The sequence below is a fragment of the Garra rufa genome, chromosome 7 (assembly GCF_049309525.1).
Source record: "Garra rufa chromosome 7, GarRuf1.0, whole genome shotgun sequence".
NCBI classification, from domain to species: Eukaryota; Metazoa; Chordata; class Actinopteri; order Cypriniformes; family Cyprinidae; genus Garra; species Garra rufa.
The window spans coordinates 43,168,643-43,240,731 of record NC_133367.1 but is presented as its reverse complement, the minus strand read 5'-3'; the positions used below and the strand labels follow the sequence as shown (position 1 = coordinate 43,240,731).

At 39.4% G+C, this 72,089-nt stretch overlaps 2 protein-coding genes and 1 long non-coding RNA gene across 3 annotated transcripts in view; 1 reads left to right on the top strand and 2 right to left on the bottom strand.

Annotated features, from left to right (window-relative positions):
- cp (ceruloplasmin) overlaps positions 1 to 4,965 on the bottom strand; it is a 15,893-nt gene extending 10,928 nt beyond the window's left edge. The window contains exons 1-6 of the mRNA XM_073843424.1: positions 4,797 to 4,965; positions 4,266 to 4,510; positions 3,966 to 4,178; positions 613 to 786; positions 179 to 433; positions 1 to 92 (exon numbers count right to left, since the gene is read on the bottom strand). The exon at positions 1 to 92 is cut by the window's left edge and continues 74 nt beyond it. Coding sequence (XP_073699525.1) covers positions 1 to 92; positions 179 to 433; positions 613 to 786; positions 3,966 to 4,178; positions 4,266 to 4,510; positions 4,797 to 4,954 — 1,137 coding nt within the window. The 5' untranslated portion in view covers positions 4,955 to 4,965. The remainder of the gene's footprint in view (positions 93 to 178; positions 434 to 612; positions 787 to 3,965; positions 4,179 to 4,265; positions 4,511 to 4,796) is intronic.
- A 4,322-nt stretch (positions 4,966 to 9,287) lies between these two features.
- tm4sf18 (transmembrane 4 L six family member 18) lies at positions 9,288 to 13,068 on the bottom strand. The gene is made up of 4 exons (XM_073844391.1): positions 12,837 to 13,068; positions 10,428 to 10,499; positions 10,196 to 10,338; positions 9,288 to 10,107 (listed from the first exon to the last, which is right to left on the bottom strand). Exons 1-4 carry the CDS (start codon positions 13,011 to 13,013, stop codon positions 9,909 to 9,911), a joined length of 591 nt encoding a protein of 196 aa, XP_073700492.1. The 5' UTR covers positions 13,014 to 13,068; the 3' UTR covers positions 9,288 to 9,908.
- A 15,966-nt stretch (positions 13,069 to 29,034) lies between these two features.
- LOC141338318 (uncharacterized) lies at positions 29,035 to 57,163 on the top strand. The gene is made up of 3 exons (XR_012355823.1): positions 29,035 to 29,152; positions 34,612 to 34,694; positions 56,764 to 57,163. It is a non-coding gene; the product is annotated as an uncharacterized lncRNA (long non-coding RNA).
- The last annotated feature ends 14,926 nt before the right edge of the window (positions 57,164 to 72,089 follow it).

Genomic DNA, 72,089 nt, shown 5'->3' with positions numbered 1-72,089 from the left:
GGCAATGTAATACTGTTTTACGTCTCCAAATGGTCTGGGTTTATGCACATTTGGGAAACACTTCTTAATCTCAAAAATGGCTTGCATGCCAGCTAAAAGTGCGGAAAAATGTAAACAAATGCAATTACAACAATGCAGAATTTTTGCATTCATACTGTCAGATCTGGCCTTTCTGTACCTTCCAGATGATCATTGACCTGACAGCTGAGGAGCCATTGGCCAGGATTATCTGCCACCATCTCTACATTAACAAAAGTAGCCGGGAACAGACTGACGGTGTCAACATGGTGCCGCTTTTCCGTTAGGATCTGTCCATGGAAGAAGGCTGAGTGGATGTCCACCTCGTTCCCCATCCCAAACAAGTGCCAGTGAATCTTATTGCCCATGCACATACTGAGGTCTGGCAGGTTGCCAAAGACATACCCATTGATAGCTACAATAAAGTTTAGAAAGGAAGTTGAGATTTCTGGAAAGTTTAACAGACTTTTTTTAAATTATGTATAGTATTTTAGCTAATTCATAGATGTGCCTAGAAGAGAGTTTGACCTGATGGTCTGTTCATAGTTCATGCTTTCATTAGACATTATTCTAAGTCATTATTACTAAACTCACAGTGCATTTTGTTGCTTTCCTGGAAGCCTTCATCATCCTTGTTTACTTTGGCAGGAGCTGTGCAATATGTCTTGATATTATCATCTAGGTACCAGCTGAGGTTCTCATCAGACACCGTAAACATAAGGGCGTAAAGATAGTCAGCTGTTTTGTCCCCATGCACATCTAGAGAGCCTGAGAGTTGTACAAACAAAAAAGAATCATTCATTGTTAGTGGAATATATCAGAACTTTTGTTGTCACTGTGTAGCAGATAGTAAGATGTTTAAAGATGTCTAAATAATCATATTTGAGGTGGAACGACATTTCTAAGCGAATTAATTTCCATTTATTTGTCACTACTGTAAATTATATATGTGTCACTGTGTTTACATTGTCATGACGTGAGATGGAACAGGAACATATCTCATGTCACATATAATATACAGTGTGGAAAAAATAATTTGATCCCCTGCTGATTTTGTACGTTTGCCCACTGACAAAGAAATGATCCCTCTATAATTTTAATGGTAGGTTTATTTGACCAGTAAGAGACAGAAAAACAACCAAAAATCCAGAAAAATGCATTTTAAAAATTTGTAAATTGATTTGCATTTTAATGAGTGAAATAAGTATTTGATCCCTTAGCAATCAGCAAGATTTCTGGCTCCCAGGTGTCTAATGCCGAGTTCAGACTGCACGAGCAAAGCAATCGCTTCACAGATGTTTTCACACTGCATGACTATCTGGGGTAGCATTCCATCGCTGCTGTGTTCACACTGCACGATGGATCGGCGACAGGGGGTTTTACACTGCATGACTTTACAATAGGAAGAATCGCCGACAACTTTGTCCCGGTCCGCAAACTACATCTCACCACCAAACACACGCGAGAAGTGACATGGAAACAACGCATGGTCATGCGTGCAAGTTCTCATGTGAGACTGGTATTATTATAAAAAAAATTGGTAGCCCGCAAGACGCTTGTCATACAAATTGCATGTGCACTCGTTTGCAGCGAAAAGAAAAGAAGCCAAAGCTATTCTTGTTGATACTGTGGTCTATACCTTGTAACTCCTCCCCCAACTTCCCGCTGGCCTGGATGTTGCTGTCTCATTGGCTGTAGGTAATCGCCAATGTGATTTTCAGTCAGATCACCTTTCACACGGCATGATTTTGAATCGCCGACAGGTCCAGATATTTAGCAATGCCAAATATCTCACGGGTGTCGGCGACACGTCGGCGATTCTCTCAGATCGCGTCTTTGATAGTTCACACTGTGTGATTGTCACTCACGTGAACGAGCACCGATTTGCCTGTTATTTCGGGCATTTGTCCGCGATTTCTCAAAACCTGTCGGTGAGTCAAAATCGGGGCTAAAATCATGCAGTCTGAAATCGGCATTAGGAGCACTCAATTTAATAGAGTGCTCCTAATCTCAGCTCAGAAGCAATCCATCAGATTCCAAACTCTTCACCATGGCCAAGACCAAAGAGCCGTCCAAAGATGTCAGTTACAAGATTGTAGACCTACACAAGGCTGGAATGGGCTACAAGACCATTGCCTAGCAGCTTGGTCAGAATGGTTGGTGTAATTATTCCCAAATGGAAGAAACACAAAATAACTGTCAGTCTCCCTCGGTCTGGGGCTCCATGCAAGATCTCAACTTGTGGAGTTTCAATGATCATGAGAACAGTAAGGAATAAGCCCAGAACTACACAGGAGGATCTTGTCAGTAATCTCAAGGCAGCTGGGACCATAGTCACCAAGAAAATTGGTAACACACTACACCATGAAGGACTGAAATCCTGCAGCAATGTCCCACTACTTATGAAAGCACTTGACAGGCCTGTTTGAAGTTTGCCAATGAACATCTGAATGATTCAGAGGATAACTGGGTAAAAGTGTTATAGTCAGATTAGACCAAAATCAAGCTCTTTGGCAGCAACTCAAAAGTGGAGGAGGAATGCTGTCAATGACCTCAAGATCACCATCCCCACCGTCAAACATGGAGGTGGAAACATTATGCTTTGGGGTGTTTTTCTGCTAAGGGGACAGGACAACTGCACCACAACAAAAGGGACGATGGACGGGGCCATGTACTGTCAAATCTTGGGTGAGATGCTCGTTCCCTCAGCCAGGGCATTGGAAATGGGTCATGGGTAGGTATTCCAGCATGACAATGAACCAAAAACATGGCCAAGACAACAAAGGAGTAGCTCAAGAAGAAGCACATTAAGGTCCTGGAGTAGCCTAGCCAGTCTCCAGACCTTAAAGGAGAAGTCTGGTGTGATATTGACCTAAAGTGTATTGAATCATGATACCGAGTGTGAACGTACCTTGCATATCTCATCTCGTCTTGTCCACTGCAGTCCGAAATCTGGGGTTAGTTAGCCGATGCTCACAACAGGTTGTCAATGATGGTGAATAGGGCATCGGAATAGCCATGTAAATAAATCACTGTTTTACGCCATTTACGAGGCACAAAGTAGCTCCACACTTCATTGGTAGACTTCCAAGGGCCCTGACAATTAAAACGAGACATTGAGAACTCAGAAAAAGCACCGGTAGTTTATTTACAAGAAGATTTATACAGACAGTACCTGCAAGAAAAAATCCGGTTGCCGCCATCTTGAATTTAGTCACGATAAGTCGAGTGTCGAGCACGAAGGAAACTACAACCTGATAAGTTGATAACCTGTTAAGTTCCTTCGTGCTCATCACTCGACTTATCATGACTAAATTCAAGATGGCGGCGACCAGAATTTTTCTTGTAGGTACTGTCTGTATAAATCTTCTTGTAAATAAACTACCGGTGCTTTTTCTGAGTTCTCAATGTCTCGTTTTAAATGTCAGGGCCCTTGGAAGTCTGCCAATGAAGTGTGGAGCTACTTTGTGCCTCGTAAATGGCGTAAAACAGTGATTTATTTACATGGCTATTCCGATGCTCTATTGACTCTCATTGACAACCTGTTGTGAGCATCGGCTAACTAACCCCAGATTTCGGACTGCAGGACACAAACCGAGATGAGATATGCAAGGTACGTTCACACTCGGTATCATGATTCAATACACTTTAGGTCAATATCACACCGGAGTTCTCCTTTAATCCCATAGAAAATCTTTGGAGGGAGCTGAAGGTTAGAGTTGCCAAATGTCAGCCTCAAAACCTTAATGACTTGGAGAGGATCTGCAAAGAGGAGTGGGACAAAATCCATCCTGAGATGTGTGCAAACCTGGTGGCCAACTACAAGAAACGTCTGACCTACCAAGTACTAAGTCATGTTTTGCGAAAGGGTCAAATACTTATTTCACTCATTAAAATGCAAATCAATTTACAACTTCTTGAAATGAAGTGAAAAGAAAGTGTTATACCTTTTTTACATATAATGAGAGGTCCAATGAGACCTGACGCGATGTCTTTGGGGGCGTTAACATGCGAGTGATATATTCTGGTCAGACAATTCGTGTCATCTTTTCCAGGACTATGGGATGGCGGTAGGGTCCAAACGTAGGAGAACATCTTCCCTGGGGCCACTGAATCATCTGCTTTCTCCGCCTTTTCCGATGAGTCGGGATATAACGCTCCTGGAGAGAAATCCCATATGCAGAGTTTGGAATTTGTGAACAAGAGTTAAAGTAATCAAATGCAATCAGATGCTTATTTGACATCACCTTCAAAGGACTTGTTGTAACTAAGTCCATGAGCATGGATGGAGTACGCTCGTTTGGCCAAGTTCTTCAGGTGCACAACAACCACGTCATCTTCTTCTGCACTAATGAGGGGTCCGAGGTAGCCCAACCACTTCGGTTTTTCTATCTCTCGCATGTAGGTTGCATCAGTATATTGCTGGTACACTGCTTTCCTATACACCCGCCCGATTCGCTGCTCTCCTTTCTCCAGAAACACCCGTGCTTCTCTGTCAAACACCAAAACAATATTTTCGGTAAAGTTTACATGTACTGACCCAGAAATACAATAATTTAACTTTTAGAGCATACTTTTGAATGCATTAAATTTGAAGCACACATGTCCTCAACAACTACTTTATTACTTTGGGTTATGGGTTTGTTGAAGACCCAGACTCAAAAGCTGCATTCATAGTAACAACTAACTGCAGAAAGAATGCAACCGAAGCTCATTCATCTTTAATGTACAGTATAAAGCAGCAATTCAATTTCTTGCATACAAGTGTTTGTACTCACTCATCTTCTTTTATGGTTTTGTTCTGAATCAGATTTTTACCACTAGGAGCATAATCCCACTGAATCTCCTTAATGGCAAAAAAATATTCCCTTGTGATAGAAGACACAATTCCAGCACAACACAAAACCCCAAACAGCGTCCACTGCAGCCCCTTCATTTTGGATCACTGGGATTGTCAAAATGGAGCAATGTTCACCTCTTTAAATGATGAAGGGTGACGGTAGTCAGCCAATCACAACAGATGTGAAGAGGGCATGTTTACTTGTACACACACCACTGGATGGTCTGGCAGTATATGACCCCATGAATTTACTGGCAGTGTGCGACCCGATGAACTCTAGGAAACTCCTATCTGTCACAAAACCCTGAGTCAGTTTTCTTCAGACCTTGCACCTGAATCTGTGTTAATATCGCCAATTTGGATGCTTTGAATTCCTTTTAAGACATTGTGTTTTCTTGGTTGGACTTATAGATAACTTACTTACTGTTTAGATACAATACCAAGCAAGCAATATATATGAACTGCATAAGATTTGTAAAGAAAAATACTTATCCCAGTAATTGAGTGTGTTTGTGCATGGTAGACATGGAAAACACCGCTGACCAAACAACCCAACTTGTTTGCATTACATAAAAAAATCAATAGGGTTTTAGGTATCTGGAGTTAAAGAGTTGAGAAATGTTTGTCTGATGGGACTTGATAACTCAGCAAGTTGAAATGTTTTAAGACCCAATTTAAAGTCAAGTCAAGATTATTTATACAGCACTTTTAACAATGCAAGTTGTGTCAAAGCAACTTTACAGTATTAAACAGGACAATAGTGTGTCAACAATGCAAAAGTTCCATGTTGCAGCAAAGTCCGATTGCAGAGGACTCACCTGGTGACCATGGTTAAATGCAATGGGACATATTATTTTAAAATAGAAAAAGTTTGTACAAAGTTTAAAAGTTTTTATTAAGTTTGACTTTTTTTCAGTCTGAAATAGGTTGAAGTTTAAAGTAGTTTTAAAAGCTTAAAGTTTGATAGATAGATAGATAGATAGATAGATAGATAGATAGATAGATAGATAGATAGATAGATAGATAGATAGATAGATAGATAGATAGATAGATAGATGGATGGATAGCAAGTTACTAGCATGTTTACAGCATGATTAACATGCTACTAGCATATTGTTAACAGGTTTCTAGCATGTTTAGCATGTTACTAGCATGTCGCTACCATGATTAGTAAGTTGCTAGCATTCTGTTAACATGATTAGCAAGTTACTAGTATGTTGCTAGAATAATTAACAAGTTACTAACATGCACATTTCTAGCATGATTAACATGTTACTAGCATGGTGCATGTTACTAGCATAGTGTTAACATAATTTGCAAGATACTAGCATGTTGTAGCATGATTCTATCCAGATTAGCATGTCACTAGCATGTTGATAACATTTTATAAGTAACTAGCATGTTGTTAGTAAGATAAGCAAGTTATGTATATGTTGTTAGCATGATTAGCAAGTTACTAACATGTTGTTAGCATGATTAGCAAGTTACTAGCATGTTGCTAGCATAATTAGCTAGCATTTCTAACATGTTATTAGCATGATGCATGTTACTAGCATATTGTTAACATCATTTGCAAGTTACTAGCATGTTACTAGCTTGTTGCTAGCATGATTAGCATGTTACTAGCATGTTGCTAGCATGTTTTGCATCATTTGCAATTTACTGGCATGTTGTTAGCATGATTACCATGTTGCTAGCATAATTTTATCATGATCAGCATGCTACAAGCCTGCTGTTACCATAATTAGCATGTTACTGGCATGTTACTTGCATAATTTTATCACGATTAGCATGTTACTAGCATTTTGTTACCATGATTAGTCAGTTACTAGCATGTTGCTAGCATGATTATAACATAATTAGCATGTTTCTACCACGATTAGCATGTTATGACCATTTTAGCATGATTCTACCTTGATTAGCAATTTATTAGCCTGTTTCTAGCATGAATAACATGTTACTAGCATGTTGTTAGCATGATAAGCAAGTTACTAGCATGTTGTTAACATGATTCTAGCATGATTAACATTTTACTAGCCAGTTTCTAGCATAATTAGCACGTTAGTTTGAACGAGTTATAAATATAGCTCATAGAAGGTCAGTTTGATTGAGTCTCAAGGGATTCTGACAGTTTAAATTTGAATTTTGTCAGTTGGAGTTTGAATAGTGTTGATCAGTTGAACATTCCCTCAATGTAAGTCTATGGGATTTTTCCCAGTTTTAATCGTCATTTTGTGGAAAACCGTAAGTCCGATCAGTTAGAAAAGATCCAGCAACTGGAGTCAGATCAGTCTGAAGATCTGGCCTGAGTTTGGAGTTTGGAGAGTTAAAGCTCTAGGAGGAGCAGTCAGAAATATTAGTCGCAGAAGAAGAAGAATATTAAGTTTAAATAGCATTTCAGTAAGTTGGCTTTCTTAAACCAACTTAATAATAAATCAAGCTATGGTATACTATGCTAATGTTTGTTAATATTTTACCTCGCCACTCATGAACTGGAGAGATAAGTTAAAAGTGATTTTAGTGAGTAATGAAGGCCCTACTGCAGTTTGCATAGAATTGCAAACAAATAAAACAAATCATTGGCTTTGCAACAATAAAGTCAACACACAAACCAAACAATTTCAGCAACATAAAGTCGGCTAAAAGGTCACTATGCCAAATAAATTCCAGACTGTAAACCCAAATGTTGTCTGTAATAATATAATTAAGTAACCTTGACTAACAATACGTTGGCCCACGTTTTGGGCCCATAAATCAAAAAATGTTAATGTAACTTGTTAACCAGAATGATTATGAGGTATAAAACAAGTGAAATGCAACAGTTTGGGAAGGGCTACAAAGCTTTTTCAAAGGTTCTGAGACGCAGAAGATCTCCAAATCAAGAAAGTTTGGACCATTATTGGCTGACCTTCCAAAATTCATCTAGAAGTACATCAACATCTCATCCAGACAGCCATAAAAGAGCCAAGGACAACATCCAAGGATCTCTTACACCAGCAGAGGTCGCTATCACAAAGACATTGGAGAGAAATGGAAGATTGACAAAGTGAAAACCACTGCTAATCCAAAAGAACAAGTCAAGTGAAATCAAGTCAAATTTATTTGTATAGCACTTTTCACAATTGGCATTATTTCAAAGCAGCTTTACAGAAAATTGTAATGTTAATGTTTAGAATGTATTTATATCTTCATTCCTTATTTTAAGGCTTATCTCAAATTTGCCAAAACACATTTTGATGATCCTCAAAACCTTTGAGATTATGTTCTTCTTGTTTTTTGTGTGGGGTTTGCATGTTCTCGCCATGTTGGTGCACAATCCACAATCCACTTCTGACACTATTATGCCTTCACTCTTAAAAATAAAGGTGCTTTGAAAGGTTCTTCACAGCGATGCCACAGAAGAACCATTTTTGGTTCCACAAAGAACCATTCAGTCAAAGGTTCTTTAAAGAGCCATCTCTTCCTTACCTTTTTATAATCTGAAGAATGTTATCTGCCACAAAGAACCTTTTGTGAAACAGAAAGGTTCTTCAGATGTTAAAGGTTCTTTATGGAACCATTTAGACAGGAAAGGTTCTTCTATGGCATCCTGAAGCACCTTTATTTTTAAGAGGGTATGGCCTGATACACTGGGATAGGCTCTAGACTCTTAAAAATAAAGGTGCTTTGAAAGATTCTTCACAGCGATGCCACAGAAGAACCATTTTTGGTTCCACAAAGAACCATTCAGTCAAAGGATCTTTAAAGAACCATCTCTTTCGTAACTTTTTATAATCTGAAGAACCTTCTTTCGCCACAAAGAATCATTTATGAAACAGAAAGGTTCTTCAGATGTTGAAGGTTCTTTATGGAATCATTTAGACAAAAAAGGTTCTTATATGGCATCGTGAAGCACCTTTATTTTTAAGAGTGTAGTATCCCCAAAAACCAACACAGGATAAGCTGACTGTAAAAGATGGATTAATTCTGTTCTGTACCAGAAAATTTTGAAAGAGAATACCACCAGTCTGTGAAGCACAATGATATACCATTCTAAACAGTATGCTGAAAAATCTCCAATGGGGCTGAACCAAAGCAGTTGAGTTGAGCAAAGGAGTGGGCCAAAATGACTGACCTATGGTTATATATATATGGATATATTGTAGAGATTGTTTATTTATCACAAGTACATTTCACAGCTTTGTAACTAAAGAGTTTATGCTCACATACTTGTGTAGCCTGCAGTGTGTTGGGCCATAAATCTGCATGCCCTCGAATTATGTACCAAGGGGATTTGGCAAACCTCTACAGTGTGACACAGCTTTATGTACTAGAGATTAGTGCGGAGACTCCATAGGCTTACAGCAACCATTTCCCAATGGATTTTTCCAGTCTTCTTAAACTGCAAATTGTGAAAACCAGCAAAATGCGAAATTATCCAGACAAGGAGTCTAAAACAAGACCTATTTATTCACTGAAGGGAATATTTTAAACACATTACAGCTTTATAGGTATATAAAAGAACATTTGTCATCTATTACTCTCAATATTTAAATAATTTACAAAACAACTTCCTGTACAAAACAAACAGAACTCATACAAAAATACATTTATATTTTAGCAAAATGCATATTGCAGGTAGTGTACAATACAAATGTTTGTTCTATACAGAAAACACGCACTGCTAATACAAACTGAGGAAACATCCAGATGAATTCAGCTCAAACGTAGTGATCTGCACTCTTAAAAATAAAGGTGCTTCATGATGCCATAGAAGAAACTTTTTTGTCTAAATGCTGAAGGTTCTTCAGAAGAACCACTGAAGATTATAAAAAGGTAAGAAAGAGATGGTTCTTCAAAGAACCTTTGACTGAATGGTTCTTCGTGGAACTAAGAATGGTTCCTTTATGGCATCGCTGTGAAGAACCCTTTAAAGCACCTTTATTTTTAAGAGCGTTTGAGTGGTGAGGTGTCTGATTGACAGATCTGTCAGTTCTCTGATGAACCAGTGGCTCTGCTGTAGATGAACAGTCCTGTTTCTGATTGATTGAGGTTGGGAAAGGCTCTGTCCTCAAGCGTTTAGACTGTACTCCTGTTTGTAGCAGCATGGCCGGCACACTGCGTTGACCAGTCCGCTAACAAACTGCAGGAAACAGACGAGGAACTCCAGGGTGCTCAGACCCAACAGGATGGACAGCAGCGTCACATTCCACTCCACAATGTGTGCCGGCTGAATGCATTCAGACCACTTCTCTCGAGCAAACAGATACCTGAACAAACGGAAGAAAAGAGTTCGTCTTTTTTCTTATGCAGTCACCATCAAAGCATTTTCGAAAGAAAGAAAAAAGGAGCTCATACCTTCCGCCATCATCCTCAAATGGAGACAACCAGCCCAAACTAGTGAAGCAATACGGCCCATTAAAGAGCGCCAGAGCAGAGACCAGGAAGCAGTATGCAGAGCCGGCTAATCCCACCAGAGCTGCGAACACTGAGCCACACATCTACACACACAATGTCAAACTGATGAATCTTGCTGATCTGTGCAACATGTCCTTGAATAAAGGTTCGAATAAAGGCCTCGGACACTTACCGCACAGCTGTCTGTTCCACAGGAATCTGCACACTTCCCCATTCCCAGAAACACGCAGGTCGGTATCAGCATCTGAGTGTGGACAAGGAGTTTTTAGTACAGTACAACCGCCTAAAATTAAGTAATTGCACCACATTACTATGTTCTACTCCTGACATAAACAGAATATTCGAGAAAAAATCCAGAATGGAACCATGGAATTCCATGTGAAATGTGGAATTCATTGTGAAAATTCTAAAAAAGGTGCTTCACGATGCCATAGAAGAACCATTTTTGTCTAAATGGTTCCATAAAGAATCTTTAACATCTGAAGAACCTTTCTGTTCCACAAAGTGTTCTTTGTAGTGAAAGAAGGTTCTTCAGATTATAAAATGGTAAGAAAGAGATGGTTCTTTTAAGAACCTTTGACTGAATCGTTCTTTGAGGAACCAAAAATGGTTCATTTTTTGGCATCGCTGTGAAGAACCTCTTAAAGCACCTTATTTTGGAGTCTGGAGATGTCAGCAACAAAGAAAAACTGGGATAGAGGTGGACCAGTATTGCATTTTGATGAAAAATTATGAAGATATCATCAAGGTACAGTATCCACTCTTAAAAATAAAGGTGCTTCACGATGCAACAGAAGAACCTTTTTTTTTTTTTTTTAATTGTTACGTAAAGAACTTTTAACATCTGAAGAACCTTTCTGTTCCACAAAGTGTTTTTTGTGGTGAAAGATGGTTCCTCAGATTATAAAAAGGTAAGAAAGAGATGGTTCTTTTAAGAACCTTTGACTGAATCATTCTTTGTGGAACCAAAAATGGTTATTTTTTTGGCATCGCTGTGAAGAACCTCTTAAAGCACCTTATTTTGGAGTCTGGAGATGTCAGCAACAAAGAAACACTGGGATAGAGGTGGACCAGTATTGCATTTTGATGAAAAATTATGAAGATATCATCAAGGTACAGTATCCACTCTTAAAAACAAAGGTGCTTCACGATGCAACAGAAAAACCTTTTTTTTTTTTTTAATTATTACGTAAAGAACTTTTAACATCTGAAGAATCTTGTTTCACAGAAGGTTCTTTGTGGTGAAAGAAGGTTCTTCAGATTATAAAAAGGTAAAAAGAGGTCAGAGAGTTCTTTAAAGAACCGTTGACTGAATGGTTCGTTGTGGAACCAAAAATGGTTCTTCTATGGCATCACTGTGAAGAACGTTTTAAAGCACCTTTATTTTTAAGAACGTAGTTTTTTTTAGTACAGTACAACCACCTAATTAAGTAATTGCACCACATTAATACATTTTTCTCCTGACAAAAAAACTGAATATTCAAGAAAAACTCCAGAATGGAATGATGGAATTAGTTGTGAAAAGTCTGGAGATGTCAGCAATGAAGAAAAACTAGGATAGAGGTGGACCAGTATTGCATTTCGATTAAAAATTATAAAGAGATCATCAAGATGCAGTATCCACTCTTAAAAATAAAGGTGCTTCACAATGCAATAGAAGAACCTTTTTTGTTTAAATGGGTCCGTAAACAACTTTTAACATCTGAAGAATCTTTTCGTTTCACAAAACATTCTTTGAGGCAAAAGAAAAGTTCTACAGATTATAAAAAGGTAAGAAAGAGATGGCTGAATGGTTATTTGTGGAACCAAAAATGGTCCTTCTATGGCATCCTATCAGATATCTCAAGATTTGACCCAGTACTCAGACTTAAGTTTGAGTTATCACAATTTACACATGTTTTCATTGCTTATTATGAAAGTAAACCCTTTGTTTCCTCAGTTCTATGTTTTTTGTAGAACAAGGCCTCGTCATCCATTTAGCGTTAGCTTTTCATTTACGTTGTTCATTGTCTCAACACTTTGAGGAAACGCCCCAGAAGTTTACTTTGTAACACCCATTCCAACCCAAACGTATAAGAATGAGGGAGTTTTGTATGAATTAGCAATTTCATTTCATAAATTCATGAAAAAATTAAGTAAAACCACCAGTTATGCCCTTGACCCACCCAAAATTTAACCCTCAAGAAGGCAAGGATAAATAGTACGAATTCCCCACCATATTACTAAATTATTTTGAAAGTGTTGGTCATTTCACAAACTTGGATGAGCTTCTGAACTGATCAAAAACACAACCAAGAATCTTTCACACTCACACATCCCATTGACTTTTGTTGTTTTTATACGCTTATCTTAATTTCTACGCATATCACAAGTTCTTATGGGTTTTTGAACCCTTAGTAACCTAACCCTTTATATATACCTTTAATACCTGACTCTTACTTAATATTAAGCATTTTCACAAATGAATTAAGACATTAGTGTGTTTATTCAGCTATTTTTCCCTTATGGGGATGATGGGATGTCCACTATGCATTAACAGGACACAAGAGGACATTTACACCAACACAAATCTGATACTCACCGCCAAACCACCTCCTCCGATTCCCATAAAGTACCAGACATATTTAGTCACATGGTCATCCTGAACAAAGTTCATCTTTCCATCAGGAAAGAAGAGCAGGACGTTTGCCACGATGCAGCAGGTGGCAAGAGGGATGAGGGCGAAACCCAGAGACCTGGCGAAGCCCAGAGAGCACATCTTCACACGGAGCGAGGGAACGAGCGCAGGCAGCTGTAATCCGGGATGGGAAAGTGGGGTGGTGGACGGAGGAGTGGAAGGGTTTTAAGAGTCTACCCCCCTCCTCGGCCCCCCATGAGCCGCTGTTGCACTGAGGAGGAGGAGACAGGAAACGGGCTGACATTATAGAGCATGACTGGAAACCCTCTGACAGATGATATGACCGGGGGTTTGTGTGAGGGTTTGAGGAAAGTTACAAGATGTTTTCCTGCCAACGATTCTTTGTCATTTAGTTTGTAGTCAGACAAAGATGCACCGCAAAAGGACAGTTTTACATGTTAACATGTGAACATGTGATCAAGGTTGTGAAGTTACAATGTTCTTTTTTTAAGAGAATCTAATGTTGATATGTCTGTAAATATCAATTTTTCAAAGTTGACAATGTAACAGACAAAATATGGAAGATAGAAGGAAACTTGATTCAATAGTTTTTTAGGAGCTCTTTAATTATGACATACAAAAGATAAGCAACCAGACTTTGTCAGTGTTGTCAAATTTGGTGTCAGCTATTCATTGTCATTTTCAAACATATAAACTAGGATTTTTTAAAGTTCCAAGGGTCCGAAGGTTCCAAATGTGAGTTTCCATTGAAGAGCCATTATGGAGCCAGTTAAGTATTCTTAAAAGAACCATTTTTTCTTAGTGTGAAGAACATTTGTAATAATCTTTTAATAATATATATTTTTGTAACACTATAAAGAACCATTTTGGTAAGACTTCACTAGTGTTAAAGGTTCGTTTTGGAACCATAGACCCCAATAAAAACTTAAGTAAGACTTTTTTTCATGTTTCTGAAACAAGTCTCTAATGCTTAGAAAGACTGCAAATATTTGAGCAAATATTACAATTTAAAAATATTAAAACAACTAAATGGAGCTTTCTTACATTTCCGGGTTTCTCATAGCGAAAGTCGTCATAGTTGGCTAAAACCTGAGAGCAGTGAATGGAACAAATGAGAATAAAAAATATATATATTTTTTGCATTCCCATTTGCTTGAATAGCAAAAGAAAATTTAGCATTAGAAACACACTGCGAAAAATGCTTTTCTTACTTAGATTTTTTTTTTGTCGTTTCCAGCTAAAATATCTAAAAATATTCTTATAAATTGTTAAAAGTATAAATATTTTTTTTTTGTTTTCAGAAAAAACAAGTCTAAATGAAGTGCATTATTTTCTTGAAACAAGCTAAATAATTTTTCAATGGGGTAAGAAAAAATTATTTCTGTTTGAAATACGATTTTTTTGCTTACCCATGGCAGATTATTTTGCTTGTTTCAAACAAAAACAAACTTAATTTTAACTCAATTTGTCTGAAAACAAGACAAAATATTTTACTTATATAGAAAATATTTCTTGATTTGAGAAGTTTTAGATACATTGGCTAAAAACAAGACAAAAATATCTGAGTAAGAATATCTTAGTGTTAACCAGATTTTTTGTACCTTGATGAAAAGGTGATATAATACTAGTGTTATAAATGTACATACATACATATCTAAATATCAAAAAACTTTCAAGGACTTATGATGATAATGACCATTGAAACGTATCATCAAGGGGATGATAAAGGGTCCATTTAAATGTGAACATATCACACGATCCTTCAGAAATCATAATATGCTGAAGAAACATTTTTTATTAATATCAGTGTTGATAACAGTTATGCTGCTTAATATTTTTGTGGAAATCATCATTTTTTCAGGATTTGATTAAAAGAAATTTAGAACAGCCTTTAGAAAATAGAAATCCTTTGCAACATTATACATGTTTTGGTAACACTTTAATATAGGGACCAATTCTTACTATTAACAAGTTGCTTATTAGCATGCCTATTAATAACATATTGCACTGTAAAAAACTATTTGTTAAATCAACTTAAAATAATTTGTTACCTGACTGCCTTATAATTGTAAGTTCAGTCAACTTAAAATGTTAAGTTGTGCTAAGTGACAACTTAGACATTTGAGTTGATTCAACTTAAAATTTTAAGGCAGCCAAATAACTTACCCAGCTTTTAAGTTTTACAAACCATTTTCTTGTTAAGCCAACTCAAATATCTAAGTTGTCTCTTAGTACAGCTTAACATTTCAAGTTGACTAAACTTTTTTGAGTTGACTGAACTTAAAATCATAAAGCAGCCAGGTAACAAATTAATTTAAGTTTACTCAACAAATTGTGTTATTTTTTACAGTGTGGCTGTTTATTGGCACTTATAAAGTGTTTATTTTATGTGACTATATTCTACATCCCTAATCCCAATACCTAAACCTAACAACTACCTTACTATTAATAAATAGGCATCCTTGATGAATTACCATATTAATTTCCTTTAAAAAACAAACAAAAAAGAAATATTACCTACCACAAACTTTTGAATGGTAATGTAGTACATTCTTAAAAATAAAGGTGCTTCAAAACCATTTTTGGTTTCACAAAGAACCATTCAGTCAAAGGTTCTTTAAAGAACCATCTCTTTCTTACCATTTTATAATCTGAAGAACCTTATTTTGTCACAAAGAACCTTTGGTGAAACAGAAAGGCTCTTCAGATGTTAAAGGTTCTTTATGGAACCATTTAGACATAAAAAGGTTCTTCTTTGGCATCGTGAAGCACCTTTATTTTGAGTGTAGCGTATATGAGGAACACAAATGGCATCTGTTTTGTAGATTTAACTCTTTGTCTTGAAAAGGGTGTGTGGATCAAACAATGTGCAGATGGATTGTGTTTAAGCCTTTAACAATTCTAATTTGACACTGTAAATGGGAACAATTACTGTAAGGTATATCATACATGAACTCACTTTAATATAAAACGGCTTCCTGCAGACAACAATGAGATGGAGAGAAAAATCTAAATTTCTGCTTTTGTTAGTTTCCCTCAGAGAAAACGTGTTTCTCCTTTAGAGTTTCAGAAGTGATGTCAAAAAAAGGACTGTAAAAAAGATTTTTTAGAAAGGAAATCCGGAAAAAACCTGAGACAGCACTTAAACTTGGATGGAAGTCAATGAAAATATCTAATAAATGTTACTGTGCACTTGCACACTGTTTATGGTGTGCAAATCTCTATTGAGCCAGATAAATCTGAAGTAACAGGATGAAATGTCTGCAGTGTTTGTGTGATCCAGGATTAGCCGTTGGTCTAATCAGGCTTTATGAATAAACCGGCCTGTTATGGGGAAGTATGGCAGTATATTATGTAACTCAGCTGTATTCCACAGAGGATACAGACACCCACTGTTGTGTTTGCTGAACTTTGCGCCGAGGGGCCCGAGAACAAAAAATATGCTTGTGTCTTGGGAAGCATCTGTAATATGACAAAAATGAGCATTGAAGAACCGCCTCAATGAACTTCATGTTCATCTGAATCATGATTCAGTATCAATGAATTTAATAGTTCAGAGGATGGTATGCCATTAACCTAAAACATTTCTTTCTTTCCTCAATATTTGTGTTAATAAGAGTTCAATAACTTCTGCCTGCGTGTTTCACTTTAAGTATACTTAAAATACTTCAAGAGTATTTTATTACAAAAAAAATATATGTAACCCTGAACCACAAAACCAGTCTTACCTGTAAGTAGCACTAAAAAATACATTGTATGGGTCAAAATCATCTTTTTCTTTTATGCCAAAAATCATTAGGATATTGTAAATAAAGATTGTGTTCCATGAAGATACTTTTTCTACTGTAAATATATCAAAACCTATTTTATGATTAGTAATATGCATTGCTAAGAATTTAATTCGGACAACTTTAAAAGCAGTTTTCTTAATATTTTGATATTTTTGCACCCTTAGATTTCAGAGTTGCAGTTGTTGTATCTCAACCTAATTTTGTCTTATTCTAACAAACCATCAATGGAATATATAAATCTCAATTACAAATCTCATTTGACCCTAATGATTTTATTATATTAATATATTATTAATGATTCACATGTTGTTAGCATGTTTCTAGCATATTTGTAACATACATTGTTAGCATGTTTCTAGCACGTTTAGCATGTTGTTAGCATGTTTCTAGCATGATTGTAACATGATTAACATGTCGATAGTGTGTTGCTAGCATGTAGATAGCATGTTCTTGCATTATTAGCATGATTAACAAGTTTCTAGTCTGATTAACACATTGTTAGCATGTTTCTAGCATGATTCACACAGTGAACATGAGTCTACATTTCATACTGCAGCATCTGGATAAATCAGGGACTTATGTGAGGATCCTGTTTGTGGACTTCAGTTCAGCCTTCAACACTATCATCCCAAACCTCCTCCTGCCCAAACTAACTCAGCTCTCTGTGCCCACATCGGTCTGTCAGTGGATCAACAGCTTCCTGACAGACAGGCAGCAGCTAGTGAGGCTGGGAAAATTCTCATCCAGCACCCGTACTATCAGCACTGGCGCCCCTCAGGGTTGTGTTCTCTCCCCACTGCTCTTCTCTCTGTATACTAATGACTGTACCTCCAAAGACCCCTCTGTCAAGCTCCTGAAGTTTGCAGACGACACCACACTTATCGGCCTCATTCAAGACGGTGACGAGTCTGCTTACAGACAGGAGGTAAAAGAGCTGGCTGTCTGGTGCAGTCACAACAACCTGGAGCTCAACACGCTCAAGACTATGGAGATGATTATTGACTTCAGGAGAAACCCCCCTGCTCTCCCCCCACTCACCATCATGAACAGCACTGTAAACACAGTGGAGTCATTCAGGTTCCTTGGCAACACCATCTCCCAGGACCTGAAGTGGGACATTCACATAGACACCATTGTGAAAAAGGCCCAGCAGAGGCTGTACTTTCTCCGCCAGCTGAGGAAGCTCAACCTGCCACAGGAACTGCTGAAACAGTTTTACTCTGCCATCATTGAATCCGTCCTCTGCACTTCAATTACTGTCTGGTTCAGCTCAGCTATCAATTCTGATCTCAGAAGACTACGTCGGATAGTCCGGACTGCTGAACGAATCATTGGTACAACCCTCCCTACCCTTCAAGATCTTTACCTATCCAGAGTGCACAAAAGGGCTGCCAAAATCACTCTGGACCCCTCACATCCAGCACACTCACTCTTTGAACTGTTACCATCCGGTCGGCGCTACAGAGCACTGAGCACTAGAACGACCAGACACCGAAACAGTTTCTTTCCTCAGGCAATCCATCTCATGAACACTTGATCGTGGAACATACAACACTCTACACTCTTTATTAATTTTTCAATTATTTATTTAAAGCACATACTTACTTCCATTCAAATGTCTTTGCTATTTTTGCACATTGTCTGTCTTGTATACTTGTATATTGTTCTTTTTATAATATGTATCGTCTTGTCACTGTCATTCTGTAGCACTGTGGAGCTTCTGTCACTAAAACAAATTCCTAGTATGTGTAAACATACCTGGCAATAAAGCTCATTCTGATTCTGATTCCGATGATTAGCACATTGTTAGCATGTTTCTAGCATGTTTAGCATGTTGTTAGCATGTTTCTAGCATGTTTGTAACATGATTAACATGTCAATAGTGTGTTGCTAGCATGTAGATAGCATGTTGTTGCATTATTAGCATGATTAACAAGTTTCTAGTCTGATTAACACATTGTTAGCATGTTTCTAGCATGTTTAGCGGGTTGTTAGCGTGTTTTTAGCATGATTCACACGTTGTTAGCATGTTTCTAGCATGTTTGTAACATGATTAATATGTCGATAGTGTGTTGCTAGCATGTAGATAGCATGTTGTTGCATTATTAGCATGATTAACAAGTTTCTAATCTGATTAACACATTGTTAGCATGTTTTGTAGCATGATTAGCACATTGTTAGCATGTTTCTAGCATGTTTCTAGCATTTTGTTAGCATGTTTCTAGCACGATTCACACGTTGTTAGCATGTTTCTAGCATGATTCGCATGTTGTTAGCATTTTTGTAATGATTCACAAGTTGTTAGCATGTTTCTAGCATGATTCACACGTTGTAAGCATGTTTCTAGCATGATTTGCATGATGTTAGCATGTTTATAGTATGTTTGTAACATGATTAACATGTCAATAGTGTGTAGCTAACATGTAGATAACATGTTGTTAACATCATTAACATGTTGCTAGCATTCTAACATGATTAACAAGACACTAGCATGTTTTATAACATGTTTAGCACATTGTTAGCATGTTGTTAGCATGTTTCTAGCATATTTGTAACTTGATTAACATGTTGATAGTGTGTTGCTAGCATGTAGATAGCATGTTGTTGCATTATTAACATGATTAACAAGTTTCTAGTTTGATTAACACATTGTTAGCATGTTTCTAGCATGTTTAGCATGTTGTTAGCATGTTTCTAGCATGTTTGTAACATGATTAACATGTCGATAGTGTGTTGCTAGCATGTAGATAGCATGTTGTTGCATATTTAGCATAATTAACAAGTTTCTAGTCTGATTAGCACATTGTTAGCATGTTTCTAGCATGTTTGGTATGTTATAAACATGTAGATAACATGTTGTTAGCATAATTAACATGTTGCTAGCATTCTAACATGATTAGCAAGACACTAGCATGTTTCTAACATGATTAGCATGTTACTAGCATGATTAACATGTTAACATGTTTCTAGCCTGTTTAACATTTTGTTAGCAAGTTGTTAACATAGTTTTATGATTATCCTGTCACTAGCATGTTTCTTGCACGATTGGAATGTTGCTAGCATGGTTTTAACACAAGTAGCCTGATGTTAGCATGATTAGCAAGTTACAAGCATGTTTCTAGCATTATTAGTAAGTCACTAGCATGTTTCTTGCATGATTCGAATGTTGCTAGCATGGTGTTAGCATTAGTAGCCTGTTATTAACATAATTAGCAAGTTACTAGCATGTTTCTAGCATTTTATCATGTTAGCATTATATCATATATATTTGTCTTTAAAATATGGTTAAAGTGTACTGCATCATATTTTTGGGACCTTTTTGTTTTTGATGAATAAAAGGTTAAAAACAACAGCATTTATGAACATTAGTTTTGTTCATTAGTGTGTATTATTTGAACATTAGTGTACATTGTTACAAAAAAATATTTGAAAATAAATGCTGTTCATTTATCAAAGAATCTGGAAAAAGTATTACATTTTCTAAAAAATATATTAAGCAGCACAACTGTTTCCAACATTGATAATAAATCAGCATTTTAGAATGATTTCTGAAGGATCATGTGACACTGAAGACTAGAGTAATGATGCTGAAAACTCAGCTTTGCATCACAGAAATAATTTACATTTTAATGTACATTAAAATAGAAAACCACTATTTTAAATTGCAATAATATTTCACAATATTACTGTTTTTCTTCTTGATTTTTTTATCAAATAAATGCAGCCTTGAGCATAAGAGACTCTTACATTCTTTCATAAAGTAATATAGTTTAATACACTGGCTACTTTATTAATTTAAAACATGGCTCAACCAATCATTTCATTTCATAAAACGGATTCAATGGCATCTTTCTCACGCTCCTCTGGCAGAACATTTTCTGTGTTCCCTTTATGAGAGCAAATTAATCAGACTAATGTGTGGAATGAAAACAACGGAAGCACAATGACACGACTTCCTGATTAATGTAACGAATTTATTCTTGTAGTTGGTCAAATCAGCCCTGTGTTTCCTAAAGACACACACTTCTCTCCCACCCGGTTTCCTTTCTAGAGAATGGCTGAACAAACTCCAGCATCCTGACGCACGGAGAGGACATTACTGCTGTGAGCTCATCATCACGAGCCACTGACAATACTTCGGTCATGATTACACTCTTAAAAATAAAGCTGCTTTAAAAGGTTCTTCACAGTGATGCCATTGAAGAACCATTTTTAGTTCCACAAAGAACCATTCAGTCAAATGTTCTTTAAAGAACCATCTCTTTCTTACATATTTATAGAAGAACCTTCTTTCGCCACAAAGAACCAATTGTGAAACAGAACGGTTCTTCAGATGTTCTTTATGGAAGCATTTAGACAAAAAAGGTTCTTCTATGGCATCGTGAAGCACCTTTATTTAAAAAAAAAAAAAAAAAAAAAAAAAAATTCATTCATCTCTTTGAATTAATGTATTCATCTTGACTGTAAGATTTATTATGTATATCCTCCTAGATCTATCTAAATCATGCTAACAATAGGCTAGTCATGCTAACAATATGCTAATCATGCTAGAATCATGCTTACTTGCTAATCATGCTAGTAACTTGCTAATCATGCTAGAATCATGCTAGTAACTTGCTAAACTTACTAATCATGCTAGTAACTTGCTAATCATGCTACAATCATGCTAGTAACAGCCTAATCATGCTAAAATCATGCTAGTAACTTGCTAAACTTGCTAATCATGCTAGTAACTTGATAAACATGCTAAAAACTTGGTAGTAACATGCTAATCATGCTAAAAAAATGTTAGTAACTTGCTAATCATGCTAGAAATATGCTAGCAACTTAGTAATCATGTTAGAATCATGTTAACAACTTACTAATTATTCTAGAATCAGGCTAATTCATCTCTTTGAATTAATGTATTCATCTTGACTGTAAGATTTATTACGTATATCCTCCTAGATCTGTCAAAATCATGCTAACAATAGGCTAGAGGAGCACTTTTCTAACTCTGACCCTCGACGCATGTGGCAGGGCATTCAGGCCATCAGCGATTACAGACCCAGCCACTCCACCCCCACAACCACTAATGTCTTCTTCCTGGATGAGCTTAATGACTTTTATGCTCGCTTTGAGAAAGACAATAAAGAGACTGCCACCAAGTTCACTTTGACAACCGACCACTCACCCATCACACTAAACTCCTCTGACGTACACACTGCACTGAGCCAGACGGTATTCCTGGCCGCGTACTGAGGGCATGTGCGGAGCAGCTCGCTGGGGGATTCACAGACATTTTTAACATGTCCCTTGCCCAAGCAACTGTACCAGCATGTCTTAAATCCACCTCCATTGTGCCAGTGCCGAAACACTCCAACCCAACGTGTCTGAATGACTACCGCCCTGTAGCACTCACACCCATCATTATGAAGTGCTTCGAGCGGCTGGTCCTCTCACACCTCAAGAACTCTCTCCAATCCACACTGGACCCACACCAGTTTGCCTACCGTGGCAATAGGAGCACAGATGATGCAGTCTCCATAGCGCTGCACTCTGTACTCACACACCTGGACAATACAAACACTTATGCACGAATGCTGTTTGTTGATTTCAGCTCAGCATTCAACTTAATCACCAAACTTAGAGACCTGGACATTAACACTTCACTCTGTAACTGGATTATGGACTTTCTAACCAACAGACCTCAGCATGTTAGATCAGGTAACATCTGCTCCACTACCATCATACTGAACACTGGTGTACCACAGGGCTGTGTGCTGAGCCCCTTTCTCTACTCCCTCTTCACCCACGACTGCAGGCCTGTGTATGGATCTAACTCCATCATCAAGTTTGCAGACAACACTACGGTGATCGGTCTCATCAACAACAACGATGAGACTGCCTACAGCGAGGAGATTCAGCACCTGGCCACGTGGTGCACAGACAATAATCTGCTCCTTAACACCACCAAGACTAAGGAGCTAATTGTGGACTTCAGGAAGGGAAGAAGAGGTTCACACGAACCCATCCACATCAACGGGATGGCTGTTGAGCCACATTTCGGAGGATCTATCCTGGACCACCAACACCTCCAGCCTGGTCAAGAAGGCTCACCAGCGCCTCTTCTTCTTGAGAACACTTAAGAAGAACCAGCTGTCCTCAGCCATCCTGGTGAACTTCTATCGCTGCACGATAGAAAGCATCCTTACGAACTGTGTCACAGTCTGGTACGGAAGCTGCTCTGTTGCGGAGCATAAGGCACTGCAGCGGGTGGTGAAAACTGCCCAACGCATCATAGGGACTCCACTTCCATCCATTGAGGACATTCAGAAGAAACACTGTCTGCGTCGAACACGCAGTATTCTTAAGGATTCCTCTCATCCCGCCCACAAACTGTTTTCTCTTCTGCCTTCTGGCAGGCGTTTCAGATGCCACAGGACAAGAACTAGCAGACTGAGGAACAGCTTCTTTCCCCGAGCTGTCTCCTTATTGAACTCTGACCCCCACTGACCCTTGGCCCCCACCCCCACACTCCCCACTACCATTGCACTACTTAATATTCATTGCACTACGCTGTACATACCCATTTGTAAATGCACATTTCCATTGCACATATACATACTGTAAATTTGTGATAAATCTATATCTATACATGTCAATTTGTAAATTCCTGCTTCAGTAAACAGTAACCTGTATATTATGTTCGTATCTACCTGCAATTTACATTATAGTTAATAGTAACCTGTATATTGTGTTCATCTATTTGTACATTCTAATTGTAGTTAATTATCATCTGTAAATTATGCTCACAGTACTTCATCTGTAAATATTATCCATAGTTTCTCCCTGTACATATTCCCTATAAGTGCACTTATAACTTATACCTTTATCCTGCACTTGCTGCTTATTGCACTCCTGGTTAGACCTAAACTGCATTTCGTTGCCTTGTACTTGTACATGTGTAGTGACAATAAAGTTGAATCTAATCTAATCTAATCTAATAATGCTAGCAACTTGGTAATCATGTTGCAATCATGCTAACAAAATGTTAATCATGTTAGACACATGCTAGCAACATGCTAGTGACATGCTAATCAGGCTAACAACAGGCTGGCAACATGTTAATCATGCTAGCAACATTCTAGTAACATGTTAATCATATTAGGAGCTTGCTAATGACATGCTAGTCATGCTAGAAACATGTAATTAACTTGTTTATCATACTAGCAACTTGTTAATCTTGCTAGCAACATGCTAGAAACATGTTAGTAACTTGCTAACCATGCTAAACAACTTGCTTTTAAACTTTTTAAACTTCTTTGCAAACTTTCTGGTCCAGCTTTTTCAAGCCAACTTAAAGTTTTTCTTGACAAACTTTTTTATTTTATTTTAGTTTATTCCGCAGCTTTAATTAGTTACTAGCTGTGTTGTTCACATAAATAGAATAGAAACAGGAAAGGAAAAGTTTGAATTCCATGACATTGCACTAATAAAAAGTGCTGTGGGTTTCAGTTCTACATAGTGATTTAAAGACACACATGACATGCATTTGGCTTAAAGATTGTGACACACCCGGCACTGCTGGTGTCTGTCTCTCCTACAGACCGCTGTTCCCACCATACATTCACATATATAGCTCTTGTATTGGTCAGTTCAGCACTGGACACACCCTGTTTATAACAGACGTCCACAGTTGACACATTCAGTTGCTGCATCAGTTGTCAAGATCCTCAATCTGCCGAGAGTTTTGCATTACAACAAGTACATACACAACTACATAGCATGCATCAAATGCTTAAATGTATAATGCAAGTGAAGCCTTATATTAAGTACAACCAAATAAAGAAGTACACTCTTAAAATAAAGCTGCTTTAAAGGGTTCTTCACAGCGATGCCACAGAAGAACCATTCAGTCAAATGTTCTTTAAAGAACCATCTCCTTCTTACACTTTTATAATCTGAAGAAACCTCTCTCGCCACAAAGATATATCGCTTGACACACACACACACACACACACACACACACACACACACACACACACACACACACACACATATATATATATATATATGTGTGTGTGTGTGTGTTGTAATGTGACTATTGATGAGGATTGTATGATCGTTGTATAATATCAGCCTTTGAATGCAAGATATTTAAAGTGCACCTAAACTATACTTGCAATAGTTCAATTTTAGCACAATCAGATACACAGGTGCATCTCAATAAATTAGAATGTTGTGGAAAAGTTCATTTATTTCAGCCATTCAACTCAAATTGTGAAACTCGTGTATTAAATAAATTCAATGCACACAGACTGAAGTAGTTTAAGTCTTTGGTTCTTTTATTTGTGATGATTTGGCTCACATTTAACAAAAAAACCCACCAATCTCAACAAATTAGAACACCTCATAAGACCAATAAAAAACATTTTTAGTGAATTGTTGGTCTTCTAGAAAGTATGTTCATTTACTGTATATGTACTCAATACTTGGTAGGGGCTCCTTTTGCTTTAATTACTGCCTCAATTCGGCGTGGCATGGAGGTGATCAGTCTGTGGCGCTGCTGAGGTGGTATGGAAGCCCAGGTTTGTTTGACAGTGGCCTTCAGCTCATCTGCATTTTTTGGTCTCTTGTTTCTCATTTTCCTCTTGACATTACCCTATAGATTCTCTATGGGGTTCAGGTCTGGTGAGTTTGTTGGCCAGTCAAGCAACACCAGGGTCATTTAACCAACTTTTGGTGCTTTTGGCAGTGTGGACAGGTGCCAAATCCTGCTGGAAAATCAAATCAGCATCTTTAAAAAGCTAGTCAGCAGAAGGAAGCATGAAGTGCTCTAAAATGTCTTGGTAAACGGGTGCAGTGACTTTGATTTTCAAAAAACACAGTGGACCAACACCAGCAGATGACATTGCAGCCCAGATCATCACAGACTGTGGAAACTTAACACTGGACTTCAAATAACTTGGGCTATGAGCTTCTCCACCCTTCCTCCAGACTCCAGGACCTTGGTTTCCAATTGAAATACAAAACTTGCTCTCATCTGAAAAGAGGACTTTAGACCACTGGGCAACGGTCCATTTCTTCTTCTTCTTAGCCCAGGTAAGACACCTCTGATGTTGTCTGTGGTTCAGGAGTGGATTAACAAGAGGAATATGACAACTGTAGCCAAATTCTTTGACCTGTGTGTGTGTGGTGGCTCTTGATGCCTTGGCCCCAGCCATTCCTAGTGAAGTTCACTCAAATTCTTGAATCGATTTTGCTTGACAAGTCTCTCAAGGCTGCGGTTCTCTCGGTTGGTTGTGCATCATTTTCTTCCACACTTTTTCCTTCCACTCAACTTTGTGTTAACATGCTTGGATACAGCACTCTGTGAACAGCCAGCTTCTTTGGCAATGAATGTTTGTGGCTTACCCTCCTTGTGAAGGGTGTCAATGATTGTCTTCTGGACAACTGTCAGATCAGCAGTCTTCCCCATGATTGTGTAGCTTAGTGAACCAAACTGAGAGACCATTTTGAATGCTCAGGAAACCTTTGCAGGTGTTTTGAGTTGATTAGCTGATTAGCATGTCACCATATTTCAGTTTGTTGAGATAGTGAATTGGTGGGTTTTTGTTAAATGTGAGCCAACTCATCACACTTAAAAGAACCAAAGACTTAAACTACTTCACTCTGTGTGCATTGTGTATTGGGTAGGTTTAGGGATGTGAAATATGGTCATGCAGAATATGTGCTTTATAAGGACTAATAAACAGCCAATATGTTAATAATAGGCATACTTCTTAATAGTGAGAATTGGACCATATACTGAAATGTTACCACAATTTCTATTTGTTTAATAAAAGAAATTCAAATTTGGTAACACTTTAGAATAGGTAACACCTATTAACTATTAACTATGACTTATTAGCATATTATGCATATTACTAGAATATTTGCCATTTATTAGCACTAATTAAGCACATATTAATGCCTTATTCTACATCCCTAATCCTACCCAATACCTAAACCTAACAACTGCTTTACTAACTATTAATAAGCAGCAAATTAGGAATTTATTGAGGGAAAAGTCATAGTTAATAGTTAATAGGTGTTACCTATTCTAAAGTGTTACCTAAAATTTAAATAAAAAGTTAAGTCTTGACATGGGCAGCTTTATAGTTCTGTGTCAGATTGTATATAACCACATGTCTGTGCAAACTGCTATAATGAATATATGATTAATCTAAACTATACCATCAGCAGGCACACTTTATTCTTCATAAAAACTGATCTGTGTTAATATTTTTTTTAACTGGAAGTAGCTGCTAGGACTGTTCAAACACAGACGTGGGAACTAGCTTATTCTGAACTTCTGTAGCTTATTAAGAAACGTGACGTGGGCGTACTATCATTAGATAGAGCAGATAATACACAGTCATGTACTCTGGCCAGATAAGCATTTTAACGGTTAATTTTTAGCTGTTTTAAAGCAACATGCGCAGCAGTGATTCAGATAAGACTGAGATTTGTTTGGGTGAGAGGTTGACTATGTTCAAGCTCTTCTGAAGGTTTATAAACACAGTAAATCTGGGCCGAACTGAGGTAAACTCAGTGTTTTTCTTATCAAAAGCTTTAAAAATGTACACTTTTCCACTCTGAGCTGTTTGCTCTTTAGCTCTGTGTGGCTTGTGCTGAAAGTTCAGTTTAGAGATTTCTGCTTCACTTCTGTTTTTGATGATAGAATATGTTTACTTCTCCTGTGTTCAGAGTCATACTATATTTAGATCTACTGATCTGCTACTTAAGCATTTTAGTATTATTCTTCTTAGACTAAATTTCTGAACTCTAGAACCACCAAACTCAGCCAAACTCTTCAGACTGATCTCACTTAGTGTGCTCTATCTTTTCAGACTGATCCGACTTATAGTTTTCATAAGATTGAAGATTAAAAATCACTGAAATCCCATAGACTTACATTGAGGGAATGTTCAACTGATCAACACTATTCAAACTCCAACTGACAAAATTCAAATTTAAACTGCCAGAATCTCTTGAGACTCAATCAAACTGACCTTCTATCTAATATTTCTAATCTATTTAACTATCTAGCCTAGCCTAGCAACTACAATCATGCTAGTGACTTGCTTATCATCCTAGAAACATGCTAGTAACTTCACAGTCATGCTAACGACATGTAAATAACGTGCTAATCATGCTAGAAACGTGTTAGCAACTTGCTAATCATGCTGAAAACATGTTAGCAACTTTGTTAATTATGTTGGAAACATGCTAGCAACTTGCTAATCATGGTGGAAACATGCTAGCAGCTTGCTAATCAAGATAGAAACATGTTGAAATGTTCTAGCATGTTGTTAAAACTATGTTCTAACATGGATTTAACATGTTGAATGTTCTAGAAACATGCTAGAAAATTTGCTAATCATGTTAGAAAAATGCTAATGACATGCTTGTAACATGCTAATAACATGCCAATAACTCGTTAATCATGCTAGAAACATGTTAGCAACTTGATAATTACATGCTAATAATGCAAGTAACATGTAAATTATGCTAGAAACATGCTAGCAACATACTAACAACTTGCTAATCATGTCAGAAACCTAGCATCTTACTAATCATGATAGAAACATGTTAGAAACATGCTAGCAACTTGCTAATAATGCTAGAAACATGTTATCAACTTGCTAATCATGCTAGAAACATGATAATAACATGCTAATGCCTTGCTAATCATGTTATAAACATGTTAGCAACTTGCCAATCATATAAGACACTTGCTAATGACATGTTGGTAACTTGCTAATCATGCTAGAAACATAACACAAATGTTCCAATCATGTTAACTACATTCTAACCATGCTAGCAACATGCTAATCATCGAATATATCTATATAAAGTTCACAACTTTCAGCTTTTACAGCTGCTTTAAACTTTCAAGCTAGACTTTCTCAAGCTTTGTCTTAACAAACTTTTTTATCTAGCTAACAAACTAACACTAGCTTCTCTGTTCTTGTTGTATTCGATCTATCTATTTTTAGGCCTCTAAAACTAGCTTGCTTTTTCTTTTTTATTATATAATTTAAAAAATACCTTGATAATTGTTCTGCGTTAGGCTAAATGGTACTATTGCTCTTTTGTTGTTTTTGATTGCTTCCATTGTCCTCTTTTGCAAGTCCCTTTGGATAAAAGCATCTGCTAAATGTCAAAATGTGAATGTAATGTATGAGGCCATGTGGCTGCAGCAAAGCCTCCGTCCACAAGGGTGGATTACAGTATGATACGCCCCTCTGGCCAGAGCCTGCTGTTACCACAACAACCATCCTGAGAGAAAATAGCACCTTTGTTCTGTTTCAGATAGAGAGCGAGAGACGGAGAGAGGGGCGTTCGCACACAAACGGTGTTGGACAATGCAATAGAAATCTTACTCTGAGCAAGATATGACCTAATCAAGGCTTTCCTCCATTCTGTCAAACACCACATGAGGTAAAACAACACAAACGTATTGATCGCTGGTTAGATCACTGGCAGGATGAATCAACAAAGGATTCATTCAAAGGACAAAACCTAAAAAGTTAACAAGCAACTAGGATATTTGGCTAAGCTTTAGGACCTGTGTCCCTCACTATATATTCAGATCGATCCGCCAGTTATAAAGGAATTACAGTTTCTGTTGTATCTCTATCGCTTTATATATCTAGATATAGATAATGAACACTAGAGGCAGTAAAACTCTGACGCCTTTTATTCTTTTTCACACAAAGTGTGTTTTACGATTTTGATAAAACGTAATTTTCAAACAGTTACTTGAAGAATATGATATTATGACTTAAAACCAATTTGAAAATGCTGGAGATTTGAAAACTGATGCCTTTGAATGTTAGCAGGACATAACCAGCTTATCTAGCGAATGTCATGCTAGTAACTTGCTAATCATGCTAGAAACATACTGGAAACATGCTAGCAACTTGCTAATTATGTTGAAAACATGCTATCAACTTGTTAATCATGCTAGAAACATGCTAGAATCTTGCTAATCATGCTAGAAACATACTGGAAACATGCTAGCAACTTGCTAATCATGCTAGAAACATGCTAGACTCTTGCTAATCATGCTAGAAACATACTGGAAACATGCTAGCAACTTGCTACTCATGCTAGAAACATGCTAGACTCTTGCTAATCATGCTATAAACATGCTAGTAACTTGTCAGTCATGCTAATGACATAAATAATGTGCTAATAATGCTAGAAACATGCTATCAACTTGCTAATCATGCTAGAAACATACTGGAAACATGCTAGCAACTTGCTAATTATGTTGAAAACATGCTATCAACCTTTTAATCATACTAGAAACATGCTAGAATCTTGCTAATCATGCTAGAAACATACTGGAAACATGCTAGCAACTTACTAATCATGCTAGAAACATGCTAGTAACTTGTCAGTCATGCTAATGACATAAATAATGCGCTAATAATGCTAGAAACATGCTATCAACTTGCTAATCACGCTAGAAACATACTGGAAACATGCTAGCAACTTGCTAATTATGTTGAAAACATGCTATCAACTTGTTAATCATGCTAGAAACATGCTAGAATCTTGCTAATCATGCTAGAAACATACTGGAAACATGCTAGCAACTTGCTAATCATGCTAGAAACATACTGGAAACATGCTAGCAACTTGCTAATTATGTTGAAAACATGCTTTCAACTTGTTAATCATGCTAGAAACATGCTAGAATCTTGCTAATCATGCTAGAAACATACTGGAAACATGCTAGCAACTTGCTAATTATGTTGAAAACATGCTATCAACTTGTTAATCATGCTAGAAACATGCTAGAATCTTGCTAATCATGCTAGAAACATACTGGAAACATGCTAGCAACTTGCTACTCATGCTAGAAACATGCTAGACTCTTGCTAATCATGCTAGAAACATACTGGAAACATGCTAGCAACTTGCTAATCATGCTATAAACATGCTAGTAACTTGTCAGTCATGCTAATGACATAAATAATGTGCTAATAATGCTAGAAACATGCTATCAACTTGCTAATCATGCTAGAAACATACTGGAAACATGCTAGCAACTTGCTAATTATGTTGAAAACATGCTATCAACCTTTTAATCATACTAGAAACATGCTAGAATCTAGCTAATCATGCTAGAAACATACTGGAAACATGCTAGCAACTTGCTAATCATGCTAGAAACATACTGGAAACATGCTAGCAACTTGCTAATTATGTTGAAAACATGCTTTCAACTTGTTAATCATCCTAGAAACATGCTAGAATCTTGCTAATCATGCTAGAAACATACTGGAAACATGCTAGCAAATTGCTAATTATGTTGAAAACATGCTATCAACTTGTTAATCATGCTAGAAACATGCTAGAATCTTGCTAATCATGCTAGAAACATACTGGAAACATGCTAGCAACTTGCTAATCATGCTAGAAACATGCTAGTAACTTGTCAGTCATGCTAATGACATAAATAATGTGCTAATAATGCTAGAAACATGCTATCAACTTGTTAATCATGCTAGAAACATGCTAGCAACTTACTAATCATGCTAGAAACATACTGGAAACATGCTAGCAACTTACTAATCATGCTAGAAACATACTGGAAACATGCTATCTACTTGCTAATTATGTTGAAAACATGCTATCAACTTGTTAATCATGCTAGAAACATGCTAGAATCTTGGTAATCATGTTAGAAACATACTGGAAACATGCTAGCAACTTGCTAATTATGTTGAAAACATGCTATCAACTTGTTAATCATGCTAGAAAAATGCTAGAATCTTGCTAATCATGCTAGAAACATACTGGAAACATGCTAGCAACTTGCTAACTATGTTGAAAACATGCTATCAACTCGTTAATCATGCTAGAAACATGCTAGAATCTTGCTAATCATGCTAGAAACATACTGGAAACATGCTAGCAACTTACTAATCATGCTAGAAACATGCTAGTAACTTGTCAGTCATGCTAATGACATAAATAATGTGCTAATAATGCTAGAAACATGCTATCAACTTGCTAATCATGCTAGAAACATACTGGAAACATGCTAGCAACTTGCTAATTATGTTGAAAACATGCTATCAACTTGTTAATCATACTAGAAACATGCTAGAATCTTGCTAAACACGTTAGAAACATACTGGAAACATGCTAGCAACTTGTTAATCAAGCTAGAAACATGCTATCAACTTGTTAATCATGCTAGAAACATGCTATCAACTTGTTAATCATGCTAGAAACATGCTAGAATCTTGCTAATCATGCTAGAAACATACTGGAAACATGCTAGCAACTTACTAATAATGCTAGAAACATACTGGAAACATGCTAGCAACTTACTAATCATGCTAGAAACATACTGGAAAACTTGTTAATCATGCTAGAAACATGCTAGAATCTTGCTAATCATGCTAGAAACATACTGGAAACATGCTAGCAGCTTGCTAATTATGTTGAAAACATGCTATCAACTTGTTAATCATGCTAGAAACATGCTAGAATCTTGCTAATCATGCTAGAAACATACTGGAAACATGCTAGCAGCTTGCTAATTATGTTGAAAACATGCTATCAACTTGTTAATCATGCTAGAAAAATGCTAGAATCTTGCTAATCATGCTAGAAACATACTGGAAACATGCTAGCAACTTGCTAATTATGTTGAAAACATGCTATCAACTTGTTAATCATGCTAGAAACATGCTAGAATCTTGCTAATCATGCTAGAAACATACTGGAAACATGCTAGCAACTTGCTAATCATGCTAGAAACATGCTAGTAACTTGTCAGTCATGCTAATGACATAAATAATGTGCTAATAATGCTAGAAACATGCTATCAACTTGCTAATTATGCTAGAAACATACTGGAAACATGCTAGCAACTTGCTAATTATGTTGAAAACATGTTATCAACTTGTTAATCATACTAGAAACATGCTAGAATCTTGCTAAACACGCTAGAAACATACTGGAAACATGCTAGCAACTTGCTAATCAAGCTAGAAACATGCTAGTAACTTGTCAGTCATGCCAATGACATACATGATGTTCTAATCATGCTATGAACCTGCTGGAAACATGCTAGCAGCCTACTAATTATATGCTAATAATGCAAGTAACATGTTAAATTTAACTTTAGTGTTACGAAGTTGACACACGTTTTGGTTACACTTTATTTAGTTGTCCTTGTTACAGTGTAATTGTACATTTAAGTACAAAGTAATATTAATTAACCACATGTAGGCTACTTTCTATATGCTTAGGGTTTGCTTTAAAGTTACTTGCATGCAATTATGCAAGATTTAGTGCTATTATATTAGTAAGTACATGTAACGTGTAACACAAAATAAAATTTTATAAAGTGTTTCAATAGAAATTAAGGCAAGACACTGCAAAGTGAATACGGTAAAAAAAACTAACAAAAAACTAACAAACTAATAGTTAACACCTTACTTACCCAGTTGATTGATTACACTGATAATTGCATTTTTTGTATTACAAGTTTTCTAAAATGTTAGGTTTAAATATGCAAATGCGACATTATTTCATGAAATCTGCACTAATTTGCAAACATTTCTTGTAGAAAAATCTAAACACTGGATGAAGTCACTTTAAAAATTGTTTAATTTTGGACATATCAGAGTCAAAGGGGAATATTGGGTATCTCATTTTTGTCACTCCATGATTCAGAAAATACAAACAATATATTTTTGACAATTTTGTGGGGAATAAAATGTTGTATAAAATCAAGAAAATTATATCTGAACAAATCCCTGTGTAAAAACCTTCAGGATATAGACAGGAATAAAAATGTAAAGTTTGGTGTGTGTAAGTGCTGCTGAAGTGGAGATTTATGACCCAGGGTAGAAGAAAACACTCATTTGGAGAAAACGGCCTTTAAAAATATATATTGTAATTTAAATCTATTGACACAAATAGATAAAATGCTTTAAAAGAAACACTTAACAGTGTCTTTTGGGTGTTTTCCTTCCACTAGTCTGAAAAAACACTTTATGAAAAACCAAAAAGCCCAAAATCTCAAACTTGACAGGTGCATGAAAAAAAGTGTTTTTGCCTGCAGTGTCTCCCCTTAAATGAATTTTATATTTACAATATAATAAGTAATTATGAATTCATGCATATAAAATGCAGTTATTAAGTGGATAGAAAGGAACTACAAAATTCAGCTAATTGCACTTTACATAAACACATTTTCAACAATCAATTGCACTTTTGCACTTGGATAAAATCATCTGCCAAATGCATAACTGTATTGTCAAAAAAAGAAGTATATTATCTTCCAGTAATACTTCTGTAATAAGTACTATTTTTAAATGCACGTGTATTCAAACACAAGTTTATATAAGTCAATGCAAACTAAGGAAAACATAGTTCTTATAGTTCAAAACTTTCAAAAATAGTACAAACTGGACAAGAACATACTTCTCATTTGCCAAAGCCAACGTTAAGTTCATGTGGTTAAAAAAGCGGGAAATTCCTTTATGTCCTTTTTTGCTAAATGCAACAAGTCACTTCCTGTGAGAGTGCTGACATGCTCCTGGCCCTGTGGACAGAAAGCAGATCAACCGAAGGTCAAACGGGCTCGTGTTAAGCAAGAAAACTAAGTCTCAAGCTCGTATTAGCATCTGAAATTCGCTTGAGAAACACGTAATTCTCCTTATGTAATTGAAACCCCTTAACAATGCATTTTGAAACGTGGAATGTGCACTAAATTCTCACTCAGCTCCTAATCAAATCAATGATGTACTGTAATATAATCATTATTTTGTCACTCCCAGTCGCATCTAAATGTCAAAGCGAGAGTCTAAAGTCTGCAGGTAATAACCCGCCGCTGCTGTTCCTCACTCACCGTTGTCTCTAAACAGCATCCTATCCGATGGCGTCAGCAGATGGAGAAGTGAAAGATCACATGGGTGGAGAAGGGGATAAGCAAACAATGCTATCTAATGTAAGCACAGTACCTGGCACCACACGGCACCCAGAAAGACAAAGACAGGACAAGTTTGCACATATTTTCTGACAAATAATCCACATTTTTCACAGTCAGTATTAGCTCGGAAATTTCAACACACCACAGTAGTTAGTATTTTGTGCTCTGTGCTGAGTAATATCGGAAGCACATAAAATAATAATGAAGACTAAGAGCTATTGAGTCACATTACCTGTACCCTTTTTTACAACTACTGCACTCTAGGAAAAGTACAGGTCTAATGTACTGCGTTAATATGAATGTTTTTATATCAAATTTTGACAGGGATTTTAACCATATTTGTGTCATTAAATTATGTCCTGGCTGATTCTTAATTTCTCTGGATTATTATTTTAGAATGTGCTCATATTTATTTGCGCTTTTTATAACTTTTACCTTTGTACCATTGGGTCTCTTCAGTGGCATGTGCGCTTCTGTGTCCTAAATGAATGATTTAAAAATGTATATTTGTATATTTGCATATGCATATTTGTTTATATAGCTAAATGAACAATTTAGAAATCATTAACACCACATTGACAAGAGAACTGAATTTTAAAATGTGTTAAAAATACATGTTTGCCGAATGCAAACATACACACTTAAAAAACAAGTAAATTTACTTATTTATATGTATTTTTTAAGTTTTTGCATGTACTTTTTAAAGTAAAGTTTAAGTATGCAATTAAGTCAAATCTACTTAACTAATTTAAGTCAAATTAGTGAAGGAAATAAGTAAATTTAACATGCAGTTAGAGTCTGAAGAGTAATTTCTACTAAACTTTACTCAAACATCATGGCACTGAAAAAAATGAACAATTTATAAATAAATAACACCAGATTGACAAGACAATTGAATTCTAAAATGCTAAAATTCTAAAAAAAAAAAAAAAAAAAAAGTAAATTTACATTTTTTGCAAAGTATTTGCATAAAATTAGCAAAGGAAATAAGTCAATTTAACATGCAGTTAGATTTTGATGAGTAATTTCTACTTAATTATTTTAAGTTTACTCTGCAGTCCTCAAGTACAATTCACTCAGCCATGGTTTGTAAACTTTACTCAAACATCACAGCACTGAAAAAATGTCATTAAAGCATGTGGTAAATGAACAATTTATAAATAAATAACACCACATTGACAAGACAAGTTAAAAATACATTTAGGCTGAATGCAAACATACACACTGAAAAAAACAATAAGTAAATGTACTTCATTCATATTTGGCAAGTTTTTGCATGCAATTTTTTAAAGTAAAGTCTAAGTATGGAATTAAGTCAAATCTAATTAACTAATTTAAGTAAAATTAGCAAAGGAAATAAGTACATTTTACTAGCAGTTAGAGTTTGATGAGTGATTTCTACTTAATTATTTTAAGTTTACTCTGCAGTCCTCAAGTACAATTCACTCCACGTTTTGTAAACTTTACTCAAACATCACAGCACTGAAAAAAAGACATTAAAGTAGGTAGTAAATGAACATTTTATAGATAAATAACACCACATTGACAAGACGATTGAATTTTAAAATGTATTAAAAATAAATGTTGGCTGAATGCAAACATACAAACTGAAAAAAAAAAAAACAATAAGTAAATGTACTTCATTCTTATTTGGCAAGTTTTTGCATGCACTTTTTTAAAGTAAAGTTTAGGTCTGGAATTAAGTAAAATCTACTTAACTAATTTAAGTAAAATTAGCAAAGGAAATAAGTAAATTTAACGTGAAGTTTAGAGTTTGACAAGTAATTTCTACTTAATTATTTTAAGTTTACTCTGCAGTCCTCAAGTACAATTCACTCCACGGTTTGTAAATTTTACCCCCCCCCAAAAAAAAAAAAAAAAAAAACATTAAAGTATGTAGTAAATGAACATTTTATAGATAAATAACACCACATTGGCAAGACAATTGAATTTTAAAATGTATTAAAAATAAATGTTGGGTGAATGCAAACATACACACCGAAAAGGAAAAAGGCAATAAGTAAATTTACTTCTTATTTGGCCAGTTTTGCATGCACTTTTTAAAAGTAAAGTTTAAGTATGGAATTAAGTAGAATCTACTTAAATTATTTGATTAAAATTAGCAAAGGAAATAAGTCAATTTAACATGCAGTTAGATTTTGATGAGTAATTTCTACTTAATTATTTTAAGTTTACTCTGCAGTCCTCAAGTACAATTCACTCAGCCATGGTTTGTAAACTTTACTCAAACATCACAGCACTGAAAAAATGTCATTAAAGCATGTGGTAAATGAACAATTTATAAATAAATAACACCACATTGACAAGACAAGTTAAAAATACATTTAGGCTGAATGCAAACATACACACTGAAAAAAACAATAAGTAAATGTACTTTGGCAAGTTTTTGCATGCAATTTTTTAAAGTAAAGTCTAAGTATGGAATTAAGTAAAATCTATTTAACTAAGTTAAGTAAAATTAGCAAAGGAAATAAGTAAATTTAATGTGAAGTTTAGAGTTTGATGAGTAATTTCTACTTAATTATTTTAAGTTTACTCTGCAATTCACTCAGCCACGGTTTGTAAAATTAACTCAAACATCACAGCACTGAAAAAACTGAGATGAGAGAGGAAACAAAGAGATAAGACAAATTGAACTAATGAATAACTAAGCTAACAAGTGAGCAGGGACAAAACGAGCTAAGAAACTGGATACAAGGAACCAACTAAACAGATACAACTTGAGAGTGTATTGGTTATATATTAGCATCTTAATTAGTGATATATTGGTAGTGCTAAAGCCAACTGTTTACTGAAATATATTTTAAAATATAGCTGCTAGCAGCAATAACTAGGGTTTGAGCAAATAAGGCCTTTTTGGCTTCTATGCTGTTGGGGTGTAGGGCAACATGAAATAAATAACTGACACTAAAACATATGATGCATGGGTTTACTTAGATTTGTGAAGTTTTGAGTTCCCCTTCAGTCGTTTCACTACGACGTTACATGGGATCTTGCTTGAGAGACCGTTCATCTCTGAGCCGTATTAAAAAGGCCAATTGAAAATTGGCGAGTGGATGTGCGCGCCGGCCACGCCCCCGTACATACGGGTATATAAGATGGCGGCGCGCAACACTCAGTTAGACTTTTGCTTTCAGAGCCCTTCTGCTCGAGCATGTCTTCCTACAAAGAATTCTTCAAGTTCCTGAGCTCTTCTCCGCTGACGTGCTGCCATCTAAAAGAGCTATATTCTAAAAGAGTGTCTTTGGCAGCCGTCAGCGGTATCCTGCGGGCGGCCGTTTTCACGCCCATTAAAAAGCCTCCTGCTCTCCAGCGAGCGACCCCCATCGAGTGCACAGAGTGCCGCGGTTCCTCCCTGGGCAGACCGGGACGAGAAAAGAGCAATTTCTCACGGCTGTGAAACGTCCTTTTCAGGATGGTTTTCCGGCCGTGTGCTGCTGGATGTGGCAGTTTCCTCACCTCCGAGGACGGACATGAACACTGCCTCACATGCCTGGGCTTAGAGCATGCTGAGGCAGCGTTCACAGATGGTTCGTGCGTCCATGGTGAGGCGGTCATCTCGCCGGGCCAGCGCCCCCCTGCGGTTGCTGCCCCGTCTGACATGGACGCTGAGCTGTCGGCTATGCTCCTCCGTGCCGCCAGGGGGATCGGCCTCGAGGTATCGGATTCACCTCCTGCCGATCCCTCTAGGCTTTGGCGACTGGTTCCTGAGGGGGGCGCCTGCGGTTCCGCCGCGCCCTCCTCCGGTTCCATTCTTTCCGGAGGTGCATGAGGAGCTGATTAAAACATGGCGGGCGCCTTTTTCCTCGCGCCTTCGCCCCAGCTCCTCCTCCCTCGCCACCCTCGATGGCGGGGCAGCCCGGGGATACGAGTCACTCCCCCAGGTGGAACGCGCTATCGCGGTCCATTTATGCCCGCGTGGCGCCGCCCCTTGGCGGAACCGGCCGCATCTACCCTCCAGAGCGTGTGAGCGCTCGTCCGCCCTTGCGGGCCGCGTCTACCGCGCTGCTGGACAGGCTGCCTCCGCCCTGCACGCCATGGCCACCTTACAGGTCTACCAGGCGCAGGCACTAAAACAACTGGACGAGGGTGGTCCTGATCAAGACATGATGCAGGAACTCCGCGCCGCCACCGACTTTGCCCTTCGAGCGACGAAGGTCACGGCGCAGTCTCTTGGTCAGGTGATGTCCACGGCCATGGTCCAGGAGCGACACTTGTGGCTCAATCTGGCTCAGATGGCGGACGCCGACAAAACTCGCTTTCTCGACGCCCCCATCTCCCAGAGCAGCCTGTTCGGCGACACTGTCGAGGATTTTGCCCAGCAATTCTCGGCAGTCCAGAAACAGACGGAGGCCATCAAACATATCCTGCCCCGTCGCGAAGCTAACATCCCGCCGCCGGTGGCCCCGCCTCCGCCTGCCCGTCGCCGAGGGCGCCCCCTGCGGCTAGTAGGACAGCTCCAGCTCCCGCCGAGGTTCACGAAGCCAGGATGGCTACCCGGCGCAGAGCCGGCCGCAGGAGAGTGGCACCGCCCGCCTCTCAGGGACCAGCCAAGAAAACCTCTCGCAAGAAACCTGCGAAACGTCCCTGACGCGGGCAACCCAGAGGTGGTGGAGATTGCTCTTCGGGGGACAGTGACATCGACTTCCCCACTCCCGGTGGAGGGCCGGGAGCTTCTGTGCACACAAAAATTAACATCGCCGCCAGCCCACGGGTCGGCGGTACCCACATTTTCACAGAAAGAGCAAATTTCCTCACCTCTGGGGCCTCGGCCCCGAGTTCCCTTCTCGAGCAGAACTTACACTCCTCGGCATCGGACTCGGAGCCCGATATCGCCAGCGCGGGAACCAGGGAAGAAGGTAAGCGTTGCTTCTCGCAGCCAGACTCTCCCCCAGAACCTGGTGTTCTCTGGGGTCAGTCCCCTTCCCCCCGCCCCTTTAGGCTGCCCCACCGTGGTCACGTCGGTCAACGTTCCCTTGATACCGCTAGCGAGCCGGTTGAAGGCGTGGCTTCAGCTCCCCAACCCCTCGCGGTGCGATTCAATTCGCCAGGCGTCCGCCCAGGTACAGAGGTGTCCATTTCACTACTGTCCGTTCGGACACGCATGCCGCTGTCCTGCGTGCGGAGGTTGCAGTCCTACTGGCGAAGGACGCAATCGAGCCAGTCCCTCCAGCCGAGATGAAGTCAGGGTTCTACAGTCCCTACTTCATCGTGCCCAAAAAGAGCGGTGGGTTAAGACCCATCCTGGACCTCAGAGCTCTAAATCGGTCCCTTCTCAGGCTGCCGTTCAAGATGCTCACGACGAAACGCATGCTAACTTGCATTCGTCCCCAGGATTGGTTTGCAGCCATCGGCCTGAAGGACGTGTACTTTCACGTCTCGATACTTCCTCGTCACAGACCCTTTCTTCGGTTTGCCTTCGAAGGTCGAGCGTATCAGTACAAGGTTCTCCCATTCGGCCTGTCCCTCTCCCCCCGCGTCTTTACCAAGGTCGCGGAAGCAGCCCTGACCCCTCTTTGGCAGTCGGGGCTTCGCATTCTCAACTATCTCGACGACTGGCTGCTTGTAGCTCACTCGCGAGACCTATTGTGCGAGCAGAGGGAACTGGTGCTTCGGCACCTCAGCCATCTGGGCCTTCAGGTCAACCGAGAGAAGAGCAAACTCTCCCCAGTGCAGAGGATCTCTTTTCTCGGTGTGGAGCTGGACTCGATCAATATGACAGCCCGCCTCACAAACGAGCGTGCGCAGTCAGTGCTGAGATGTCTGGACTTATTCAGACACAAGACAGCGGTCCCTCTCAAGACTTTTCAGAGGCCGCGGTCACGCCGCTGGGCTTGCTTCATATGAGACCGCTTCAGCGCTGGTTACACGATCGAGTTCCAAGACGGGCATTGCACCGTGGCACACTTCGGATTGGCATTTCCCCGCAGTGTCGCCGCCTTTTCAGTCCGTGGTCAGACCCTGTCTTCCTTCGGGCCGGAGTTCCCTTGGGGCAGGTTTCCAGGCATGTCATGGTGTACACCGATGCCTCCACCACGGGTTGAGGTGCTATATGCAACGGGCAAGCAGCCTCGGGCTCCTGGACAGGACCTAAGCTGCAGTGGCACATCAATTGCCTCGAGTTGTTGACTGTGCTTCTGGCCCTTCGTCGCTTCCGATCGATGCTGCGCCAGAAGCACGTGCTTGTTCACACCGACAGCACCACGACTGTGGCGTATATCAATCGCCAGGGCGGCCTTCGCTCACCTCGCCTGTCACAACCCGCCCGCTGTCTGCTCCTCTGGAGTCAAACGTGGCTGAAATCTCTACGTGCCATTCACATTCTGGGGGAACTCAACCGTGCAGCAGATCAGCTCTCACGGCAGTCCACCCACCCTGGAGAATGGCGACTCCACCCCGAGTCAGTCCAGCTGATTTGGAGTCGCTTCGGCCAGGCTCAGATAGATCTGTTTGCCTCCCCCGAAACCTCCCACTGCCAGCTCTTTTTCTCTCTGACCCAGGCTCCCCTCGGCAGAGACGCCCTGGCACACAGCTGGCCTCCGGGGCTCAAGTACGCCTTTCCCCCAGTGAGCCTCCTTGCACAGACCCTGTGCAAGATCCGGGAGGACGAGGAGAAGGTCTTGCTGGTCGCGCCATATTGGCCCACCCGGACCTGGTTTCCAGAACTCATTTCCCTCGCAGCAGCCCCTCCCTGGAAAATCCCCTTCAGGAAAGACCTTCTTTCTCAGGGGATGGGCACGATTTGGTACCCGCGCCCCGACCTGTGGAGCCTTCATGTCTGGCTCCTGGACGGGACGCGTCAGACCTCGCCGGCCTTCCCCAGGCCGTGAGAAACACCATCATTCAGTCCTGAGCCCCCTCTACTAGGCAGGCTTACGCTCTGAGGTGGGGTCTGTTCGTTGACTGGTGCTCCTCTCGAGCTGAGGACCCACAGAGATGCACGATTGCAGTAGTGCTTTCCTTCCTGCAAGAGAAGTTGGAGCGCAGGCTGTCCCCTTCGACTCTCAAAGTCTACATTGCTGCTATCGCAGCGTATCATGATGCAGTGGATGGAACATCCCTGGGTAAGCACCCACTGATCGTGAGGTTCCTTAGAGGTGCCAGGAGACTTAATCCTCCCAGACTGCACCTCATACCCTCTTGGGATCTCTCCGTCGCCCTCCGTGGCCTACGGGACGCCCCATTCGAGCCACTTGCGTCAGTTGAGCTGAAATTTCTGTCTCTTAAGACAGCGCTCCTGACTGCTCTGGCCTCCATCAAGAGGGTAGCGGACCTACAAGCCTATGACCTATGGCGCCTCACTAGCGGACATCTGTAGAGCTGCGGGCTGGGCGACACCCAATACCTTCGCTAGGTTCTACAACCTCCGCGTAGAGGCCGTATCCTCCCATGTCTTAACATAAGACTTAGGCGAGCGGGAGGATAGCTGGTGTCGGCTTGCTGCGCCATTCCCACGTGGATCCGTGCGCTATATCCCAGAATGTTCCCTCCGGTGAACCCTGGGTCCTCCGTGCCCCGCAGTCAGGGCTAGATGCGGAGTAGTCCTTCACTGTGATCCTGCCTGGGTCTCCTTCGCCCCGCAGGTTGTGGCTATACTTTCAATATTCCAGCGGAGGAGACCGCTGTTTCCCTCGTGTATCCCTAAAAAGCTTTATGGATATATTGAATTATCTTCATTTTTCCACATGTCAGAAGCAAAATTCATGTGCTCCGCCCCCCCAACCCATGCTTCAGTACATCTGGCATCCATGGAAAGGCCCCCCTATTGGGCCTCGGGGCGTTGGGAAGGTTACGTAACAGTCTCATCTGCTGACATGTCCGCCTGTCAGCACGTGGGGTTGCGCGTCGTCAGGTCCGTGGCCTGTTCCATAGGGTCTGTTCCCATGTAACGTCGCAGTGAAACGACTGAAGGGGAACGTCTAGGTTACGAAGATAACCCTCGTTCCCTGAAGGAGGGAACGGAGACGTTACATTCCCCTGCCACGACCTGACGTCGCGCTGACGCCGGCTCGATCGGCTCTTCAGCAAAAGCCTAACTGATGGCGCCGCCATCTTATATACCCGTATGTACGGGGGCGTGGCCGGAGCGCACGTCCACTCGCCAATTTTCAATTGGCCTTTTTAATATGGCTCAGAGATGATCGGTCTCTCAAGCGTGATCCCATGTAACGTCTCCATTCCCTCCTTCAGGGAACGAGGGTTACCTTCGTAACCTAGACGTTTTCTTATAGGATGTATAGGTTTTTGGGTACACTAGATCATGACCATATTATTAAATGACCATGTTATTATTCTCCAAATGCAAATGTTCAACTTTTTATAATTATTGAAATAGAGAGTCCAGAGAATTATACTGCAGTGGTTTTATTGATTTTCAGTTAAAAACCTAGGACTAGGTCACAAAGGTATTTTTTTTTTTAAATAATATCAAATTTTTAAAGAAAAGTTGGATTGACATTAGTGTTGCAAGAGGCAAAGTTGTTCCGAATTCCAAAAATTTTGTGATTTTGAAGCATTTTTAACTGTTATAGTTCGATCTCCATGAAACTTTGCATGCTTGTTAAGAGTCATCTGCCACATGTTCTCAACAATTTTTGTTTAATGAACAATTTGATTGACAGCAATAGTTCTTGAGGCAAAGTTGCTTGTTATGAGGAGATCTATCAAATGATATGCATATTGTGTGGATGTGTGATTACAAAGGCAAAAAAACTTGTTAGCGCTAAACTAGTGGCCGATTTCTTTCAAAATTCTTACAGACCTTTAGGGCCATGAGTCGACCACCGAGTTTCATACCGATTGGCCTCAATTAATCTTGTCTAATAGGTGCTCAAAATTCATTGGCTGATCGCGGCTATTTTTTTTTTTTTTTTTTTTTTTGAGATATGCCAATGTCCTCATACACCCGTATGGCACATTGGACAAAGACACTGCATACCAATTTCCAGGTCAATTGGACTAATGCTTGCGTAGTTATAGCTGGAACATTTCCAGGGAACATTTCTGCACTGGTTTGGTTCCAGTCGGGTGAAAAACCTAGGACTAGTTCTCAAAAGTAGTTTTGGACAGATTAAAAAATGGCTGAAGAATTTGCATACCGGAAATGAAATCGGAGATAGTAATTTTGTTTTGATTGAGTCAAGGATTCTAACGATATAAGACAATTGAGTCTTCGACAAATGGTCTAAAACTTATGCGAGGTTTCGTGTTTTGCTCAATGGAGTTTCACATATAGACATATTAGGGTGAGTCTTTGTCAGGTTATTCCCAAATTGAGCTCTATCATTTGGCCAAGTTTCTTGGCCTAATGGTTTGGTCGGCATGAACAGTTTTACGGCAGATGAAAAATAATTTTAAAAAATCGTAAGTGTTTTTATAGGGTTTCAGCACTACATGCTCGAACTCCTAACAATCTCAAGCTTCTAAAGCTCCTCCTACTCTTACTGCATTTCTGCTTTTTTGACTTACCATTGTTTATGCTTTATTTAAATAGTTTATTACCATATCTGTCAGGATCCTAAGACTTTTAGTGTCTGCTCAATTGTTCATTACATAGCTGACCCATTTTTATCCTTAGTGTCTAGCAGTAATTTGAGGAAAAATCCACTGCCGTGTCCTGAGCTTGAAATAATGATTGATCAGAGGGAAATCCCTGTAACCAGGACCATGACTGAAATCCACAGGCTTTCTGTTGGTATCCCAGTTACTCATAAACCTAATAGCTTTTATAGTTGTAGCTGTTATAGTCAATGTGGCTTGTTTAGTGTAAATGTAGGATATGAAGTTAGCACAAGAAGCTGGTGAACATTAGGCTGAGTTTCCCAATTTTATAATATTTTAAATATATACAAATTGTTAAAAAAATATATACTGGAATGATAACTGGTGTAGTATGTATGTATATATATATATATATATATATATATATATATATATATATATATATATATTATATATATGACTTTAGAGAGAGAATGTAAGTGTACAAGGAGAACAACACAACAGAGGTTCTAAGACAGAGCCTTGGGTCACACCATATTTCACTTATGTTATGTTTGACATTTCTTTATATACACTCTTAAAAATAAAGCTGCTTTAAAAGGTTCTTCACAGCAATGCCATAGAAAAAACATTTTTGGTTCCACAAAGAACCATTCAGTAGAAGATTCTTTAAAGAACCATCTCTTTCTTACCCTTTTCTTTTATTTTTCCCCACAAAGAACCTTTTGTGAAACAGATGTTAAAGGTTCTTTATGGACAAAAAAGGTTCTTCTATGGCATCGTGAAGCACCTTTATTTGTGTACTTGAAGTTGGAACAAAGTGGTATGATGTAATCCAGGCTAGTTTCTATCTATAGCAATGGCAACATAATTCTCCAGACTGTCCGTGAGAACGTCACAGTCATTAGAGTCTGATTCATCAATGATTGTCATTTATTACTCTGACAACTTTTGCTCTGTGGTTTCCTCATAAGCAGTTTAAAAAGTGTCAGTTGGAAAGTTTTTGGCAAATGTCCTAATCATATGGATTTGATAATAATGACAATGGGTTTTAAAACTTCAGAAATACCTTTCTACAATCTTAGAAATAAAGGTGCACCACAAATGCGTCCAAATGGTTCAGTAAAGAACTTTTAAGGTTCTTTGTGGTGAAAGAAGGTTCTTCAGATTATAAAAAGGTAAGAAAGAGATGGTTCTGGGAACCAAAAATGGTTCTTCTATGGCATCGCTGTGAAGAAGCACCTTTATTTTTAAGAGTGTATAGCTTTGTGTGTAGTTTAGCACATTCTGTCCTATAATAGTGAAGGTGTGTCCAAATCAAAGTTGAAAATGCAAATCCTCAGTTTTGTTGTGGAAGTTTTTGAACTTCCTTATTTAGAACTAAAATATCCTTAAAAAACTATTATGAAACTCTCAGTGACCTCTGAAGGAAAAGTGCTCAAGAACATTGAAAGCTGCCATTCTTTGATCAAATGATTGGTGTGTTGTGAAAAACAGGTCACATGTCTGATTTTATAGGGTTGAAAAACAGTAATATGCAAATGCTACTAATATACATAGTTTTGAATAGCAAATAGACAAAGGAATAGACAAAATGTTACAAAGACCAAGTCATTGCTTTGCAAGTCACAATAAGTCTTGAGCCTTTACATTTAAGTCCCAAGTCTTCAAATTTGGGACTTGAGTCCGAGTCAAGTCTCGAGACATGCGACTTAAGTCCACAAATCTGCTGAATAAAAAGTAAATTAAAATAATTTAAATCTCTGAATCATTTAACAATGAAACATGGGACTTAAAATAAATTATTCATGCACTTCGGCCTATACTTGATTCATTCCTCAATAATAGACTATTAATGACTTTAAATTTACTGTAATTAATATAGAAACACTAATTTGGTCAAACATCACTAATGACTTCCATTACCAAAAGAAGTTTATTTTATTAAGTATACTTAACTAAATTTCGAGTATATTTTTATGTAGTATCAGTGTACTAGCAGTATACTTTTAAGTGTACTATTTCAATACTCCTTGGGACTAAATTGGCCCACTTTCTAGTATATAAAAGTATACTTTTAAGTATAACAGTGGTAAACTTTGAATGCGCAACTAGTTTACATCTACAGTATGTTTTCAGTTTGTACTGCAAGTATACTAAAAGTGAACCTATAGGTATACTGATAATTTACTAATTAAATACTTTTTTATGCATTTCTAAATGACAATTGTGTTAGATTACATGTGGAAGCATCTGTTGTTTCGATTTTTTCTTCACTTGTGTTTTGTAAATTCTGTAGCTCAAATATACTTAGACTACATATAAATGTCATTTTAAGTATATTTCTGAGAAATATATAAAGCACATTCCTGAGAAGTACATAAAAAGTAAACTGAAAGTAAATTGAACTATTTTGAGTTTAAAATAAGTATACTAATAGCACACTTGAATAAACCTCTTTTTCATAAGGGCTGTTTAGGACTTAAAGTTAGCTTAGCTTGAAGTTGAGGACTTGCAACTAGTCTTGGACTAGTTATATTAAAGTTAAAGCAATAACTGGGTCCCACTTTTGTCAAAAACTGTATTTAACTGTATTTAGTTGTATTTTCATGGAAATGAATTTAATTCAAAACTCTATTTAGGAGCAAACAGTTTAAAAAACACTATAGTATACTCTAAAATAATAACATGTACTCGGATGCTAACCACATTAGGAGCTTAAATATGTTTTGTGGTAAACGTGACAAAAATATGCCACTAACAAGTGTCTGTGATACTGGACAAACCCTCAACTTTGACATTTGCTAGATAAACTCTTTAAGGTTGCAACAATGTGTAATAATTATGGTGATCATAAATGGGCTGGTCTGATGTTTTACTGGTGTCATAACTGATACCAGTGAAATGATGTTAGTGTGTGTCTCTTTATATCAGTGTGTCCATGTGTCTCTCTGTGTCTCGTTTTCCCTGTTTGTCACTGATTATATTTAACCTAAAGGCCACATGAAGCTACTGTCAGGCAAATAAATACATTTATCTCCTCTTATAATGTGGTGCGTTATGTCTGTTTCTCATTAACAGAACTGTTATTTGAATTTCCTCTTTTTACAAAATGGATTGTTTTTGTCAAAGTACTGAAAGTTGATAAGAGTTGATTCATTGATCAGTTGATCATATAGACAAATATTTTTTATGGTGCATAACTCAAAAGACAACAAGTTATTCAGACTTAAATATAAGTAAATGATGACTGTACACCCTTACGAAAAATATGTTTATTTTATATTTATTAGTATACTTCTTTTAAACTAAAAAGTAGGAAAGTATGCTTTCAGTCTACTTTTTACGAACTTATCAGAAGTGTGCTTTATATACTTAAAATTACTTATACTTAAAGTGTTCATAAAGTCTAAATATATTTGTGCTCTGAGAATCTGTTTTCATTGTTATACGCTGGGGAGCTATTAAACATCTTTTGTACAAAATTGACAAAACACAAGTGAAGAAGAAACCGAAACACCAGATGCTTCCACATGTAATCCCTTACGAAAAAGAAGTTTATTCAAGTGTGCTATTAGTATACTTCTTTTAAACTAAAAACAGCAAAGTATATTTTCAGTCTACTTCACAGAAATGTGCTTTATATAATTCCCAGAAATATACTTAAAATGACATTTAAGTATACTTATATCTCAAAGAGTATTAAGAGTATACTACTAGTACACTGATATTTGTATACTTACTACATGAAGTATACTTAAAATATATGCTTGAACTTTGCTCATGTATACTTAATAAAATAAACCTGAAGTATACTTCTTTTTAGTAAGGGGTTGTTTATTTTTTTTTTATGAAACTTGCTCACATTCAAGTGTTTATAAAAATTAAGAATGCATGAAGAATAAAATGAATAGAATAAAATGTTTTTGTTTACATGCAGATTTATTTATCTAATGAAATAGTAGTATACTTAAAGTATGATGTAAAGAAAACTTATGAGTATACTTGCAGTATTTTATATTGCAGTATTGAAATAGTACACTTAAAAGTATACTACTAGTACACTGAAATTTGTATACTTACTACATAAAGTATACTTAAAAATATACTTGGACTTTACTTAAGCATACTTAATAAATTAAACTTGAAGTATACTTCTTTTTACCATTTAGTACCTAAATAGGGACATAGTAATATACTTAAAGTATGGTGTAAAGAAAACTTACGAGTATACTTGCAGTATAAAACTACTAAACTAGTAGTTTACTGAGACTGCGCTTCAAAGTATTGTATTAGTAAACTATCAGTATACCTATAAGTTCACTTTTAGTATACTTGCAGTACAAACTGAAAACAGAGATGTATACTAGTTGTGTACTCAAAGTTTACGACTGTTATACTTAGAGTATACTTTTATTTAGTCCCAAGGAGAAATAGTACACTTAAAAGTATACTACTAGTACACTGATATTTGTAAACTTTTTACATGAAGTATACTTAAAAATATACTTGAACTTTACTTAGGTATTCTCAATAAAATAAACTTGAAGTATACTTCTTTTTGGTAAGGGTGGTCATTTTTGAGAGTCAAAGTAAAAATAGACGAGTTTTGTATGAGTGCATACTTTCAAGTGTGAGTCAACCCAGTCCACTATCCCAATAAGTCACTAACCTGTCATGAAAACTGTTGCTCTGAGCAACGCTCTCGTATTTTATTCATGCACATCGATTTTTCCATTGACTTACTATTGACTTCCCTCCTACTTTTGATAAGATTTGAGTAATAGAGAAGTCCTTTGGACCTGTCAGTCTTATCGTTGCCCACTGAAGACGACACACCCTACGAATGGGGAATGGTCTGAGTGGACTTCTGTGAGCAGGTCTCATGACGAAAAGTGTGAAGTTCAGGTTGTGATGCTTTGATGTTACACAATCAATCCTCCAACCACAGTATACACACTGTTCAAATGAAACTTTTATAGACCATAATAAATTATTATTATATGGCCATATAATGCCATCATGATACTTATATATAGATTCACAAAGCGAGGTTGAAAGGGGTCAAAGGAAACATTTGAGATCATAGATTTCTAACTACAGAAAGAATTCCATGCAATATAATGTTGTCGAACATATTTTATATTTGGCTGAAGTTTTTACATTACATTTATTGAAAAACAGTAACGTGAAAAACTACAGTATCATGTATTTATTACGCATTTATAAACTAACTAAATGTCATCATACAGTTATTGATAAGGTAATGGCCATCATCAATCCAAGAAACAACTGATCTAAAAGTATCATAACTGTATTATCTGACTGTGTTTGGGTGAACGATGGTTAATGTTTAAACTCTGATCTAGCACAGTCTTTCAGTCCAGTGCTAAAAAATCCCGGGGAAGCCCTGAGACTAATTTTAGAAAACCTAAACCAAACAAAAACTAAAATTTTTGTCTTGTCAACTTACTGAAAAAAAAAAATGTAAGCATTAAAGCTAATAAATGGCAATAAATAAAGACTAAAACTAAAACTCAAGCTAAAACAAAAATTATGTAAAAAGTAATTTAAAAAACAAATAAAATGACACGCACATAACATTGCTTACAAATAAACTAAAATGAAAATATAAAATAAAAGTTAATTCAATAATATTACTAAAATGACAACCGAAAACTACAAAACTATAAAATAAAACTACTATTCAACTATAATATAATAGACATAATTTTATAACAAAACTATAAAACTGTCATTTGATAAACACTGCCGCTCAAATGTTTGGGATCAGAAATATTTTTATTGTTTTAAACAACAGGCTAATCATGCTAGCAACAGGCTAATCATGTTAAAAACATGTTAGAAACAGGCTAATCACGATAGCAACATGTTAGAAATAAGCTAATCATGCTAACAACAGGATAATCATGTTAGTAACATGTTAATTTGTTAATCATGCTAACAACAGACTACTAATGCTAACATCATGCTAGCGACATTCTAATCATTATAGCAACATGCTAGAAACAGGCTAATCATGCTAGCAACAGGCTAATCATGTTAGAAACATGCCAGAAACAGGCTAATCATGATAGTAACATGCTAGAAATAAGCTAATCATGCTAGCAACAAGCTAATGACGTGCTAATCATGCTAGAAACATGCTAACTTGTTAATCATGCTAACAACAGACTACTAATGTTAACATCATGCTAGCGACATTCTAAACATGCTAGTAACTTGCTAATCATGCTAACAATAGGCTACTAATCCTAACATCATGTAAGCGACATTCTAATCTTGCTAGCAACATGCTAGAAACAGGTTAATCATGTTAGAAACATGGTAGAAAAATGCTAACAAAATGCTAATCATTCTAGTAACATACTAACAACATGCTATTTATGCTAGAAACATGCTAATCAGACTAGAAACATGTCATCAACATTTTAATCATGCTAGTAACTTGCTAATCATGCTAGTTACACACTAGCTACATGCTAGAAACATGTTAACAACATGTTGATGCTAACAACATGCTATCAACATGCAAGCAACATGCTATTGACATGTTAATCATGTTACAAACATGCTAACAACATGTCAATCATACTAGCAACATGCTAGTAACAGACTAATCATGCTAGAAACATGCTAATTAGGCTAGAAACATGTTAACAACATGCCAATCGTGATATCCCTGCTGAAAAAACCAGCATATGCTGGTTCCCTTCCGGAGGGAACTCTACGCTGCGTCCTGGTGGACACTTTGGGAACTGCCTTCAGCATGACCGGTTCTGAAACAAGCTATAGAACAACGACAGTGAACTTGACACTGTCCGGCGCCAGCCTATGACATCATCAGCAGGTGCCTGCTTAGTATAAAAGCAGGTGCCTGAGAGCACAACACCATCTTTTTGTCTTCAGAGTCCTCTGTTCTAAACGAGTGAGTACAGCGATGCCTAGAGTGAAACTGTTTAGGAAGTGTGCGGATCCGTGTCAGAGAAATCTGACACCTGATGATGCACACGACCTCTGTTTGGTGTGTTTAGGTGTAAGAGCACGCGCGCTCTGCTCTAGAAAGAGCGGAGCGCGTTCATTGTGAGAGTTTCACTTTAAGAAACTCCGTTCTCGTCTGGCCCCTTTTCTCAAGGGAATCGGGCCATCCATCTGCCCCACGCGGCTCCGGTCCCGCGGCAGCTGAGGCTGCCCGGCGGCTGAGATCGCGGGGATCACAGGTGGAGCTGGCTGACGAGTTTGAGAGAGCGTTTAATCTCTCGCGCACGTCAGCCGGAGACGAGAATGCGCTGCTAGCGGAGGCTGTGTTGTCTCTAAATAAACACATCCTCCGGTCCTGCAGCGAGTGCTCTTTTGGCTTCAAGCCAGGGCGAGCAGGAGGTTGAGATGGAACAAGATGAGCTCTTTTTGAGCCCATGCAGCCTCCTTGCCCCGCATATGAAGAGTTGATGTCTGTTATGGACCGCGCGGCTACCCCTTCTGTGGAAGCCCGCCAGGGAAAAGGCCGCCCTAGGCAGACTAGATGAGCGGCTTCTTCCCGGCCATGACAAAGCCAACTCCTGTGAGCCTCCCATTCCTTCCTGATCTGCATAAGAGATCGAGAGGGAATGGGACAGGCCATATTCAGCCCGCATTCACAGGCATCAGCATGTGAATCATGCTGATGTCGAGGGAATGCATGGGCGCGGATATGTGACGATGCCTCTCACTGAGCAGACGTTTGCGAACTATCTCTCAGAGCGAGGGACATCGACCCTGAAGGCTCCAAAGGCACATATGCGGCAGTGGGTCAGGCCGGTGCTCCTCTGCACACGATGGTAGTGTTGCAGAGGCGTACCAGGCTGATCTGCTGAAAGATCTGGACCGAGCCCCGGGGCTTTGCATCCCTCGCCGGTCCACGCCTCCACCTGAACACCGGGGGAAACCAGGCCCGTCCTGGTCCAAGGGCCAGAGACGAGGCCAGGTCGCCAGTGTGGGGCTACCTGCCCCTCCTTTTTCCCCTCACCAAAGACTCTGGGGCTGGGCCAATGATGAGATTGAGGCTCAATCTGTTGGCCCGGTATGTGAACAGTAAAGACACTTTAATAAAATATTCAAGTGTGTATGTGTATGTTTTCTTTTGTCTACCAGCTCCGCTTGGGTGATTGCTATTGCAGTTTACGAGCTCCTCTTGAGTTCTACTGCCACCAAGTGCCGAGTGTAGCCAGGTCTCCCCTCGTTTTATAAAAGAAAACAGTGTGTAGAGACCTCCACTCGTAGAAATCCCCTCGTGGGTTAAGCGTTGTCAGGTTTTGAAACCTCCGCTAGAGTGAGCTTGGTATAGACATGATCCAACATACATATACATGCGAGAATATGTAAAAAAAAAAAAAAAAAACCTCTTGAGCGTTGTCAAGCTGCTTCAAGCGAGAAATCGCTCTGCTGAAGCCTCCGCTCACTCAAACCCTGCTAAGAGTAATACTCTTCTTGCATGAGTGTAGTCAGGTACCTTCCCTGTGTATTTTCATATACACATATGTGAGACCTCCACTCCTAGGAGTTTGTGTACTAGGGTGAATAGAGCGTCGTCAAGGCTCCCTCTCTGAGAGAGAGATGTTTTACTGAAGCCTCCGCTCTCTTTAAAAAGCCCCGCTTTGAAGTAGAAATCTTATATATTTGGCTGTCAGGCCCCATTCTGGGCCTCGCTAAATTACCTTCTGGCATTGTGACCCAATGCGCCAGAATTGAGTGTAGCAGGCCTAGGAGGCCACCTCTCTGTGAAGTCCTCTGTAAAAAGAGACATATAAAGATAATACTTCTTAGCGCTGAATGTAGCCAGGTCATTCTTAGACCTCCATTCATGAGAGCTTTTTACTGGGTCGAGTGTTGCTAGGCTCCCTCTATGTGAGGTGTTTCTGTTAAGCCTCCACTTCCCAGAAATACAGGCCGGGAAAACACAAGGTTAAGGCAGCTTGTGAATTCTTTTCGTGGACCTGTCACTACAAGCGTTGAGTGTAGTAAGGCCTCCCTTCCTTGAGAGGGCGTGTATACCAAGGCCTCCACTCGATAGAGCTTCCTCAGTTGAGCGTCGTCAGGCTTGTTACGTTCGAGAGAGCTTGTAACCATTAAAGCCTCCCTCACTGAAAGCTCCGCTTCCGGGTTCTGCTATCGCCCGGGAATAATACAGGTGTCTTCCTCGCGAAATGCTTAGAGCACCTTCTCAAAACCACGTTAGTGGTGTCTGCTCACACAATGGTTTTGAGCATTCCCTAAAATCCACACGAGTGGTAAGTGCACTACAAAAATAGCCACTTTACTAAAATCCATATTTATGGTAAGGATCCCTCCCGTAAAGGCAGGGTCCTTCTTCAAATCCCTCACGGGTTGGACCACGCAGGATAATCCTCCGTGCCCATTCTTCGAGTTGGTTCCAAAACCTTTAAGTTTTTTCAACTCCTTTGATAAGCACAGTGTAATAGGTCTCCCCTCTGTCACAGCCAACAGTACTGAGACCTTCACTCTCACAGTTATAGCAGCTAGCAGGCCCATGAGTGCCTCGCTGACTATTTTTTGGGGGAAGTGCAGTCTTCCACTCACCAAAAACTAGTGTTGTAGGCTTCTCTCCCTGGAGATGTAGTCTCGGAGCCTCCACTACACAGAGCTAGATGATAAATGAGAATTTTTCATTATTGGCGCTGACTGTGAGTATCTGCCTTTTCTTGAGCGTCGAGTGTAGTCAGGCCTCCCCTCGCCTAGAGCGTTTTCCTGAGGCCTCCACTCTGAAGAGTTTCCCTAGGGAGAGCGTCGTAGGCCTCCTCTCGTTTTAGAGAGTCTTTCTGCTGAAGCCTCCCCTCTCCAGAAGCTCCGCTTTCAGGCTCTGCTATCGCCTAGAGACTGCAAATCTGGTGATCCTCGCTATGCTCAGGGCACCCATTCAAAACCACATTTGTGGTGTTTGCTCACGCAAGTCTTTGAGCACTCGCTAAAATCCACGTGAGTGGTAAGTGCACTACTTAGGCACTTTACTAAAATCCATACTTATGGTAAGGTTCCTCCCGTAAAGGCAGGTTCCTTTCTGAAATCCTATACGGTATGGACCACGCAGGGCATTCCTCCGTGTCCATCTTCTGAGTTGGTTTTTTCAAAAAACCTTTTAGTTTTCCAACTCCAATCCAGATAGCACTGCTAGCAGGATTGAGTGTCGACACCTTTCAGGCCTCCACTCTCCAGAAGAGCTCCAAAACGAAGGTAATTCTGTCGCACAGGCTAGTCAGCCTCGCGGATGACCTTCAGGATTAGAGTGTAGATAGGTCATAAGACCTCCACTCTCAGAGTTCTTCTTTGCTAAGCACGGAGGTGTGTTAGGCTCCCTCCTTGAAAGCCTCCACTCTCCAGACTCCACTCAGGTAGTACTGTCGCATTGGCTATTCAGCCTCGATGAACACCTGCAGTGTTGAAGTGTAGTAGGTCTTGGGACCTCCACTCTTAGAGTCCTTCTGCTGCTCGCAGAACATTGCCAGCCTCACTCAGAGTCCTTCGTTGCCTCCAGAGATTCACTAGAAATAGGCGGTCCGACTGCACAGGCTATTCAGCCTCGCGGACCACCTCTGGTGTTGGGTGTAGATAGGTCACGGACCTCCATCCTTAGAGTCGTCCTCTGCTGGGTGCAGAGTGGTACCAGGCTTCTTTCTTACCAAAGCCGCCACTTTGCAAAAACTCCACTCAGGTAGTTCCGCTGCACAGGCTATTCAGCCTCGCTGACTACCCTCAGTGTTGAAAGTGGAGTGGGTCACTAGACCCTCACTTTTAGAGTTTTCCTTTGCAAGACGCAGAGTGTTTTTCTGGCTTCCTTTGAAGCAGTCACTCCTCTGAACTCCCTGCAGGTAGTTCTGCTGCACAGGCTATTCAGCCTCACTGACTACCCCCAGGTTTTGAGTGTAGAGGCGCCACGGCACCTCCATTCTTAGAGTTGCACCCTGGAAGGCACAGAGTGTTGCCAGGCTTCCTTTCGGCGAAGCCTCCACTCCTCGGGAAATCTCCACTCAGACAGGCCTGCTGCACAGGCTATTCAGCCTCACAGGCCATCGTCAGTGTCAAGTGTAGTTAGGTCATGAGACCTCCACTCTGTAGATTCCCTCTGAGCAGAAGCTCCACTCGGGTAGTTCGGGTTGCATAGGCTATGCAGCCTCACTGAATACCCCCAGTGTCGAGTATAGGCTTTTTCCCTTCTAGGCGTGAGTGTAGCCAGGTCTCCCCTCACGGCAGGGTTATTTGAGACCTCCACTCCTAAGAGCTAGTGGATGGAATGTTGTCAGGTTTCCTCTCTTTTTAGAGAGTCTTTTATGAAGCCTCCATTCTCCAGAAGCTCCGCTTCCCCATTTATACCTGTTAGCACTGAATGTTGTCAGGTCCCTAGAGCAGACATTCGCTCTGCTGAGACCTCCATTCCCTAAACTCTGCCCCTTATGGTCAGGGCGTTTATGAGCTCCTTCACTTAGAGAGCTAAGTGTAGTAGGCTTCCTCTAGGCCTCCACGCTTGAGAGTTGCGTGCACAGGTAGCCGAGCTAGCCGTGGCAGGTCACTGGGCCCCAGCGACTCTCGCTGAAGCAGGGGTGATTTTCCTTCTTGACTCCTCATTCAGTCAGTTTGATCACTTATCCCTCGGCATGGCGGTGTTGGTATAAACGTTCCCAAAGTGTCCACCAGGATGCAGCGTAGAGTTCCCTCCGGAAGGGAACGTCTAGGTTACGTATGTAACCCCTGTTCCCTGAGGACAGGGAACGAGACGCTGCGTCTCGTTGCCATGCCTCGGGCCCTGCTCAGACCTCCGTCCGACAAAAAGATGGTGTTGTGCTCTCAGGCACCTGCTTTTATACTAAGCAGGCACCTGCTGATGATGTCATAGGCTGGCGCCGGACAGTGTCAAGTTCACTGTCGTTGTTCTATAGCTTGTTTCAGAACCGGTCATGCTGAAGGCAGTTCCCAAAGTGTCCACCAGGACGCAGCGTCTCGTTCCCTGTCCTCAGGGAACAGGGGTTACATACGTAACCTAGACGTTTTTTCAGCAGGGATAATCATGTTAATAACATGTTAATCAGACTAGAAACGTTAATAACATTTTAATCATGCTAGTAACTTGCTAATCATGCTAGTAGTGCTAACACCATGCTAGCGGCATTCTAATCATGCTAGCTACACACTAGAAACATGTTAACAACTTGTTGATGCTAACAACATGCTATCAACATTCAAGCGACATGCTATTGCCATGTTAATCATGTTACAAACATGCTAGCAACATGCTAGTAACTTGTTAATCATGCTAGCTACATGCTAGTAACATGTTAAATTAGTTAGAAACATGCTAGTAACATGCTAAAACATGTTTTATGCCTTGATGAGCAAAAAAGTCTCCATTGAAAAGCATTACTGATCTTACATCTGACTGATCCCCAGTGTATTCTTAAATACTGTACTATATAAAAATACTAAAATGCCGCCATAACAGTTCATTGTTTTTTTTTTTTTTTTTTTTTTTTTTTTTTTTTCAATATGAACTTGAAAGGTTGTGCTGAGAGGAATGAGGAATGCAAGAGGAAACTCCTACAAAAGAAATGAAGATATTCCATGGAGTGACCCTGGGAACTGAGCCAACCATACAGTAAATGAACAGCTGGACCCAAGGCGAGGATAATCAAGGTGTGTGGGGTCACAGGGGTGAGCTGTTATTCAGCCTCGCCAATGGATTTATATTTAAAACATGATTTAATTTTAGCCAGTGGGTGTGTGATGAAGTTTCCTTCAAATCCTGTCCACATGATCCAACTTAAAGACTCTGTGAAATGGTTTAATAAATGCTTAATGCAGGAAGTTGTTGCTTGACATATAAAAGGGTTGTATTAATGGGAGGGAGTAATTACATTTCGGAAAGACTTCACCCACCACAAACAAATAAAACAAATCTGATTGGCTGATGGTCTGAAGCTACAGTCTACTGTAGATGATTTACTGGAGATTCTGAAGGCTCACACTTTTCTCCTAAATGACGAGGAATACATTTTATAAAATGTTACCAGTTTCTGACAAAGTATGCAAATGGACAGAGTAAGAAGTGGAATGCATTTGAAAATACACATATACATAAATGATGATATTTAAGTTGGCTTGAGAAAGCCAACTTACTGAAATGCTATTTAAATTTACAGGTATTATTATTACTATTCCTCCTAGAGCTTTAACTCTACAAACTCCAAACTCAGGCCAGATCTTCAGACTGATCTGACTCCAGTTGCTGGATCTTTTCTAACTGATCGGACTTACGGTTTTCCTAAAAATGACAATTAAAACTGGAAAAAATCCCATGGACTTACATTGACAGAATGTTCAAATGATCAACACTATTCAACTATCCAACCCTAGCAACTAGAATCATATTAGTGACATGCTAATCAGGCTAGAAACATGTTAACATTGCTAATCATGCTAACAACAGGCTTCTAATGCTAACATCATGCTAACGTCATTCTAATCATGCTAGTAACATGCTATAACTTGCTAACCCTGCTGAAAAAAACAGCATTTGCTGGTTAGGTAGGTTTTGGTGCTGGGATGCTGGTTTTAGCTGGTTTATGCTGGTCCTTTGCTGGTTTATGCTGGTTTATGCTGATCCTTTGCTGGTTTATGCTGGTCCTTGACCAGCAAAAACGAGCAAAGGACCAGCATTAACCAGCTGAGGACCAGCATAAACCAGCAAAGGACCAACATTAACCAGCTGAGGACCAGCATACACCAGCAAAGGACCAACATTAACCATCTGAGGACCAGCATACACCAGCAAAGGACCAGCATTAACCAGCAAAGGACCAGCATTAACCAGCAAAGGACCAGCATACACCAGCAAAGGACCAGCATAAACCAGCAAAGGACCAACATTAACCAGCTGAGGACCAGCATACACCAGCAAAGGACCAGCATTAAACAGCAAAGGACCAGCATTAACCAGCTGAGGACCAGCATACACCAGCAAAGGACCAGCATAAACCAGCAAAGGACCAGCATTAACCAGCAAAGGACCAACATTAACCAGCTGAGGACCAGCATACACCAGCAAAGGACCAGCATAAACCAGCAAAGGACCAGCATTAACCAGCAAAGGACCAACATTAACCAGCTGAGGACCAGCATACACCAGCAAAGGACCAGCATCCCAGCATCCCAGCACCAAAACCTACCTAACCAGCATATGCTGTTTTTTCAGCAGGAAATGATGTTAGAAACAGGCTATTAACATGTTAACAACATGCTAATCATGGTGGTAACTTGCAAACCAAACTTTTTTAGCTAGTTCTCTTAAAGTTCTTCTTGACTGCTTTAATGCAGCCGTCAACTTAAACTCCACATTTTCAAAACAGTAAACACAGAGGCCTAAACAGCGGCACTCATGGTCAGAATGACACATTTTGTTTGCAAAAGGCTCTAACCATGCCAAAACATTTAAAATATGCAACAAAAACAAATTTTACCTTCAAACAACACATCTTGCAAACAAGTACCTGTATATGAGCTCTTTCAGTCAATCATTACACAATGGACAACAAAACACAGAACACAGTGTGAATCAGTGCACCATTGCTTGTCATTGTAGCCTAATGCCAGTGTCGTTTGTTGTCTTTCTGTACAGGCTGTGTCAAATGTTTACCTTTTTGCAAAGAATTGGATGCAGAATAAGAAATGCTTTGATGCATTTTGATTTCATGACATTCATTTTTTTTCAGACCATGTCTGAAAGCTGAAATACTGTAAATATTACAGAGAATACATGTAAACCAAAATACGGCAAAATCTATTGGAGTATAAGAAATTAATTAAATAAAAATAAAATCTATTACAGTAAAGTATAACAATCTTTTAGAGTATAAGACATAGCCACTATTGATACTTAATCAAGTCTCTTCTGTCTTGACGATGGGGCCACATGGCCTCATCCACATTATATGCAATATCCTCGTATTGGACCCAAGGAAAAATCTTCTTGCATGCCTTATCCAACCTTGACATTCCTCTGCACCTATTTATTGAGCAGAAGAACACCTCTATTACATAAACTGACGGAGCGGGGTCAGCGGATGCTGAGGCACATAGTGCAAAGAGGTCGCCAACTTTCTGTCACTACAGACCTCCAAACTTCATGTGGCCTTCAGATTAGCTCAAGAACAGTGCACAAAGAGCTTCATGGAATGGGTTTCCATGGTCAAGCAGCTGCATCCAAGAAATACATAACCAAGGAGCAATGCAAAGCGTTGGATGCAGTGGTCCAAAGCACACCGCCACTGGACTCTAGAGCAATATCCTCTCTTGCAATGCACCCAGGGAAAAATCTTCTTGCATGCCTTATCCAACCTTGACATTCCTCTGCACCTATTTATTGAGCAGAAGAACACCTCTATGGGATTCGAAAATGGGGAATATGCTGGGAGGAACAGCATCATTATACGAGGGTGTACCCCAAACCACTCATTGACAAGACGGTGGTGGAACGCCACCTTGTCCCAGATAATGACGAACGAGTGGCATGCCAGGCCTCAACAGCCATCTCTCCTCGGTGGGATCAGCCTCTCATGAAGTGCATGAGGTTCAGTGTTGTATAGGCAAATAGCCGGGATATGGCATAGGACACCATCATTGGAGATGGCTGCACACATGGTTATGTTGGCACCCCTCTGTCCTGGAACTGTGATAGTGGCCCTGTACCCAATGAGGTTCCATCCACGTCTCCTCACTTTGCTGAGTTTGAAGCCGGCTTCATCAACATACACTATGTGGCCAAATGTATTCGCTCACCCATCCGAATAATCAGAATTAGGTGTTTCAATCACTTCCATGGCCACAGGTGAATAAAATCAAGCACCTAGGCATGCAGACTGTTTTTACAAACATTTGTGGAAGAATGGGTCGCTTCCAGGAGCTCAGTGAATTCCAGCGTGGAACTGTGATAGGATGCCATCTGTGCAACAAGTCCAGTCCTGAAATTTCCTCACTCCTAAATATTCCACAGTCAACTGTCAGCTGTATTATAAGGACATGGAAGCATTTGGGAATGACAGCAACTCAGCCCCGAAGTGGTAGGCCACGTAAACTGATGGAGCGGGGTCAGTGGATGTTGAGGCGCATAGTGCGAAGAGGTCACCAACTTTCTGCAGAGTCAATCGCTACAGACCTCCAAACTTCATGTGGGCTTCAGATTAGCTCAAGAACAGTGCGCAGAGAGCTTCATGGAATGGGTTTCCATGGCTGAGCAGCTGCATCCAAGCCAAGTGCAATGCAAAGCATTGGATGCAGTGGTCTAAAGCAGCGGTTCCCAATTCCAGTCCTCGCGCCCCACCGCTCTGCACATTTTGCATGTCTCTCTTAGTTAACACACCTGATTCAGATAACCAGCTCATTAGAAGTGAGGTCCATGCAGGAACTGCGATCCGATTGACATGGTCCCTGCAAAGTGTTCATTGCTCCCTGCTCCCTAAGCGGGGGAAATCTGTTTACTATACTTCGAAACATTCATTCATATATTTGCGCTACGTCACCGCATGTAGCATCTTCACACACAGATGAAACTTACTAGAGAAGTGTGACATAAGTGCATCTGTAAATAAATGCATTTTAAATTTACGTCTCGCACGCTTTAATGACCTTCAAATGGAACACATATGCTCGTTTCGAACTAATGAATAATGGTGGAATATCCTGTGATGTCCACTTCGAAGGGCAGTAACGTTGGAATAGAACAAACGTCGGAAGCGATGTGTGAAACACAAAATGTGCAGAGCGGTGGGTCGCGAGGACTGGAATTGGGAACCGCTAGTCTAAAGCATGCCGCCACTGGACTGTAGAGCAGTGGAGACGCGTCCTCTGGAGTGATGAACCGCACTTCTCCATCTGGCAATCTGATGGACGAGTCTGGGTTTGGCGGTTACCAGGAGAACGGCTGACTTGTCTGACTTGTCTGACTTGTCTGACTTGTCTGACTGCATTCTGCCTAGTGTAAAGTTTAGTGGAGGGGGGATTATGGTGTGGGGTTGTTTTTGAGGAGCTGGGCTTGGCCCCTTAGATCTAGTGAAAGGAACTCTGAATGCTTCAGCATGCCAAGACATTTTGGACAATTCCACGCTCCCAACTTTGTGAGAATAGTTTGGAGATGGCCCTTTCCACTTCCAACATGACTGCACAAAGCAATGTCCATAAAGACATTTATGGCAGAGTCTGATGTGGATGAACTTGACTGGCCTGCACAGAGTCCTGACCTCAACACCTTTGGGATGAATTAGAGCAGACACTGAGAGCCAGGCCTTCTCGTCCAACATCACTGTGTGACCTCACAAATGTGCTATTGGAAGAATGGTCAAAAAAACCTTGTGGAATAACAGCCTTGCCAGAAGAGTTGAAGCTGTTTTAGCTGCAAAGGGTGGACCCTATGGATTAGGAATGGGATGTCACTTAAGTTCATATACGAGTCAAGGCAGGTGAGCGAATACTTTTGGCAGTATAATGTATATGAAGACATGATGTGCCCACTCAACTTCAAACAAAACAGGGGTCCCCAAACTTTTTTTCTGAGAGGGCCACATAATTTTCTTTTCTTTACTGGGGGGCCGGGTCGGTTTGTAAAAGAAAATACCAAGGGCCTGGACTAGTATAATTGTTATTTTATTATGATTTTACCTGTATTTATTCTGCCTTTTAATGCTAGAATAGCTTATTTTGTTATGCACCACACAGACAAATTATAATTTCTTTTCAAAAAATATACAGGTGCATCTCAATAAATTAGAATGTCATGGAAAAGTTAATTTCAGTAATTCAACTCAAATTGTGAAACCTGTGTATTAAATACATTTAATGCACACAGACTGAAGTAGTTTAAGTCTTTAGTTATTTTAATTGTGATGATTTGGCTCACATTTAACAAAAAAAAAACATCAATTCACTATCTCAACAAATTAGAATATGGTGACATGCTAATCAGATTATCAACACCTGCAAAGGTTTCTCGTCAAAATGGTCTCTCAGTTTGGTTCACTATAATACACAATCATGGGGAAGACTGCTGATCTGACAGTTGTCCAGAAGACAATCACTGACACCCTTCACAAGGAGGGTAAGCCACAAACATTCATTGCCAAAAAAGCTGGCTGATCACAGAGTGCTGTATACAAGCATGTTGGCAGAAAGTTGAATCAAGAGAACCGCAGCCTTGACAGGCTTGTCAAGCAAAATCAATTCAAGAATCCACTGTGTTTTTTGAATCACACGTCAAACTCTGCCTTCATTTTCAGCGCTTCCACAGACTTTTCACCTGGGAATGGGGCCACTGGTTTCTCAGCTGAAAAACTTTGGGTAACTGGGAGATGAATGAAGTCTTGCTTTTGCACCTGTCCCACAAGCAGTGCTAGTTTCACCTCAAAAGGGTCATTTTGTCATCGCTTTGAATTTTCTAGCTGGCTCGCGCATCACCTGGTCGATTGCGATGACACATTATGTTGAATGTACCATTTTGTTGGTGAATTTAACAAATAATTAGGCTATGTTAATAACTAAGGGAAATTTTAGTTTGAAAGTCAACCTTTATTATCAAATACCGATATGATATAAGTAAGACATATATTTAAAATTTTTCATTTTTCATTTTCAAAATGACTCTGTGGCATTGTTCAGAGGGCCGGTCCAAATGTGGGGGCGGGCCGCATTCGGCATTCGGCCTTAGTTTGGGGACCCCTGCTCTAAGTAAAAAAAAGGCAAAATTACAATGAAAGGTGACTCCAGTTGACACTAATTGCATGACATGACAAGGCATTACAGTATAGTAATGTTTCCTTACCTCCACATATTGGCATCTGGCCTCCTTCACAACATCAGAGTTCCATTGAAATGGAACTCTATAGAGCTGCTTCATGGCCAAATGGTTCCTTCTTAGGATGTGGTCAATAGTGGTCAGGCTCACGTTGTTGATTTTCCTAACCCAGCCAGCAATGACATGTGGGGCCCAGATGAGGGCTTCATGGGCGGCAAATGTGGGCCCCATTATGGGCTTGCACCCGGGATTTACATTGGGGCCAGCCGTGGAAGCCCAGACTTACTAAGTGGGACCTGTAAGGGTACTGCATGGGTCTTAATTGGGCAATTCATGCCAAACCCATTTGGGCCCCACCTGCCCAAAGAGTGGGTTTGCACACGTGATCCACATGGGGGCCAGCCGTGGATGCCCAGATGGGTTTTAAGTGGGATCTGTAAGGGTCTTATGTGGGTCTTAACCGGGCAATACATGTCAGACCCATTTGGGGCCCACCAGTCTGTAGGGGTTTAAAGTGGGCTTGCACCCGGGATCCACATGGGGGCCAGCCGTGGATGCCCAGATGGGTTTTAAGTGGGATTTGTAAGGGTCTTGTGTGGGTCTTAACCGGGCAATACATGTCAGACCCATTTGGGGCCCACCAGTCTGTAGGGGTTTAAAGTGGGCTTGCACCCGGGATCCACATGGGGGCCAGCCGTGGATGCCCAGGTGGGTTTTAAGTGGGATCTGTAAGGGTCTTATGTGGGTCTTAACCGGGCAATACATGTCAGACCCATTTGGGGCCCACCAGTCTGTAGGGGTTTAAAGTGGGCTTGCACCCGGGATCCACATGGGGGCCAGCCGTGGATGCCCAGATGGGTTTTAAGTGGGATTTGTAAGGGTCTTGTGTGGGTCTTAACCGGGCAATACATGTCAGACCCATTTGGGGCCCACCAGTCTGTAGGGGTTTAAAGTGGGCTTGCACCCGGGATCCACATGGGGGCCAGCCGTGGATGCCCAGGTGGGTTTTAAGTGGGATCTGTAAGGGTCTTATGTGGGTCTTAACCGGGCAATACATGTCAGACCCATTTGGGGCCCACCAGTCTGTAGGGGTTTAAAGTGGGCTTGCACCTGGGATCCACATGGGGGCCAGCCGTGGATGCCCAGGTGGGTTTTAAGTGGGATCTGTAAGGGTCTTATGTGGGTCTTAACCGGGCAATACATGTCAGACCCATTTGGGGCCCACCAGTCTGTAGGGGTTTAAAGTGGGCTTGCACCCGGGATCCACATGGGGGCTAGCCGTGGATGCCCAGATGGGTTTTAAGTGGGATCTGTAAGGGTCTTATGTGGGTCTTAACCGGGCAATACATGTCAGACCCATTTGGGGCCCACCAGTCTGTAGGGGTTTAAAGTGGGCTTGCACCCGGTATCCACATGGGGGCAAGCCGTGGATGCCCAGGTGGGTTTTAAGTGGGATCTGTAAGGGTCTTATGTGGGTCTTAATCGGGCAATTCCTGACAGACCCATTTGGGCCCCACCTGCCCAAAGGGGTTTAAAGTGGGTTTGCACCCGGGATCCACATGGGGGCCAGCCAACGCCCAGGAGGTCCAGGCCGCCCCAGACGCCCCCCCGGGATGTGCCGGAATCCGCCCCCGCGCCCTAGTCACACATCCGGACGCCCCGGCAGCACCCCCCCCCCCCCCAAATAATTACAATAAAAAAAAACTTCAATAAAGTGTCAAAGCATGCTCAAGGTGGACAATTAACATTTTTATTTAAAAGACAAAAAACAGTCTGCAATACAAAGTCTGCAAATGCCATATAAAATTTACATTTTACATTTCAGCTATTTTTTAAGAAATACAGCACAATTAAATTAAAAGAACATGGGACAGTTTCATTAAAACGTTTAATTAAATATATGTTTACCTTAAAATTATTAGAAAATATTTCCTGATAATTCACTCACCCCCATGTAATCCAAGATGTTCATATCTTTCTTTCTTTCTTTAAGTCGAAAAGAAAGTAAAGTTTTTGAGGAGTAGATTTCAGGATTTTTCTCCATATAGTGGACTTCAGTTGGATTAAGGTCAAGGATAAAGGTTTCAAAATTTCAATACAGCTTTCAAAGGGCTTTACAAGTACCCAGTGACCCTTATTCCTTGGGTGGGATGATGTAGAGCCCTTTGAAGCTGCATTGACAATTAAATTTGGACCTTCAACCCCTTGGCTCCCATTTAAATAAGGAGAAAAATCCTGGAATGTTTTCCTCAAAAACCTTTTTGACAGAAAAAGAGACAGACACAAGCATCTTGAATGACACATGAGTGAGTAAATTATCAGCAGGAAATATTTGTGTCAGAATTGAACTAGTCCTTTAAAACTGAATAAATACAAAACCAATACATCTACAAAATTGTCAAGATTAACAATTTTATTAGTTTCAGATGTAAATTTAGATTATTGAATTTTTCATTACCAGTTATTCAGAGCTCCGAGGTGAAATTTAACTGAAAATGCATTTCTATTTCATCCACATCATTTTATTTTAATCCACACTATTCTACTGACTCCCATGGGCTCCAAATACAGTGGTGTCCAAAATTATTAGAACACTAGTATTTTTACCAGCTAAAAATTATTTTAATTCAGTCATGTCTATCTTTTGCTGTAGTGTTTCAATGGGTAATTTATTTTATATTTCTAAACATTAATTTTGCCATTAAATGTAATAATCCAGTAAGATTTTTGTTTGACAACAGCCAGTGCTCCAAACAGAGATCTGATCTTATCATCATCCATTCTGCACAGAATGACATGAAGAAACAGAACAAACTGAGACAGATTAAATCTAGAAGAACTGTGGCAACGTCTCCAAGATGCTTCAAGAGAGCCACCTGCAAACCTGAAAAACTATCCGCAAGTGCACCAAGTGCAAAAGCTGCTTTAAACACAAGATGATGGTCACACCAAATGTTGATTTAATTTAGTTAAAAGAAGTTAATTGATAAAGAAAACATTTGACATTTTTATCTACATTCTCATTTTACAGAATTTGTACACAAGTGCTTAAAACTTTTAACAGTACTGCTTTGCTGGTAGGTTTCTTTAAGCATCTTGGAGATGTTGCCACAGTTCTTCTGAATTTAAATGATGAGATTAGACCTCTGTGTGAAGCGCTGTTTGTTTTCATACTTATTGTGTCACTGATTATTATAATTAATGGCAAAAAGAACGCTTGGAAATGTAAACTGATATTTCATACTGACACACTATAGCAAATGAAATAAATAAGTTTAAACCATTAGTTAAGGTAGTTTAAATACTAGTGTTCTAATAATTTTGGGCACCACTGTAGCTCTGATAATTAATGTAGTGTGAGAATAAGTGAAACCAAAACATACAACAAAAGGTCCATGACTCTGCACCAGAAGTGACAGACACACCAGATAAAGAGCAGTCCTCCTCCAAATGGCCAGGAATCAGCTGAATCAGCTGGGGGTAAAAAACAAAACAAAAACAAATTTAAAACAAAAAACTGAAGAAAAATACTACGAACTTTCCTTTAAAAATAAATTAATGTTAAATTAATGTGTGTCTTAATGTAAAATGAATACTTACTTCCTCTGCAGATCATGTAGTAGAAGATTTTCATTCCCAAAACTTCTGGATCATAAGGGGAAACACACACACAAGCAATCAATTAAATTAAAATTAATTTGTTTGATAAGACATTATCTACTTACTGACAGACATGGGCTTGCAAAAATGTACTCACCGGCTCCATACCAAATCTGCACAGCTGATCCAAAATCCTGGTTTACATAGTATTCTTCTCCATGGAGTCCAATGATCATGCTTTCAGGTTCTCTCTCTGTCAGATGAGTTCACATAACAGTGTTCTTAGGTTACTCATTTTGAAGTTCTGTCACATTTTATGAGTTTGATCTTAAAACTAGCATGGGTGCACGATATGACCATATTATTTCACAATAGTAATATATCACAGTATAGTTATTTATAATATTGTATTTCATTCAACATACGATCAAAGTAGTTACAAACAATAGGACTAATACAAAGGCAAGTTAAGTACATTTAATGATTTTTCTCTTTAGTATTTTGTTGTTTGATTATAATTAAGACCGACTGGTAACGTTAGGCTTAATTATACTGCTGTAACTTTAAGAAGAAAATGCACAGATCCAGTAACTGACACCTAACCTGGTTTGTTAATCTTGAATCAAAACATTAGTGACTGTATTTAGGTCAATTACATCTTAAGTAAACTGTCTGTATTTGACTATTCAAGTGAGCTGCAGATTTATTTCACTACATATATTCGGCAAGACATAAATATAATGTTACCGCCTAGCCGCAGCTAACAGTATTAGTTAATACTAACAAAACACAGTAACACACACTGGTAGGATACTAAGATATGTAATCGCGATTAGTATATCACTTCAGTACCATATTGTAACTAGCGTAACAGTCTATAGAACTTTATATAATAGTAAAAGGTACTTACCTTTTGCAGTTTGCATGATCTTTAGCTGCAGCTAAAAGTCCATATTCGCGTTTGTTTGTTCTCAATCTTCATCCCACAACCAAAACTCGCTCAAAATATGAATTAAACAGTCAGACGTAAAATAATCCACGTGAAAGCCGTTGCTATAGAAATGACCGAAACAGACTGCAACAGAAGCCGATCAGCATATTCAAATTTAACCGGGAAACGGCTCCCTACTAGTCATTGGCCAGAATAATCAAAGGCAGCGATAATCAAACGCTCATTGGCTGTCGCCAGTACCGTCATAGATTGCAAGTTGCCGTGTTTCACTTTCAGCCGGTAATGCGTGATTTAAATAAGAAAGCGCGTCATTAGCTTTTTCAGCATTTAACAACTTGAATTATGCACTGCTTCCCACACTAAATTATCATCCTACTGTATATTCCAGCAGAGAGGACTGCAAACGTATTGTCATTTGGACTACTGTGGTATTGCTTTTTGACACGACTAATGCAAATAAATTATACACTCACTCTTTATTGGTTAATTTTTTCTTTATAACAATAAAAAAATGTAATGCAATACATTTTTATTGCATGGTTACATGATTTGTGGATTTTAAGACTGATTTTCTATTTTATACATATTCTACTTTTTTAGAATTACAGAGTTTTAATGTAAAATACACCTAAATAAAAACTAATATGATTTACTTTCAAATTACACCGTGTTCCAAATTATTATGCAAATTATATCTTTCTCCGATTTTCATAATTAGTCAATGCAAATGACAGTCAGTATAATTTTTTAAGTTATCAAACATAGGGTATAATTTGAATTTTATTGAACAAACCTCCTAATGATAACAGTATTTATTTCAAAAATAAAAAAATTAAAATGCACTGTTCCAAATTATTATTCACAACAGAGTTAAAACATTTTATAGGTTGTAAAGAACTGAAAATTGGCATTTTCTGAATTTGCAGCATTAGGTGGTCATATTTACTGAAATCAAAAGCTATTTCAATCAAAAACATCCTAACAGGGCAAGTTACATCTTAACATATATAGGACCCCTTCTTTGATATCACTATCACAATTCTTGCATCCATTGAACTTGTGAGTTTTTGGAGAGTTTCTGATGGAATATGTTTGCAGGATGCCAGAATAGCCTCCCAGAGCTGCTGTTTTGATGTGAACTGCTTCCCAACCTAATAGATCTTTTGCTTGAGGATGCTCCAAAGGTTCTCAATCTGGTTGAGGTCAGGGGAGGATGGTGGCCACACAATGAGTTTCTCATTTTCATACTTTGCCGAGGTCATTTTCACACCTTCAGGGACCCTAAAGGAACCTACCAGCTCTCTCCCTATGATTCCAGCCCAAAACGCCACCTCCTTGTTAACGTCGCAGCCTTGTTGGGACATGTTCCATCCACTATTCCATCCATCTGGACCATCCAAAGATGCACGACACTCATCAGTAAACAAGACTGTTTGAAAATTAGTCTTCATGTATGTCTGGGCCCACTGCAACCATTTCTGCTTGTGAGCATTATTAGGAGTGGCCGAATAGTAGGTTTATGCTCAACTGCAAGCCTCTGAAGGATCCTACACCTTGATGTTCGCGGGACTCCAGAGGCACCAGCAGCTTCAAATACCTGTTTTCTACTTTGTAATGGCATTTTAGCAGCTGCTCTCTTAATCTGATGAATTTGTCTGGTAGAAACCGTCCTCATTCTGCCTTTTCCTGAACAAACCAGTCTGTGCTCTGAATCAGCCACAAATCTGCATCAGATCACACTTAAGTTTTTGTGAAATATCTAATGTTTTCATACCTTGTCCAAGGCATTGTACTATTTGACACTTTTCGTCAGCAGAGAGACCTTTTTTCTTTCCCATATTGCTTGAAACCTGTGGCCTGCTTAATAATGTGGAACATCCTTTCATAAGTAATTTTCCTTTAATTGGGCTCATTTGGCAAACTATTTATCACAGGTGTCTGAGATTCATTTCAGTGATCCAAAGAGCCATGAGACACAATACCATCCATGAGTTTAATTGAAAAACAATTTTTTTTATGTTTATGACACTTACATCCAATTTGCATAATAATTTGGAACACGGTGTACAAAAAGAACATTAAATTGTTAGTATAGACATAAACCTTAATGAGCTACATTATTTAATTACAGATTGTTTTTGTAATTTTATGTCAATGTGTAAGTAATTTAAGAAAACAGAAAAAATACTGCAAAAAAAAAGAATTCCTGTAATTTGTCATTAATGGAATAATACTTAAAATAATAGTTAAGTTGTTAATTTACAGATATTGTTTGTAATTTTACAATGTTTTTAACAATTTAAAATAACACAAAAAATACTGTAAAAGTAATTTTCCTGTATAAAAAATAAAAAAAAATGTAATTTGCCTTTAATGATATAGGACCTAAAATAACAGTCAAGTTGTTAGTTTACAGATATTGTTAGTAATTAGTGGTGGGCATAGATTTTTTTTTTTTAATCTAGATTAATCTCACTGTAATTTTGAAATTAATCTAGATTAATCTAGATTAAAATGGCTAATTTGAATTCTGCTGAAGGCTATCCGAATATGTGTGCTACCCAAATAATGACTAAAAGGTAGTCTTTGAGAATGGGTTTCTCAAGCCAGGTGGCACATTAGACCAGGCACTCATCTCCTGTTTCCAAAATGCATCACAAACTGCTTGACAATTGCATTTACAACATAATTAACTATACAAACTTGTGTAACCAAGTACTTCTGCGCAAAAGGCTGCATGACGTGCGCGTTCCCCTTAAATACACAGACGCGTGCGGGCATGGATATCTGTGTGCATAGTCTTCGATTAAACTGCGTTGCTTTTAGAAGCGTCAATTCAGTTGTTGCATATAGTTTAATGTCTTTATTTCGGGATTATCAAAGTAAATTATAACTCAAATTTGAGATTTTACTGGGGCACGTGCAGGGTCTAGCAACGCACCTGCCCTGAAGCAAACCCGGCGGCTTCATAGGTGCATCCATGTTTGCACGTCTCGTTTGATGTGGTCATTTCACACTCACAGTAGGCATACACACAGGTTGAAGACACGTTCTCACCTCCTACAGTGGCTATAGGTATACGTCATCCGCACTAAAATATCAAGGTGAAAGTCATCATATCTTGCGTAGTTTAGACCCAGTTCCCAACCCAACTTTGAGAATAGATTAACGGCGATATTCTTTTTATCGCCTGATAAGAGTCTCACGTTAACGCAGCACGTTAACGCCAATAACGGCCCACCACTATTAGTAATATTACTAAGTTATGAATGTAATTTGAAATCACAGAAAACTACTGTAAAAAAGTTAGTTATTTTCTGTAAAATTAGTAAATTAGTAAATTAGTAAAACTGCAGTTCAAACCAAACTTAGCTTATAAATATGCCATTCAAGACGCATATATGTGTTCCCAGATCAAACCTATGCCCACTTGGCCCATAAATATGCCATTCAAGACCCATATATGCGTTCCCAGATCAAACCCATGCCCACTTGGCCCATAAATATGTAATGCAGGACCCATATATGTATTCCCAGTTCAAACCCATGTCCACTTGGCCCATAAATATGTCATGCAAGACCCATATATGTATTCCCATATCAAACCCATGTCCACTTGGCCCATAAATATGTCATGCAGGACCCATATGTATTCCCATATCAAACCCATGCCCACTTGGCCCATAAATATGTCATGCAGGACCCATATGTATTCCCAGATCAAACCTATGCCCACTTGGCCCATAAATATGCCATTCAAGACCCATATATGCGTTCCCAGATCAAACCCATGCCCACTTGGCCCATAAATATGCCATTCAAGACCCATATATGCATTCCCAGATCAAACCCATGCCCACTTGGCCCATAAATATGTCATGCAGGACCCATATATGTATTCCCAGATCAAACCCATGCCCACTTGGCCCATAAATATGTCATGCAGGACCCATATTTGTGTTCCCAGATCAAACCCATGCCCACTTGGCCCATAAATATGTCATGCAGGACCCATATTTGTGTTCCCAGTTCAAACCCATGCCCACTTGGCCCATAAATATTCCATGTAGGACCCATATATGCATTCCCAGTTCAAACCCATGCCCACTTGGCCCATAAATATGTCATGCAGGACCCATATGTATTCCCAGATCAAACCCATGCCCACTTGGCCCATAAATATGCCATGCAGGACCCATATATGCATTCCCAGATCAAACCCATGCCCACTTGGCCCATAAATATGCCATGCAGGACCCATATATGCATTCCCAGTTCAAATCCATGCCCACTTGGCCCATAAATATGTCATGCAGGACCTATATTTGTGTTCCCATTTTAAACCCATGCCCACTCGGCCAATAAAAATTCTATGCAGGACCCATATGTGCATTCCCAGTTCAAACCCATGCCCACTTGGCCAATAAATATGCCATTCAAGACCCATATATGCGTTCCCATATCAAACCCATGCCCACTTGGCCAATAAATATGT

Coding starts and splice junctions, on each gene's coding strand:
- tm4sf18 (XM_073844391.1), bottom strand. CDS start 13,013: ATGTGCTCTCTGGGCTTCGCCAGGTCTCTGGGTTTCGCCCTCATCCCT. Junction 10,339..10,427: donor GTGGAACAGACAGCTGTGCG/GTAAGTGTCCGA, acceptor TTGTGTGTGTAG/ATGTGTGGCTCAGTGTTCGC. Junction 10,108..10,195: donor TTTGAGGATGATGGCGGAAG/GTATGAGCTCCT, acceptor CCGTTTGTTCAG/GTATCTGTTTGCTCGAGAGA.